General features: G+C 41.7%; 3 protein-coding genes across 3 annotated transcripts; all 3 read right to left on the bottom strand.

Annotated features, from left to right (window-relative positions):
- Positions 1–448: 448 nt before the first annotated feature.
- On the bottom strand, positions 449–4,718 carry LOC129835350 (growth-regulated alpha protein-like). Its single transcript, XM_055900962.1, has 4 exons — positions 4,519–4,718; positions 3,983–4,109; positions 1,699–1,782; positions 449–940 (listed from the first exon to the last, which is right to left on the bottom strand). Exons 1-4 carry the CDS (start codon positions 4,580–4,582, stop codon positions 886–888), a joined length of 330 nt encoding a protein of 109 aa, XP_055756937.1. The 5' UTR covers positions 4,583–4,718; the 3' UTR covers positions 449–885.
- Positions 4,719–13,828: 9,110 nt separating this feature from the next.
- Positions 13,829–18,179, bottom strand: LOC129835804 (growth-regulated alpha protein-like). Its single transcript, XM_055901582.1, has 4 exons — positions 17,921–18,179; positions 17,235–17,358; positions 16,981–17,064; positions 13,829–14,448 (listed from the first exon to the last, which is right to left on the bottom strand). Exons 1-4 carry the CDS (start codon positions 17,982–17,984, stop codon positions 14,382–14,384), a joined length of 339 nt encoding a protein of 112 aa, XP_055757557.1. The 5' UTR covers positions 17,985–18,179; the 3' UTR covers positions 13,829–14,381.
- Positions 18,180–30,845: 12,666 nt separating this feature from the next.
- LOC129835805 (growth-regulated alpha protein-like) lies at positions 30,846–34,316 on the bottom strand. Its single transcript, XM_055901583.1, has 4 exons — positions 34,106–34,316; positions 33,420–33,543; positions 33,132–33,215; positions 30,846–31,167 (listed from the first exon to the last, which is right to left on the bottom strand). The coding sequence occupies exons 1-4, from the start codon at positions 34,167–34,169 to the stop codon at positions 31,101–31,103; spliced, it is 339 nt and encodes a 112-aa protein (XP_055757558.1). The 5' UTR covers positions 34,170–34,316; the 3' UTR covers positions 30,846–31,100.
- Between the last annotated feature and the right edge of the window lie 18,939 nt (positions 34,317–53,255).

Below are 53,255 nucleotides of genomic sequence, written 5' to 3'. Positions count from 1 at the left end.
CATCCCACTCCCTCCCTATACACTTATCCCTCTCACAGAACCAGACCAGAACCAAGAACCCCACAAAAGAGGAGCAGAGAAAAGACCAAAGATATAGTTCTACGCCCGGAGCGAGCAGGCCACAGCGGAGACCTGTTTTTAGCCAATCATTTTTTCTGTAGTGCACTATAAACGTAATATGGTTCCATTTGAGACTACACTACACTGCCATTATCTTTAGTATGGAGCTTATTTTCTGGACTCCAAAGGTTTGACTGAAAATGGAACATTATATAAGTGTGGTGCTGGTGTGCTGTTTGTGTTGTATGTGTTACATTTTGTAATGTTGTATTGACTGCTTGCTTTCTTGACCAGGTCTCACTTGAAAGAGACCGTGTCTCAAGAGGTTTTTCCTGGTTAAATAAAGGTTTAATAGAAATAGCATAAATATACCAATACAGTCAACAAATATGAATATGTTGCTTTTATTTGCTTGCTTGGAAATGAAGTGAAAGCATAAATATAACATGGACAGAAACTTTGATCTAAGGTCTAAATGTCCTCTTATAAGGAACTCTTTTCATTTACCTACTGTATGCAGCTCTCTTCTAAGGACTCATCCCTCTGACCCTTCCTGGGTCCTTCACAGGTAAACATACAATGAACATATCTTTATTAAAACATCTGTAATAAACATATAATAAACAAAAGCAATAGAGATAGTACACAAAATGTGTAACATTGTACATTTCCGCTAATAAGAAGAAAGTCGGCTAGTGAAAGCTTTCGCAGAGCAAAATGCCTATACGCTTCATTGCATTGTAGGGGATGTATCAGAAGGGAGCGCTGGGCCGGCAGTCCAACACACAGGTTGTTGAATCACGTCCACCATTTTGTTAACAAGTGTTACAGGGTATAAGTAGTGCTTCCAACCACTTTAGAATGTTTACTCTCCTGCATTCTGGGAAAGAGAAAAAGATAGACAAGTCAAACTAGGCAGAACTGAACGATTTCCCCTTAGATAGGCCAGCTGCAAAGTGAAAATTGTCTTTGTGTTGGATTCTAGCTTGAAATATACCTATTCATGTTACCATACTAGAACTTATTGATGACTTTACATGTATAAGGAATGTATATGTTGGGGTCAATGAAGGGTTGATAGGGATTTGAATTCTGTTCCATGTTTCTAAGGAGGGAGGTGATAGTCTCTTGATAAGGGATGCCAGCTGCGGAACTAGGGAGGAGCGAGGAATGTGTCTCGAGGTCAAGTCGACAGATGAAGTGAGAAGAAACCTCTGGTAGAAGGGCCCACCACTACGACTCTCCTACTATAGACCTATCTCACACACTTCCACGCCAACGAAAGATCTAGCATAAGGCAGGGCTATGACTACACCAGTGAGAGGAACAAATTAAGTTCAGAGATCTATTGGCTGTCTAGACGTGTAAGGAGTTGACCCTGCCTATTAGGAGTTTATAAATATATGCGTTTGAGTATTTACTCTGTTTGTTCAGAACCTAACAGTTGTAAAAATGCATGACGTTTTTTTGTTGCTTTCTCTTAAATGTTGATCATTAACCATGATCTGTCTAGCATTGTCCCAGATTAGTTTGCTGTTTTGCTTTCTTGGCATAAAAACACAAACAGATCTGGGACAAGGAAATTATCTTGCTAAGAAAAGGCAATAGCAGCATTGTGTTTGGATTGCTATCTATTACCTTTTGGTTGATCTCTCCACCAGAATCTTCACCGTGCGGTCATTTGGGTCCAGGCAGAGTTGACGTCCATTTTTGAGTGTGATACTAAAATAATTAAAGGGAGATTGTCTGTAGTCCATAGACTTCTTTCAAGGTCAAGAATTACCAGCTATTCCTGTAATGCATTATCTTCAAGATGTGCACCAGTACCTTTGTTCTGTGTTCCCGTGAGCAAATTCTTAAACCTCCACCATTTTTTATTGTAAGTTACTTTTCATGTTTTCAACACTTAGTCTAATGATATACACGTCAAATAACACTTTGATTGTCAAATAACACTATTTGACCCGTTAAATAAGCTTTTAATTTGACACGTCAAATAACAGTTATATTATAGATTGTTGTGTGTTCTGAATTTGCACGTGCAAGCCAAGCACCACCACTACTATCAGTAGCACTGTCAAAACTGTACAAAAAAGGTCTGCAAACAAGCAAACACCGGCCACAAACGATGTGTTTACAATACCGCGTTGGTATTAAAGCATTATTTGTTCGACCGCAACTTCTAAGGTAGCTTAGCTACCAAGCTTTAGCTTGGTACCTAGCTAGCACCACACAACCAGCCTACAACTGCAGTCATTTTCATTATTCTTAGCAATGATTTAGGAATCCTTGTGAGTAAGTATTAGCTAGGTAGCCACTTGTTGTTCGCCTATTGAAATTGGACTTCAGTTCATGAAAATAAATAGCTAGCCAGCTACTTAACCCTGTTGCCCAACGCTAACGTTATAACCAGCCAGCTAGCTTTCATCTGGCTGATGACGCTCGACCGGACCAGGTTATGTGTTGTGAAGCTAGCCACAATAAGGATTAGGCACAATAGTGGAATTTGCGGGTTGCCTTCAAAATAAAAGTTCCCATTTGAAAGTGATACAGACGGTTAATTGGTGGAATCTTGCCATATTTAGATTAGATAATGTTGAAAAGGTTGGAATGTGAAGCAATGAAATGGGGTATCCGTCTACTCGGTGAAACCCACAGAACACAACTGTGAAGAGTTTACACAAATACTAGCGTTGTAGCTCTTATCGCGGGACTGTGACTGTGTGAAATCACCTCCCCAGTCAGCCTATTGTGTGTATTGACATTCATATTGCACTGTACAGCTTTACCTAAGGATTGGGGATCAATGAAATGTGGTATCAGTCTACCCAATATATTTTCTGGGTAACTCCTCAGAGTTATCAGACTCTAAAACATCCACGCAGTATGGTTTTTCCTCTGGAATGGTGTTCAATACACATAGGTTGACAATAAATGTGGCTCAATTCAGTTGTTTCAGAGTCCCGCAATAAGAGCTACGACGTTCTACATTGTACATTTTTGTGGGTATCACTGAGTAGGCTGATACCCCATGTCATTGATCCACAATCCATAGATAAGGCTGTACAGTGAAATAAGTATGCCCGCAAAGCAATTCTAAAGTATAGTACATCCAGTGTAATTTCAACAGATTTTTGTTAAATTAACAAATTATTGTCTTTTGTTGATTTTCTATAACAACATTCCAACCTCATTTAGCAGGATCTACTCAATAATGGCAATTCCACAATTCTACTATTTGTATTCATTTGCATCACTGTCAATGACAAACCGCTAGTTTGAAGGCTAACCGCAAAGTCAACATTGTGGCTCATCCTTATTGTGGCTAGCTTCACATGGATGGGTACGACCACCATTAATTAAATAAGAACTGTCTTATGAATTTAGTTATTTTAGATGATGACACCTAGCTATATAGTTAGCTTGCTAACTATAGCTACTGAAACAGACTATGTCGTTTTGCTATGTTTTTGGGGAAGAACATTGTTTTTCATCCATGAGCGAGCTAGCTATCTTTTTTTTAATGACCAGCACTGCGCGAGACAACTTTACAAGCGTCATAGCGTACGTATCGATTAATCGTTGTTATATATGAAATACGAGTGCTAGTGTAATCAATGTGTAATAACTACGTTAAAAAATCATGAAATCGTTAAATTATTATGTGACGTGCAGTCATATTCAGGTCCTGATTGGTCAACAAGCTTATTTGACATGTCAAATAGTGTTACTTGACTTGTATCTTTTTTGACACCCAAAGACCCAAACGACGTGCCATAGCTGAGGGACTGACTCAAAAACTTTAAAAAAATGTATTTTGTACTTTTGACTTATTCTGAGAAGAAAATTGATTAATGATCATACACATTACTGATTATAAATGCTCAATTATGTTGATTTATCAGTTGAGGGAGTTACTCACATGACTTCAGTCTTTGAGCAGTGCGGACGAGGAGGGAGATGCAGCACTCTCTTCAGATTCCTGAACGGAATACGACCAGTCTGCACGTTGGGGCAAAGGCAGCGTAGAACCCTTGGCTGTCTTTTCCCTATAGAGAGGTAGGGTGGAAAGCACAATGGGGTTGTCTTACATTTCTTATTTCGATTTCACTTTTTATCTTGAATGATGTATGATGATATCAGAAATACATGCATAAATATATGGTTAATGGTTAGGGTTAGAGTTAGGTTAAGTGTTACTGCTGTATATACAGTGTAACAATGAGTAGTAGTTACAATAGTTATTACACTGTATACAGATGATAAGAACACTGTCATGTAAGAGTCACCGACACAATTGGAATGTTGGTCAGTTGCGAAAACTTCAAATGAAAGTAACCAGGTTATAAATTCAATAAAGTAATAAACTATAATGCACTAGTATAAAAATAGTAAAATAGTAGTAAGGAATTAGTAATTACGTATACAATATTAAGTGATAAATGGATAATTATTTACCTTCAGTTGCTGAGAAGATTGCCAGGAGGGTGAGCAGAACGATGGTTATGCTTGCAGTGTTCATGGTGATATCCCTTTACATGCAACACTGTGAGAGGCTGCTGTACTATGGGTCTCCAATGATGATTATGTTATCGGATGAGGGGGCCCTGGTTTTTCTGGTAATCATGTGGTTTGGCAAATAGAAGAGAGAGCTGCTGAACAGTGTACTTGGAATTCAATGCAGGCTGTTTCATGTCACCCCAAAGCCAACACACACACACACTCTCTCTCTCTCTCTCTCTCTCTCTCTCTCTCTCTCTCTCTCTCTCTCTCTCTCTCTCTCTCTCTCTCTCTCTCTCTCTCTCTCTCTCTCTCTCTCTCTCTCTCTCTCTCTCTCTCTCTCTCTCTCTCTCTCTCTCTCTCTCTCTCCTCTCTCTCTCTCTCTCTCTCTCTCTCTCTCTCTCTCTCTCTCTCTCTCTCTCTCTCTCTCTCTCTCTCTCTCTCTCTCTCTCTCTCTCTCTCTCTCTCTCTCTCTCTTGCTCTCTCTCTCTCAAAAGACAGAGGGCCCTGAATTTTCATTTAGCGACCTGAAACTTCCCCGCCAATGAAGTATATACTGGTGATATCTGTAGTAAATTCCTTACATTTACCCTTTATCACCCTGCAGACTTCAGCCTCCTCTTTGTGTTTGAAGGGACACTCCATCACAATAACCGTAACTCTAACCAGCAATATTTCTCAGAGTCAAGTTGAAGGGCCATTCCGGGGTTGTCTGAAGTAGAGATTTTTTTTTTTTTTTTTGCCAGTGCTTAGCTCTATTCTGGTTATTCTTATCCTTAAACACTCCCTAGACCTTGATGATGACAGGCATAACCATAACATGATGCAGCCACCACCATGCTTGAACATATGAAGAGTGGTAGTCAGTGATGTGTTGTATTGGCTTTACCCCAAACATAACGCTTTGTATTGAGTACATAAAGTACATTTTTTGCCACATTTTTTGCAGAATTATTTTTGTGTTTTGTTGCAAACAGGACACATGTTTTGGAATATTTGTATCAATTCGGTTAGTATTGTGTAGTAACTAAAATGTTGTTGATTCATCCTTAGTTTTCTCCTATCATAGCCATTAAATTCTATAACTGTTTTAAAGTCACCATTGGTGTCACGGATTCCCCCGGTACTGCTGCTCATTCCGTGCACCAGTTCCGGAGGTCTACGTCACCGGCCTCTAGGCGTCACTGAACTGGATCATTACCACCAACCCGGACTGTCTTGTCTCATTACGCACACCTGATTCCAATTCCTCTGATTAGTAATTGTATATATATATATACCCTCTGTTCACCATTGTCTTGTCGGTTATTGTTCCCAATGTCCGTTGGTCTGTGAGTACCTGTGCGTTGTTATTTTGGCTTTTGTGCTGATGTATTGTGCACTTGTTATTACGGGTTCTCGTCCTGTGTATTGTTGTGCATAGTGTTTATTACGGGTCCCGTGTAGTCTATTACGGGTCTCGTCCCGTGTATTTATTAGAGGCTTAAACAACTTCTTCAGGATCGGTGAGTCCCCTGTGGGATGTTGAGCTAACATAGGCTAATGCGATTAGCACGAGGTTGTAAGTAACAAGAACATTTCCCAGGATATAGACATATCAGATATTGGCAGAAAGCTTAAATTATTGTTAATCTAACTGCACTGTCCAATTTACAGTAGCTATTACAGTGAAAGAATAGCATGCTATTGTTTGAGAAGAGTGCACAGTTTTGAACATGAAAAGTTATTAATAAACCCGTTAGGCACATTTGGGCAGTCTTGATACAACATTTTGAACAGAAATGCAATGGTTCATTGGATCAGTCTAAAATGTTGCACATACACTGCTGCCATCTAATGGACAAAATCTAAATTGCAGCTGGGCTGGAATAATACATGATGGCCTTTCTCTTGCATTTCAAAGATGATGGTGCAAAAAAAATACAAAAGAACGGTTGTTTTTATCTTTCTATTATCTTTTTCCAGATCTATTGTGTTATATTCTCCTACATTCCTTTCACATTTACGCAAACTTCAAAGTGTTTCCATTCAAATGGTACCAAGCATATGCATATCTGTAACGGCTGTCATATTCGTTCTCCTCCTCAGACGAGGAGGAGCATGGATCGGACCAACACGCAGCGAGGTATGTAGACATAATGATTTATTAAATGAAGACGAAATACGAAGAACACTTGAATAAACTACAAAACAACAAACGACGTTAAACAGACCTGAACTTGTGAACATAAAAAACAATGAACGCACGAACAGGAAAGAACGAACGAACGAACGAGACGAGACAGTACCGTGTGGTGTAACAAACACAGACACAGCAACAATCACCCACAAACAAACAGTGTGAACAACCTACCTTAATATGGTTCTCAATCAGAGGAAACGTCAAACACCTGCCCCTAATTGAGAACCATATCAGGCAACACATTGAACCCAACATAGAAACACATAACATAGACTACCCACCCAGCTCACGTCCTGACCAACTAAACAAAGTTAAACAAAGGAAAATAAGGTCAGGAACGTGACAATATCCTTGTTTCAGGGCCTGAGTTACAGGTAGTTAGATTTGGGTATGTCATTTCAGGCTAAAATTGAAAAAAGGGTCAGATCCTGAAGAAGTTTTAAGCATATCCCAGTTTAGGTCAACTAACAGTACGAACTCTGAAGATAGATGGGGAGCAATCAATTCACAAATGGTATCCAGGGCACAGCTGGGGGCTGAAGGGGGTCTATAACAAGTGGCAACGGTGAGAGACTAGTTTCTGGAAAGGTGGATTTTTAAAGTAGAAGCTCAAATTGTTTGGGAACAGACCTGGATAGTATGACAGAACTATGCAGGCTACCTCTGCAGTAGATTGCAACTCTGCCCCCTTTGTCAGTTCTATCTTGTTGGAAGATGTTATAGTTAGGGATGGAAATTTCAGGGTTGTTGGTGGCCTTCCTAAGCCATAATTCAGACACGGCTAGGACATCAGGTTTGGCGGAGTGTGCTAAAGTAGTGAATAAAACAAACTTAGGGAGGAAGCTTTTAATGGTAACATGCATGAAACCAAGGCTTTTACGGTTACAGAAGTCAACAAATGAGAGCACCTGGGGAATGGTAGTGGTGCTGGGGGCTGCAGGGCCTGGGTTAACCTCTACATCACCAGAGGAACAGAGGAGGAGTAGGATAAGGGTACGGCTAAAGGCTATAAGAACTGGCCGTGTAGTGCGTTCGGAACAGACAGTAAAAGGAGCAGATTTTTGGCGCGGAATAATAGATTCAAGGCATAATATACAGACAAGGGTATGGTAGGATGTGAGTACAGTGGAGATAAACCTTGGCATTGAGTGACGATGAGAGAGGTTTTGTCTCTCGCGGCACCAGTTAAGCCAGGCGAGGTCACCGCATGTGTGGGGGGTGGAACAAAAGGACTATCTAAGGCATATTGGGCAGGGCTATCTTCCACTACAGTGAAATAAGACAATAATCACTAACCAAAACAGCAATAGACAAGGAATATTGACATTAGGGAAAAGCATGTGTAGCCGAGTGATCATAGTAGCAATGAGTAGCACTAGAGTCAGGGAGCCAATTTCGTAGTCGCTGCTACGCTAGGCGAGCTGGAGACACGTCGATTCAGACAGCACACTCCCTTATCACACTCCCTGTAGACTGACAACTCATCGTTGTCAACACTGTGTTGTCAGCAAACTTAACGATGGTGTTGGAGTTGAAATTGGCCACGCAGTCGTGGGTGAACAGGGAGTACAGGAGGGGACTAAGCACACACCCCTGAGGGGCCCCAGTGTTCAGGATCAGTGTAGTTGCCTACCCCTTAACACCTGGTCGCGGCCCATCATGAAGTCCAGGATCCAGTTGCAGAGGGAGGTGTTTAGTCCCAGGGTCCTTAGCTTAGTGATGAGCTTTGTGGGCGTTATGGTGTTGAACGCTGAGCTGTAGTCAATGAACAGCATTCTCACATAGGTGTTCCTTTTGTCCAGGTGGGAAAGGGCAGTGTGGAGTGCGATTGATATTCATCTGTGGATCTGTTGGGGTGGTATGCGAATTGGAGTTGGTCTAGGGTATCCGGGAGGATGCTGTTGATGTGAGCCATGACCAGCCTTTCAAAGTAATTCATGGCTACCGACATGAGTGCCACGGGGCGGTAATCATTTAGGCAGGTTACCTTCGCTTTCTTGGGCACTTGGACTATGGTGGTCTGTTTGAAACATGTAGGTATTACAGACTCGGTCAGGGAGAGGATGAAAATGTCAGTGAACACTTTTGCCAGTTGGTCCGGGCATGCTTTGAGTACACGTCCTGGTAATCCGTCAGGCCTCGTGGCTTTGTGAATGTTGACCTGTTTAAAGGTCTTGCTCACATTGGCCACTGAAAGCGTTATCACACTCTTGTCCAGAACAGCTGATGTTCTCATGCATGCTTCAGTGTTGCTTGCCTCGAAGCGAGCATAAAAGGCGTCACTAGGCAGTTTGCGGCTGGGTTTCCCTTTGTAGTCCATAATAGTTTTCAAGCCCTGCCACATCTGACGAGCGTCAGAGCCGGTGTAGTAGGATTCAATCTTAATCCTTTAATGACACTTTGCTTGTGTGATGGTTCATCTGAGGGCATAGCGGGATTTGTTATAAGCGTCTGGATTAGTGTCCCGCTCCTTGAAAGCGGCAGCACTAGCCTTTAGCTCGATGCGGATGTTGCCTTTAATCCAGTGGGGACGTCGTCGATGCACTTATTGATGAACACGATGACTGAGGTGGTATACTCCTCAATGCCATTGGATGAATCCCGGAACATATTCCAGTCTGTGCTAGACTGCACTCAATCAGCTGTATAAGGCCATAAGCAAACAAGAAAATGCTCATCCAGAAGCGGCGCTCCTAGTGGCTGGGTAGTTTAAATGTAGGTAGTTTAGTTCAAACTTAAATCTGTTTCATCTAATTTCGACCAGCATGTTACATGTGCAACCAGTAGGAAAAAAATTCAAGACCACCTTTACTCCACACACCTTTATTTGCCAAGGTAGAAAACATGATCAGTGAATATATTAAAGCTACAGGCTACAATGTGGGGATCTCATGCATGGCAATAACGACATGTTTATATGACTTTCATGCTTGGCACAGAGTTATATTATATTCTACTCAATCCATAGGCTCCATTAATGTCATTCAGACTGTTTTGAAGTTGGCTATGATAGCTGAGGTTCATAGCTAGGTTCTGAACTAATATGTATACCAAACGTTTGGGTCCATACACAGTTCGGCTAGATAGCTAGCTACACATTCATAGGCTTTCAGGTATTTTTTATCTTCCACTGCACAATAAGCAAGGACATAGCTAGCTACGTTATTTCATCTATCTGCATTGCATGGCAAATATCAGCAAGGCACGCTTACAAAATTGTACATTAGATTTGCAGTAAATGCTTTAGCTAGCTAGATTCTTTACATCCACTGTTTCAGAAGATGACAGCCTGATTTGTTGGTTGTTTCAGGAGTCCCTAAAACATTAAACAACCAGAATTACAATGTCATACTCATGTCACAACACCCATAAATCTAGCCAGCTAGCTGACTAATGTTAGCTAGTCAGCTAACTTGCTAAATTGCAATTTTCATTAATTATCATGATAAAAAAATATGCATAATCGTTTGTCTCTACATTAACTAACATATTCCTGTCAAATGTAGATTTTTTGCATGATTCGTTATGACATTATAATCACTTACATTTGCTTCCATCCTAGTATTTTTGTCAGCCATCTTTGCTGAAGAAAGTCTCCAGCCTTGGGTCGCATAGCGTAAAATTCATCATGGGAACCACTCGATATGATTGGTCGTCGCCGCTGGTGATTTGCATAAAGTTAGGAAAAGTTTATTTTTCACTGCCTTCCACGCCACTTTTGCACCACCCAAAGGTCCCCTGCCCTCTCCTCTTCTCACTGCTTTCCTTCCATTGAAATGAATGGGAAGCGGTATTTCACCACGCGGCATCCTGTGCTAGTGTATCATGCCCGTTAAGCCCCTCTGACTCCACGTACAGTCTACCTTCATCTCAGCACTACTAGCATTACTTACCTGATTCCACTAATCTAATCATCAAACCTTTGATTCGTTTTTAGTGCTAGCTCAAAAACTAAGATGTGCACCCCTTTGGGTCCTCAGGAACAGAATAAAGAAACACTTGTCTCACCAATAGGGTTGCTGATGCAGAGTATCCCTGTCAACAACCTTATCGTCTCTTCACTCAGACATCTGGTAAGCAAGACGAGCAAAGCTACAAAGGAATCTGGTTGAAGCAGAGATTACAGCCTCAAGTCTTCTTGGGTATGACGCTACAAGCTTGGCACACCTGTATTTGGGGAGTTTCTCCCATTCTTCTCTGCAGATTCTCTCAAGCTCTGTCAGGTTGAATGGGGTGTGACGCTACACTGCTATTTTCAGGTCTCTCCAGAGATGTTTGATCGGGTTCATGTCTGGGCTCTGGCTGGGCTGCACATGGACATTCAGAGACTTGTCCCAAAACCACTCCTGCATTGTCTTGCCTGTGTTCTTAGGGTCATCGTCCTGTTGGAAGATGAATCTTTGCCCCAGTCTGAGGTCTTGAGCGCTATGGAGAAGGTTTTCATCAAAGATCTCTCTGTGCCAAACCATGGCTTGGTTTTTGCTATGACATGCACTGTCAACTGTGGGATATTATATAGACAGGTGTGTGCGCTTCCAAATCATGTCCAATAAATTGATTTTACCACAGGTGGACTCTAATGAAGTTGTAGAAACATCTCAAGTATGATCAATGGAAACAGGATGCACCTGAGCTCAATTTTGAGTCTCATAGCAAAGGGTCTGAATACTTATGTAAATAAGGTATTTCTGTTTTTTTCTGTTTTTAATTTTCTATACATTTGCAAAAATGTGTAAAAACCTGTTTTCCCTTTTGTCATTATGGGATATTGTGCGTAAATAGATGATAAAAAAAATATTTCATCCATTTTAGAATAAGGTTGTAATGTAACAAAATGTGGAAAAAGTCAAGGGGTCAGAATACTTTCCAAATGCACTGTACATAGTATGATATGCTGGTGTGGTTTATAGTATGATATGGTGGTATGGTATAAACACTGAGTGTATAACACATTAAGAACACCTGCTCTTTCCATGACATAGACTGCCCAGGTGAATCCCGGTGAAAGCTATGATCCCTTATCACTTATTAAATCCACTTCAATCAGTGTAGATGAAGGGGAGGAGACAGATTTTTAAGCATTGAGACAATTGAGACATGGATTTTGTATGTGTGCCATTCAGAGGGTGAATGGGCAAGACAAATATTTATGTGCCTTTGAACGGGTTATGGTAGTATTTGCCAGGCGCACCAATTTGAGTGTGTCAAGAACTGCAACGCTGCTGGGATTTCCATACTCAACATTTTGCTGTGTGTATCAAGAATGGTCCACCACCTAAAGGACATCCAGCCAACTTGAAACAACTGTGGAAAGCACTGGAGTCAACATGGGCCAGCATCCCTGTGAAACGCTTTGCAAACCTTGTAGCGTCCATGCCTCTGATGAATTGAGCATGTACTGAGGGCAAAAGGTGGTCCAACTCAATATTAGGAATGTGTTCCTAATGTCTTGTACAGTCAGTGTATACAGTGGGGCAAAAAAAGTATTTAGTCAGCCACCAATTGTGCAAGTTCTCCCACTTAAAAAGATGAGAGGCCTGTCATTTTCTTAATATGTACACTTCAACTATGACAGACAAAATGAGAAAAAACCCCCCAGAAAATCACATTGTAGGATTTTTAATGAATTTATTTGCAAATTATGGTGGAAAATAAGTATTTGGTCAATAACAAAAGTTTATCTCAATACTTTGTTATATACCCTTTGTTGGGTAAGTCTTCACAAGGTTTTCACACACTGTTGCTGGTATTTTGGCCCATTCCTCCATGCAGATCTCCTCTAGAGCAGTGATGTTTTGGGGCTGTTGCTGGGCAACACGGACTTTCAACTCCCTCCAAAGATTTTCTATGGGGTTGAGATCTGGAGACTGGCTAGGCCACTCCAGGACCTTGAAATGCTTCTTACGAAGCCACTCCTTCGTTGCCCGGGCAGTGTGTTTGGGATCATTGTCATGCTGAAAGACCCAGCCACGTTTCTTCTTCAATGCCCTTGCTGATGGAAGGAGGTTTTCACTCAAAATCTCACGATACATGGCCCTATTCATTCTTTCCTTTACACGGATCAGTCGTCCTGGTCCCTTTGCAGAAAAACAGCCCCAAAGCATGATGTTTTCACCCCCATGCTTCACAGTAGGTATGGTGTTCTTTGGCTGCAACTCAGCATTCTTTGTCCTCCAAACACGACGAGTTGAGTTTTTACCAAAAAGTTATATATTTTTTTCATCTGACCATATGACATTCTCCCAATCTTCTTCTGGATCATCCAAATGCTCTCTAGCAAACTTCAGACACTCCTGGACATGTACTGACTTAAGCAGGGGGACACGTCTGGCACTGCAGGATTTGAGTCCCTGGCAGCGTAGTGTGTTACTGATGGTAGGCTTTGTTACTTTGGTCCCAGCTCTCTGCAGGTCATTCACTAGGTCCCCCCCGTGTGGTTCTGGGATTTTTGCTCACCGTTCTTGTGATCATTTTGACCCCACGGGGTAAGATCTTGCGTGGAGCCCCGGATCAAGGGAGATTATCAGTGGTCTTGTATATCTTCCATTTCCTAATAATTGCTCCCATAGTTGATTTCTTCAAACCAAGCTGCTTACCTATTGCAGATTCAGTCTTCCCAGCCTGGTGCAGGTCTACAATTTTGTTTCTGGTGTCCTTTGACAGCTCTTTGGTCTTGGCCGTAGTGGAGTTTGGAGTGTGACTGTTTGAGGTTGTGGACAGGTTTCTTTTATACTGATAAAAAGTTCAAACAGGTGCCATTAATACAGGTAACGAGTGGAGGACAGAGGAGCCTCTTAAAGAAGAAGTTACAGGTCTGTGAGAGCCAGAAATCTTGCTTGTTTGTAGGTGACCAAATACTTATTTTCCACCATAATTTGCAAATAAATTCATTAAAAATCCTACAATGTGATTTTCTGGATTTTTCTTTCTCATTTTGTCTGTCATAGTTGAAGTGTACTTATGATGAAAATCACAGGCCTCTCTCATGTTTTTAATTGGGAGAAGTTGCACAATTGGTGGCTGACAAAATACTTTATTGCACCACTGTATATATATGGTACAGTCTGGTAGAGCATGGCATATAGGGTATGAAAGCTGATGCTATGTTATGTTATGGCGTAGAGACAACCTTGGAAAAACAGATATACTGTTTAATTAAAAGTTTAATTAAATAAACTACATTTGACCAACAATACAATCATAATGCAGTGCTCAAGGTGTGATATGTATATATCCATTTTTTGATTAAGTATACATTGTTGAGAAAACAAGTAATCTATGTCCTATAATTGTTTGTTTTATTTGAAAAAATATATATCAAAGACAGGTTTTATATCAAAAATACTATTACATTATTCCTTAATATCTATACTGTATATATAAAAAATATAAATACATACATATAATAAACACATTAAAAGGACAGCCACTTTGTAGGGCAGTGTCCCCATCACTGTCCTGACTCATTGATTGAAGTGTCTTTGGACCAGAGGGGACAGTGCCTCTTATTGGCGCTCCAACACCATTTGTACTGGTTGTTGTCTACCATCCAAGGCCCAACCGGGCCAACCCCGCTTCAGAGGCAAGCCAGCAGAGTGGTTGCAGTGTGGCACAGCTTCCAGTGCCAGACAAAGAGTGATCAAGTGCTAGTGTTGGTATGTGGGGAGAGAGTCTCAATGGAGTGTTGTTTCTGACGCTGTTGATTTCTGTAGGAGAGAAGAAGGTGTGCTGATTAACCCTCTGAGTTACGTGGCAGAATACATAAGCTTTATGGCAGACTATATTTACGGCCGAATAGATTCTATACTCTGTTAAGCTTTATGGAAGAATATCTTTTTGGCAGATTAAATTGTGTACTCTGTTAAACTTTATGGAAGAATATAGAGTTGAAGTCGGAAGTTTACATACACTTAGGTTGGAGTCAACCACTCCCCAAATATTTTGTTAACAAACTATAGTTTGGCATGTCGGTTAAGACATCTACTTTGTGCATGACACAAGTATATTTTCCAACAATTATTTACAGACAGATTATTTCACTTATAATTCACTGTATCACAATTCCAGTGAGTCAGAAGTTCACATACACTAATTTGACTGTGCCTTTAACCAGCTTGGAAAATTGTCTTTAGAAGCTTTTGATAGGCTAATTGACATCATTTGAGTCAATTGGAGGTGTACCTGTGAATGTATTTCAAGGCCAACCTTCAAACGCAGTGCCTCTTTGCTTGACCTCATGGGAAAATCAAAGAAATCAGCCAAGACCTCAGACAAAAAATTGTAGACCTCCACAAGTCTGGTTCATCCTTGGGAGCAATTTCCAAACGCCTGAAGGTACCACGTTCATCTGTACAAACAATAGTACGCAAATATAAACACCATGGGACCACGCAGCCGTCATACCGCTCAGGAAGGAGACACATTCTGTCTCCTAGAGATGAACATACTTTGATGCAAAAAGTGCAAATCAATCCCAGAACAACAGCAAAGGACCTTGTGAAGATGCTGGATGAAACAGGTACAAAAGTATCTATATCCACAGTAAAACGAGTCCTAAATCGACATAACCTGAAAAGCCGCTCAGCAAGGAAAAAGCCACTGCTTCAAGACCGCCATAAAAAAGCCAGACTACGGTTCGCAACTGCACATGGGGACAAAGATCATACTTTTTGGAGAAATGTCCTCTGGTCTGATGAAACAAAAATAGAACTGTTTGGCCATAATGACCATCATTATGTTTGGAGGAAAAGGGGGGAGGCTTAAAAGCCGAAGAACACCATCCCAACTGTAACGCACGGGGGTGGCAGCATCATGTTGTGGGGGTGCACTTCACAAAATAGATGGCATCATAAGAAAGGACAATTATGTGGATATATTGAAGCATCTAAAGAAATCAGTTAGGAAGTTAAGCTTGGTTGCAAATGGGTCTTCCAAATGGACAATGACCCCAAGCATACTTCCAAAGTTGTGGCAAAATGGCTTAAGGACAACAAAGTCAAGGTATTGGAGTGGCCATCACAATGCCCTGACCTCAAACCTATAGAATATTTGTAGGCAGAACTGAAAAAGCATGTGTGAGCAAGGACGCCTACAAACCTGACTCAGCTACAAAAGCTCTGTCGGGAGGAATGGGCCAAAATTCACCCAACTTATTGTGGGAAGCTAGTGGAAGGCTACCCGAAACGTTTGACCCAAGTTAAACAATTTAAAGGCAATGCTACCAAATTTAATTGAGTGTATGTAAACTTCTCACCCACTGGGAATGTGATGAAAGAAATAAAAGCTGAAATAAATCATTCTCTCTACTGTTATTTTGACATTTCACATTCTGAAAATAAAGTGATGATACTAACTGACCTAAGACAGGGAATTTTTACAAGGATTAAATGTCAGGAATTGTAAAAACAGAGTTTAAATGTATTTGGCTAAGGTGTACGTGAACTTCCGACTTCAACTGTATTTGTGGACTAATCAATACTGTACCCTACACTGTTATTAAGCTTCAAACCATATTTAATTCAGGGAAAATACAGGTAACTGACAAAATCAAGGAAACAACAACATTGTTTTCTCTTAATGGGGTGTTGGGCAACCACGAGCCAGAACAGCTTCAACGTGCCTTGAGATAAATTCCACACGTGTCTGGAACTCTATTGGAGGGATGCAACATTATTATTCCATGAGAAACTCCATAATTTGGTGTTTTGTTGATGGTGGTGGACACTGTCTCAAGCGCCGCTTCAGAACCTCCCATAAGTGTTCAATTGGATTGAGATCTAGTGACTGAGACGGCCATGGCATATGGTTTACTTCGTTTTCATTCTCATCAAACTATTCAGTGACCAGTCGTGTCCTATGGATGGGGGCATTGTCATCCTAAGGGGGCATAACCTTGACAGACTAAATAATGGGCAACTGGACCTGCCCAGCTTTTTTATACATGACCCTAATTATGATGGAATGTTAATTGCTTATGAATTGCTTGGTTGAGCCACACCTGTGTGGAAGCACCTGCTTTTAATATTCTTTGTATACCTCATTTACTCAAGTGTTTCCTTTATTTTGGGAGTTACCTGTAAACGGCCCATTATCTATATGGAGCACATAGATGCAGTACATTTTAAATAAAATTATATACAATTTTAAATATATGTATATATATTTAAATTTGAATAGTTCATTCAAACAACTAAATTTAATAAAATAGTCTGTGCAATAAAATACATCCATAAACTCACGCTTTGGTTTGCCTTTCAATCAGTGTTTTGGCAAAGTTCCCATTTGGGTCGAGACAGAGCGAACCTTCGGTTTTTAGTGTGACACTTAGAGAGAGAGAGAGAGAGAAGAGGGGATGAGAAAGAAAAAGAGTGGGGGGACAGATGTTTAAATTAAATTAATCATTGAAATATATATTTTGGAGAGTTTACATATAATTTTCTTTAAGTACCATATAGTACAATACAGTACAGCACTGTATAGTATAGTAACTCACATGACTTCTTCCTTAGAGCAGTGTGAGCGAGGAGGGTAATAGGTCAGTGTCCTGATTAAACTGATATTCACCCCCCCTGCATGTACTTTAGGACAGCGGCACCGAGGATTTAGTATACCTCTCCCTGTAGAGAAAAATCAGAAAGTCAAAGAAAACACTTCAGTCTCCCTCTACGTTCATCAACAATTTACTAAGCTAGTTTTAGGCGGGATTCAATCTGAAACCATGTTACAGCGAGCTTGACATTCCAAGGTAATTTCCAATTGAACTTTTATTGTACCATAAATATGATCTCAGCCAATGAGGTAACATTGCCTTTAAAAGGCGCATTATCGACAATGTTATTCGGATTGAATCACAGACTTAAAGTTTTATTGTAAATTGTAAGAAATGAATAACATAGTTCACACCCATAGTCCACAATTCTATAGTTAGATATACACTGAGTGTACAAAACATCAAGGACACGTTTCTAATATTGTCTTTTTGCCCTCAGAACAGCCTCAATTTGTCAGGGCGTGGTGTCGAAAGTGTTCCACAGGGATGCCGGCCTATTTTGACTCCAAAACTTCCCACGTGTCCTTAATGTTTTGTACACTTAGTATAAGTTCAAAGTTCTACTAAATACTAAAACATAGTACTAATTGTTATCAAAAGTTCTACGGACAGATTTTTAAGCCAGTTACCTTGTATCATGTAGATGACGTCTGAGCAGACCAGAAGAACAATAACAGTCATTGCAGTATTCATGATGATCTTGACTCTGTAGACTGTAGTTGCAGTGTGGCTGTTGTATCAGAAGGTATACCAGTAAGCCAGCTGCAGTCTTCTTCTTCTTCTTCAGTTGCAGTGAATTTCTGAGTTCAACAGTTTTTCTTTGCCGAGTTGCTCTTCTTGTCTCCAGTATAGATTCTGTCTGCTGCATCATGGTAAGAGACATCTTATATGGTCTGAGCTCAGTGAAAGTGACTCGAGAGACCACATACCAGAGTGGACGGGAAGCACGCCAAGTCCTGCATCTGGTAACATTAGTGTTCACCCACTCATCTCCCCTCTCCTCCCCTCCCACATAATGCATGTCTGAACAGCAGCCCTCCTCTACTAGAGAATTTCTCAAAAAACTTGCCACTTTTCATTGTCAGAATCACCATTTAATGAGACATCTTCCTTCCATCCTGTATCGACACTGAACCAGTGACGTGTGTTGAGGTCTGAGGATGGGAAGGCACTTTCTAGTGAGACACAACCGGCTGTGATTGGGACTCCCACAAGGCGGCGCACAATTGGCCCAGTGTCTTACAGGTTAGGTGAGGGTTTGGCCGGGGTAGGGCATCATTGTAAAATAAGAATTTGTTCTTAACTGACTTGACTAGTTCATGAGGGCACAAGGCGAGACCCAAATGCAGACACAGGAGGCAGATGGTTGAGCTCCAATATTTATTATACAAAAAGGGGTAGGCAAAAGGCAGGCCGGGGACAGGCGAGAGTTCAAACTGTACAAGGCGATAGCCAGGCTTGAGGTCAGAACAGGCAGAGTTGTCAGGCAGGCGGAGTCGTCGTCAGGACAGGCAACGGTCAAAACCAGGAGGGCTAGGAGAAAAACAGACTGGGAAAAATAGGAGCTGGTTGCTTGGCAAATCAAGATGAACTGGCACAGAGAGACAGGAAACACTGGGATAAATACACCGGGGACTAACGGGGAAAAACAGGAGACACCTGGAGGTGTGTGGAGACAATCACCAAGACAGGTGAAACAGATCAGGGCATGACATAGTTAAATAAAGGCTAAATAAACAATTCTGGAGTCATAGAATTTTTGTGAGTTTCAGAGGGAGGAAATATGTTGCAACACTGTTCTCTACTTCTAAACACTTATGAATCAGCTGCACAAAGGGTGCTAGGATTTAAATATCGACATTCCACCATGTCGGAAAGAAAAGCCCTGGAATTATTAAATCATGGTTTGTTTAAACACTCCCAAAACAAACTAAAATGAAGGTAATTTGTCTGTCTGTGAGTGTGTGTGCCTTGCGAGGACAATCTACTGACTGTCCCTGTGACTCAATAAATAGCAACTCAGTTCAATGAAGGGAAGAGCATTGCCACTTTAAATTATTTCTCTGAGTTACTGTAGCAGATGTGATTCATAATAAGGAATTTCCTATTGGACTAACAACTAAGACGTTGGCTTCTTCTGTGGGAGACCTGGGTTCAAATCCCGCCAGTGACATCGCTGTGACTCAAACAACACCTATGGATGACACTGATATTTCTTATTTCCAAGGACAAATAGCTTATCAGTCTTTCATTGGAAGCATTACTAAACCACCCACTACTTTCAAGCATGGTTGAGGCGTTTGTCCTTGATAGCTTACCATGTCCTCAGAGTTGCAAAACTGATACGGGTGTTATGTTCGGGAAGTGTGTGTGCGTTTGTTTGTGTGTGTCTGTGTGCAGGGAAACAGACTTGTACAATCTATGCCCCGATGCACTGAAGACACTTCATCACACTTGGTTGGTGCTTCCTTTCTTTATTTATACAGGTTTTTCTCATTGAGATAAAATCTATTTTTCAAGAGAGACCTGGTCCAACAGCAGCAGGGGGTCAGACAAAACAACTTACATACACTAACACAAGATTAAACAAACACACATACAGTACAACTATTATATATTACATTAAAAAAACACGAATATCATAACTAAAAAAAACTGTCCTGAAGACAATTACAGTCTTCTATGATATTTACATCGATCAAGTGTTTAAACTCCACCAACGTGACTACATCATCAATGTTCAGGAGAGAATCCCAGGACCATGAAGCTGAGTAACTAAAACTATTTCTACCATGAACTGTTCTAATTCTTGGTACTGTTAAAGCAAATGAGAATGGGACCGTCATTTATATTTATTTACTGGACTGATTAAAAAAGAATAAAGTGGCATTTTACCCCTGATGGCTTTTAAATAAGTGTGTTCCAGTGTTTAAGCCTACGCAAGGTCAATGACGACCAGCTGTCCGCCGAAGTCGGCTCCACTCCTTGTTCGGGCGGCGTTCGGCGATCCACGTCACCGGCTTAAGCCATCGCCGCTCCATTTTTCATATATCCATTTGTCTTGTCTTGTTTCCATACACACCTGGTTTTCATTTCCCCAATCAATCTACTTGTATTTAACCCTGTGTTTCCCATCATGTTTTGTGTGTAATTGTTTCATGTTATTGTGGTGCTTTATTTTTGTATGATCCGTGTTTTGAGCACATTTGATGTATGTAGTGCTCTCGTTTTTGGAACTAAAATTAAAGTGCGCCTGTTTACATCACTCTACTCTCCTGCACCTGACTTCGCCTCTAATACACCTGTTTACATCACTCTACTCTCCTGCACCTGACTTCACCTCTAATACACCTGTTTATATCACTCTACTCTCCTGCACCTGACTTCACCTCTAATACACCTGTTTATATCACTCTACTCTCCTGCACCTGACTTCACCTCTAATACACCTGTTTACATCACTCTACTCTCCTGCACCTGACTTCACCTCTAATACACCTGTTTATATCACTCTACTCTCCTGCACCTGACTTCACCTCTAATACACCTGTTTACATCACTCTACTCTCCTGCACCTGACTTCACCTCTAATACACCTGTTTACATCACTCTACTCTCCTGCACCTGACTTCACCTCTAATACACCTGTTTATATCACTCTACTCTCCTGCACCTGACTTCACCTCTAATACACCTGTTTATATCACTCTACTCTCCTGCACCTGACTTCACCTCTAATACACCTGTTTACATCACTCTACTCTCCTGCACCTGACTTCACCTCTAATACACCTGTTTATATCACTCTACTCTCCTGCACCTGACTTCACCTCTAATACACCTGTTTACATCACTCTACTCTCCTGCACCTGACTTCACCTCTAATACACCTGTTTACATCACTCTACTCTCCTGCATCTGACTTCACCTCTAATACACCTGTTTATATCACTCTACTCTCCTGCACCTGACTTCACCTCTAATACACCTGTTTATATCACTCTACTCTCCTGCACCTGACTTCACCTCTAATACACCTGTTTACATCACTCTACTCTCCTGCACCTGACTTCACCTCTAATACACCTGTTTATATCACTCTACTCTCCTGCACCTGACTTCACCTCTAATACACCTGTTTATATCACTCTACTCTCCTGCACCTGACTTCACCTCTAATACACCTGTTTATATCACTCTACTCTCCTGCACCTGACTTCACCTCTAATACACCTGTTTATATCACTCTACTCTCCTGCACCTGACTTCACCTCTATACACCCGTTGACACCAGCCAACGGCTCTGTAGAGATCACAATGATGTGTTAGACATTTTTGACTGTTAATGAACCCGAGGGCCGCATGATATACTGAGTCAAGTACACTCAGTGTAGTGGTTGAGGCCTGCATATATATATATATTTACTAAAATCTGTAACCGCCAGTAATGTACATCGTACCAGCTCCTTCCTAACCTCCAGAGAAAAACAAGCCTTATGCCGGTAATAAAAACCTATTCTCAGCTTGAGCTTCATTTAAGTTATCCACATGAATAGTGAAGCTCAGCTTGTCATCAGCCCGCACTCCCAAATATATGAACACTTTGACTTGGTCTACTGTATGTTCATGCAATGTAACAATGACATGATTAGTAACATGCCTGGCATTTGAATATACCATGCATTTATTTTGGCAGTTACTTGTAGCTATCTGTATGAAATTCCTCACACTTGCCCTTTCTCACTTGTTAAATACAACCTATTTGTATTTTAATGGACACACCATCACGATAGCTCCTTCTCTAACCAGCAATAGTTAAGAGAAATACAGTAATTTATTCAAATCAAACTCTGAACAGTTTTTAAACTGTCTATCCAGCTTCACTGCAACTCTGTGTCCACTTCAGTAGCTTTCCATCATTGGTCTCCTGTCCTGGACAAGGTTTAAGGGCCATTTATCTGAGTCAAGTTGAAGGGCCATTTGGTATCACTTACTTTAAAGGGGTCCTTGTTACAGTGTAGTAATATGTGTAATTACACTGTAACAAGTATTGTAGTTAACTGTAACAACTCATAGTTACAGTGTAATAACAAAATGTAATGTAGGGATTGCTGTCACTGAAGAAATGTAACAACAAATTATTGTAACAACAAATTCTCGTTCCCATGCTTGTTACAACTGGGCAGCTTACCACTAAATTACCACTAAATTCACCAACTTATTGTTTTGCTTCATCTCATCTTCATCCAATGAATAAAAACTGACAAAGGTTGGGATCCTTTGTGGATGCACTGGGTGTCTGAGATGACAGACTATATGCTCAGTAGGCTCTAATTACTTACTCATGAATGTGCACTGTTCAAAATAGATCTCCAGTCAATGCTGTTGCTATCACTTATCCCCAAAATAAATATGGGTTAAATTGTTGAGTTGCACAGGATTTAGCTATAAAATGAAGTGTTTCTTGCAGGGTACTTATTTGGGTACTTATTTGTAATGATTGTGTACTTATACAGTACATTACCCATCCTGACAACCTTATCCTATATTTTACGTTTCTAAAAGCGTAGCAGTGCGTGGGTAAAATCACTGTGGAAGACAAGCCAGGTAAAAAAAGCCATATTACAACCTATGTGTTGTGATAATTGTGTTTGCTCTATAACCTGTTAGTTCATATGCCTTGACACTGCGACGATACTTTATAGGCCTAAGGCCGAGACAATAGGAAGATACAGTGGCAGCAATTTGACCGTGAAGACCTGATTCACTCAGTCTCCTCTGAACAGTTTATGTTGAGATGTTTCTGTTTCTGGAAATCTATGAAGCATTTATTTGAGCTGCAATGTCTGAGGCTGGTAACTCTAATGAACTTATCATTTGCACCCCCTCTAGGTGTCGCCCATCTTCCCCATTATCCCCTGTGTATTTATACCGGTGTTCTCTGTTTGTCTGTTGCCAGTTCGTCTTGTTTGTGAAGTCAACTAGCGTTTTTGTCTCAGCTCCTGCTTTTCCCCAGTCTCTTTTTTTCTCACCCTCCTGGTTTTAACCCTTGCCTGTCCTGTCTCTGAGCCCGCCTGCCTGACCCCTCTGCCTGCCCCTGACCCTGAGCGTGCCTGCCGTGCTGTACCTTTGCCCCACCTCTGGATTATTGACATCTGCCTGCCTTGACCTGTCGTTTGCCTGCCCTGTTGCTGTAATAAACATTGTTACTCTGACACAGTCTGCATCTGGGTCTTACCTTCAAACCTGATACCCCTACCTTGTCACAACACAACTGATTAGCTCAAACTAATTCCACAAATTCCACAAATTAACTTTTAACAAAGGCACACCTGTATCTACACACTAGTATCTACTAGTACGTGAACGCGGCATTACCTTTTCAATTTGCCGAGAACATTAATTCGACCTGGTTTTGATCATTAATTACCGTATAATCCAGCGTTTTTAATCGTTTTCCCTCTTCTTTTTGTTGTTGTTGTGTTTATTGTTCCATCTAGGTTCCAAGATGGCTTAGCAGTTCAGACGTCATTTTTGTCCTCGTACTGTCTTGTCCTGTATATATATATTTACACCTTCTTCGCATATCTTATATATATTTTTTTATTATCCAAGAACTCAACTACAAAAGCTTTCCTGCAACCCGCCTCACCAATTACAACAAAAAAAAGTATTATTTACCTCAAATCTGAAAATCCACAGTGGAAGCTAACCAGGGGCTAATCAGAAGTTAGCCAGAAAGCTAACCAGAAGTTAGCCGAAAGCTAGCCAAAAGCTAATCTGAAGCTGCCCAGAAGTTAGCCGGCTTGCTGGCTAGCGTTGGTGTTTCAGCTGCCCACGTTTTGTGGTCATCAGCTATTCCTTTAGCTCGATAATCTACCGGCACTTTTGTGCAACGCGACTCGGACCGGAGCATACCGGGCCTTTTTTTTCTTTCTCTCAGTTTCCCCGGATTTCAGCCGCAGGCTCTGGACATTTGCACCTTGATTTCGCAGCTAGCTAGCTGCAAACCGTGTGACTATTGGCTTACGTCGATCCCGGAGCAAACTTAAATTATTCCGGAGCTAGCCAGCTGAGGAGTTCCATCAGCCATTCCTGGGCTACAGTCACCTATCCGGACCCGGGTTTTTTTTTGCTGCAGATACGGAGCCCCACCGGGCCTTCACGATTGACTGCCGACGTTATCTGCCCGAGGGAGTTATCCAACTGGCACCTCCGTCGCGACGTTACCTGAACGCTCATCTGGGGCCCGCTAATCGTTAGCTGTCTTATCGGCTGCTATCTTAATAAGTATATCGGACATTTTTTAATTTTTTGATTTTTTCTCTTGGGTCACTATATCTATTTTGCCAATTGGATTGATCCCCTCTACAAGACACGGAACCCCACTAATCTACCGACGGAAACGCACGAGGTGTCTAAAAATAGACCTCCATCCTATGCTATCTTGCTACCGATAGCCATCTACCCGGCCAGCTGTCTGGATCGCCGTGACCCCAACCAACCTCTACTCACTGGACCCTTATTGATCACTCGATTAAGCATGCCTCTCCTTAATGTAAATATGCCTTGTCCATTGCTGTTCTGGTTAGTGTTTATTGGCTTATTTCACTGTAGGGCCTCTAGCCCTGCTCACTATACCATATCCAACCATTCAGTTCCACCACCCACATATGCGATGACATCACCTGGTTTCAATTTTGTTTCTAGAGACAATATCTCTCTCATCATCACTCAATACCTAGGTTTACCTCCACTGTATTCACATCCTACCATACCTTTGTCTGTACATTATTCCTTGAAGCTATTTTATCGCCCCCAGAAACGTCCTTTTACTCTCTGTTCTAGCCGTTCTAGACGACCAATTCTCATAGCTTTTAGCCGTACCCTTATCCTACTCCTCCTCTGTTCCTCTGGTGATGTAGAGGTGAATCCAGGCCCTGCAGTACCTAGCTCCACTCCTATTCCCCAGGCGCTCTCTTTTGATGACTTCTGTAACCGTAATAGGCTTAGTTTCATGCATGTTAACATTAGAAGCCTCCTCCCTAAGTTTGTTTTGTTAACTGCTTTAGCTCACTCTGCCAACCCGGATGTTTTAGCCGTGTCTGAATCCTGGCTTAGATAGACCACCAAAAATTCTGACATTTTCATCCCCAACTACAAGATTTTCAGACAAGATAGAACGGCCAAAGGGGGCGGTGTTGCAATCTACTGCAAAGATTGCCTGCAGAGTTCTGTTTTACTATCCAGGTCTGTTCCCAAACAATTTGAACTTCTACTTTTAAAAATCCACCTCTCTAAAAACAAGTCTCTCACCGTTGCCGCCTGCTATAGACCACCCTCTGCCCCCAGCTGTGCTCTGGACACCATATGTGAACTGATTGCCCCCCATCTATCTTCAGAGCTCGTGCTGCTAGGCGACCTAAATTGGAACATGCTTAACACCCCAGCCATCCTACAATCTAAACTTGATGCCCTCAATCTCACACAAATTATCAATGAACCTACCAGGTACCACCCCAATTCCGTAAACACGGGCACCCTCATAGATATCATCCTAACCAACTTGCCCTCCAAATACACCTCTGCTGTTTTCAACCAAGATCTCAGCGATCACTGCCTCATTGCCTGCATCCGTAATGGGTCAGCGGTCAAACGACCTCCACTCATCACTGTCAAACGCTCCCTGAAACACTTCAGCGAGCAGGCCTTTCTGATCGACCTGGCCGAGGTATCCTGGAAGGATATTGATCTCATCCCGTCAGTAGAGGATGCCTGGATATTTTTTTTAAATGCCTTCCTCACCATCTTGAATAAGCATGCCCCATTCAAGAAATTTAGAACCAGGAACAGATATAGCCCTTGGTTCTCTCCTGACCTGACTGCCCTTAACCAACAGAAAAACATCCTATGGCGTTCTGCATTAGCATCGAACAGCCCCCGTGATATGCAACTTTTCAGGGAAGCTAGAAACCAGTATACACAGGCAGTTAGAAAAGCCAAGGCTAGCTTTTTCAAACAGAAATTTGCTTCCTGCAACACAAATTCAAAAAAGTTCTGGGACACTGTAAAGTCAATGGAGAATAAGAACACCTCCTCCCAGCTTCCAACTGCACTGAAGATAGGAAACACTGTCACCACCGAAAAATCCACTATAATTGAGAATTTCAACAAGCATTTTTCTACGGCTGGCCATGCTTTCCACCTGGCTACCCCTACCCCGGTCAACAGCACTGCCCTCCCCTCTGCTACTCGCCCAAGTCTTCCCCATTTCTCTTTCTCCCAAATACAGTCAGCTGATGTTCTGAAAGAGCTGCAAAATCTGGACCCTTACAAATCAGCCGGGCTAGATAATCTGGACCCTTTCTTTCTAAAACTATCTGCTGAAATTGTTGCCACCCTTATTACTAGCCTTTTCAACCTCTCTTTCGTGTCGTCTGAGATTCCCAAAGATTGGAAAGCAGCTGCGGTTATCCCCTCTTCAAAGGGGGGGACACTCTTGACCCTAACAGCTACAGACCTATATCCATCCTACCCTGCCTTTCTAAGGTCTTCGAAAGCCAAGCCAACAAACAGATTACCGACCATTTCGAATCTCACCATACCTTCTCCACTATGCAATCTGGTTTCAGAGCTGGTCATGGGTGCACCTCAGCCACGCTCAAGGTCATAAACGATATCTTAACCGCCATCGATAGGAAACAATACTGTGCAGCCGTATTCATTGACCTGGCCAAGGCTTTTGACTCTGTCAATCACCACATCGTCATCGGCAGACTCGACAGCCTTGGTTTCTCTAATGATTGCCTCGCCTGGTTCACCAACTACTTCTCTGATCGAGTTCAGTGTGTCAAATCGGAGGGTCTGTTGTCCGGGCCTCTGGCAGTCTCTATGGGGGTGCCACAGGGTTCAATTCTTGGGCCGACCCTCTTCTCTGTACATATCAATGATGTCGCTCTTGCTGCTGGTGATTCTCTGATCCATCTCTACGCAGACGACACTATTCTGTATACTTCTGGCCCTTCTTTTGACACTGTGTTAACAACCCTCCAGGCGAGCTTCAATGCCATACAACTCTCCTTCCGTGGCCTCCATTTGCTCTTAAATACAAGTAAAACTAAATATATGCTCTTCAACCGATCGCTGCCTGCACCTGCCCGCCTGTCCAACATCACTACTCTGGACGGCTCGGACTTAGAATATGTGGACAACTACAAATACCTAGGTGTCTGGTTAGACTGTAAACTCTCCTTCCAGACTCACATCAAACATATCCAATCCAAAGTTAAATCTAGAATTGGCTTCCTATTCCTCAACAAAGCATCCTTCACTCATGCTGCCAAACATACCCTTGTAAAACTGACCATCCTACCAATCCTCGACTTCGGTGATGTCATTTACAAAATAGCCTCCAAAACCCTACTCAATAAATTGGATGCAGTCTATCACAGTGCCATCCGTTTTGTTACCAAAGCCCCATATACTACCCACCACTGCGACCTGTACACTCTCGTTGGCTGGCCCTCGCTTCATACTCGTCGTCAAACCCACTGGCTCCAGGTCATCTACAAGGCCCTGCTAGGTAAAGTCCCCCCTTATCTCAGCTCGCTGGTCACCATAGCAGCACCTACCTGTAGCACGCGCTTCAGCAGGTATATCTCTCTGGTCACCCCCAAAACCAATTCTTCCTTTGGCCGCCTCTCCTTCCAGTTCTCTGCTGCCATTGACTGGAACGAACTACAAAAATCTCTGAAACTGGAAACACTTATCTCCCTCACTAGCTTTAAGCACCAGCTGTCAGAGCAGCTCATAGATTACTGCACCTGTACATAGCCCATCTATAATTTAGCCCAAACAACTACCTCTTTACCTACTGTATTTATTTATTTATTTATTTTGCTCCTTTGCACCCCATTATTTCTATCTCTACTTTTTTCTATCTCTACTATCTCTACTTTTTATTTTATTTTATTTTTTTACTTGCTATATTGTATTTACTTCGCCACCATGGCCTTTTTATATTTTTATTTATTTATATATATATTTTGTTTGCCTTCACCACCCTTATCTCACATCACTTGCTCATATTGTATATAGACTTATCTTTCACTGTATTATTGACTGTATGTTTGTTTTACTCCATGTGTAACTATGTGTTGTTGTATGTGTCGAACTGCTTTGCTTTATCTTGGCCAGGTCGCAATTGTAAATGAGAACGTGTTCTCAATTTGCCTACCTGGTTAAATAAAGGTGAAATAAATAAATAAATAAAAATTGAAATGCATTCCAGGTGACTACCTCATGAAGCTGGCTGAGAGAATGCCAAGAGTGTGCAAAGCTGTCATCTAGGCAAAGGGTGGTTACTTTGAAGAATCTTAAATATAAAATATGTTTTGATTTATTTAACACTTTTTGTTTACTACATCACTCCATATGTGTTATTTCATAGTGTTGATGTCTTCACTATTATTCTACAATGTAGAAAATAGTACAAATAAAGAAAAACCCTTGAATGAGTAGGTGTGTCCAAAGTTTTGACTGGTACTGTATATTTTTGACAACTTTTACTTTAACCCCACTACAGTTCTAAAGAAAATGATTTACTTTGTACTCCATACATGTTCCCTGACACGCAAAAGTACTCATTGCATTTCAAATGCTAAGTAGAACAGGAAAGTGGTCCAATTCACACATTTATCACGAGAACATCCGTGGTCATCCCTACTGCCTCTGATCTGGTGGACTCACTAAACACAGTTGCTTCATTTGTAAATTATGTAAATTATGGACTTGTAAATTATGGAATGGACTCTATCTACATGTGTATTTATCCTACTGTTTTATACCAGACAAATGTAAATGTATTTTGTCTTATCCAGGGTCATGCTCCAACTCTATCCATAAATTAATAAAACAAGAACATTGTGCCGCCTGGAATTTGAAATGCATTTTACTTTTGATACATAAGTACTGTATATTTAAAACAAAATACTTTTAGATTTTACTCGATTTTCTACTACTTCTATTTTCTACTTACTTTTAGTCAAGTATGACAATTGGGTACTCTTTCCACCACCTGCTATCGTTACCCTATAATTACAAGTAAGTACCCCTCAATATACACAGGATTTTGCTAGTTAAAATGAAGTGTAACACCTAGTAATTACATTGCACTTATGCAGATATTACATGTACTCTGGATCACACTTCCGGAAGCTTGAAAATGAGGGTCAGTTTGTCAGGAAGGGTAAGGTCCTGTATACGTTGGTGAATATGGTGGAAACTTGCCCAGTTGTAACAAGTATGGAAACAAGCATTCGTTGTTACACTTCTGTAATTACAGACCGCAATTACTAGCAGCTACATCTTGTTATTACATTGTAAGTTGTTATAGTGAACTACTGTACTCATTACAGTATAATTACACATGCAATTACACTATAATATGGACCACTTGAAAGGAAGTGTCACCGGCCTTCTCTGAGTCAAGTTGAAGGGCCATTTCTCTGAGTCAAGTTGAAGGGCCATTTCTCTGAGTCAAGTTGAAGGGCCATTTCTCTGAGTCAAGTTGAAGGGCCATTTCTCTGAGTCAAGTTGAAGGGCCATTTCTCTGAGTCAAGTTGAAGGGACATTTCTCTGAGTCAAGTTGAAGGGACATTTCTCTGAGTCAAGTTGAAGGGACATTTTTCTGAGTCAAGTTGAAGGGACATTTCTCTGAGTCAAGTTGGAGGACCAATTCTGGGAGTGACCAGGTTTCAGGGAAAATATGCATTCTTTTTAATTCTCTGGCTGAGATTTTTTCGAACAATGTGAACATTTGTTGTGTGATTATGTTGGTCTAACCAATAGGGCTGGTGTGTGTTGCTTGAAGCAGTGTGACCATGTCAACAACACTATAGTCTCTTCAGTCAGACATCCTCTGGCAAATTAATCTAGCTGAGTCAGATTGTTAATGTTTGTCTTTATAGCTCAGTGTTGGCCGCACTGTTGTACTGTGGGTGGTGATGGACTTGTGATTGTAGGTTTCCACCAGCAATATATTTTTACACTAGCGCTCCACAGGGGTGCTGGCCCATGTAAAACCCAGCAGAATTGCAGTTCTTGACACAAACCAGTGTGCCTGGCATGTACTACCATATCATGGAAAGAGCAGGAATTCCTGATGTTTTGTACACTCATATGATATGGTCCAGTCTGGTAGAGCATGTCGTATAGGGTATGAGAGTTGATGCTATGGTCTGGTTTGGCATAGAGACAGACTTGGCAGAACAGGTATACTGTTTCATTAAAAGTTTAATGAAATTTTGACCAACAATACAATTCTAGTGCAGGGCTCAAGGTGTGATGTGTATATCCATTATTTGATTAAGTACACAAACAACTAATTGTTGAGCAAATTGTTCAGAAAACAAGTCATCTATGTCTTATTATTGTTTGTTTTATTTGCAAAAATTAAATACATGACAATAAATATATCAAAGACAGGTTTTATATCAACAATACTATTATGTTCTTCCTTAATGTCTATACTATACTATATACATAAAACATAGAAATATATACAAATAAATAATAATAAACACATTTAAAGGACAGCCACTTTCTAGGGCAGTGTCCCCATCACTGTCCTGACTCATTGATTGAAGTCTCTTTGGACCAGAGGGGACAGTGCCCCCTACTGGCGCTCCAACTCCATTTGTTCTGGTCGTTGTCTACCATCCAAGGCCCAACCGGGCCAACCCCGCTTCAGAGGCAAGCCAGCAGAGTGGTTGCAGTGTGGCACAGCTTCCAGTGCCAGACAAAGAGTGATCAAGTGCTAGTGTTGGTATGTGGGGAGAGAGTCTCAATGGAGTGTTGTTTCTGACGCTGTTGATTTCTGTAGGAGAGAAGAAGGTGTGCTGATTAACCCTCCGAGTTACGTGGCAGAATACATAAGCTTTATGGCAGACTATATTTATGGCCGAATAGATCCTGTACTCTGTTAAGCTTTATGGAAGAATATATTTTTGTCAGAATAGATAGTGTACTCTGTTAAGCTTCATTGGAGAATATATTTATGGGAGAATCAATACTGTACCTTACTCTGTTAAGCTTCAAACCATCTTTATTTAGAGGAAAATACAGGTAACTGACAAAATCAAGGAAACAACAACATTGTTTTCTCTTAATGGGGTGTTGGGCAACCACGAGCCAGAACAGCTTCAACTTGCCTTGAGATAAATTCCACACGTGTCTGGAACTCTATTGGAGGGATGCAAAGTCATTATTCCATGAGAAACTCCATAATTTGGTGTTTTGTTGTTGATGGTGGAAAACACTGTTTCTAGCGCCGCTCCAGAATCTCCCATAAGTCTTCAATTGGATTGAGATCTAGTGACTGAGACGGCCATGGCATATGGTTTACTTCGTTTTCATTCTCATCAAACCATTCAGTGACCAGTCGTGCCCTGTGGATGGTGGCATTGTCATCCTATGGGTGAATAACTATGTAGCCAAAATAACTGGACCTGCCCAGCATTTGTATGCATGACAGGATGTTAATTGCTCAGGAACCACACCTGTGTGGAAGCATCACCTTTCAATATTCTTTGTATCCCTCATATACTCAAGTGTTCAGTAGTACCTGTAAATGGCCCATGATCTATATGGCACACACAGATGACATTATTTAACTAGGCATGTCAGTTAAGAACAAATTCTTATTTCAATGGCGGATTACACCGGCCAAACCCGGACAACACTGGGCCAATTGTACGCCGCCCTATGGGACACCCAATCACGGCCAGTTTTGATACAGCCTGGAATCGAACCAGGGAGTCTGTAGTGACACCTCAAGCACCTCAAGACCTGAGATGCAGTGCCTTAGACCGCTGCGCCACTCAGGAGCCCAATATATCAAATGAAATAAAAATTATATATATATACAGTATATGTACTCTACCATTCAAAGGTTTGTGGTCACTTCGAAATGTCATTGTTTTTTAAATAGAAGCCCAAAAAATTGTCCATTAAAATAACATCAAATTGATGAGAAATACAGTGTAGACAATGTTAATGTTGTGAATGACTATTGTAACTGGAAGCTGCTGATTTTGAATGGAATATCTACATAGGCGTACAGAGGCCCATTATCAGCAACCATCACTCCAATAGCACGTTGTGTTAGCTAATCCACGTTTATAATTTTAATAGTTTATTGATCATTAGAAAACCCTTTAGCAATTATGTTAGCACAGCAGAAAAAGTTTAAAGAAGCAATACAACTGGCCTTCTTTAGACTAGTTGAGTATCAGCATTTGTGGGTTCGATTACAGGCTCAAAATGGACAGAAACAAAGTACTTTCTTCTGAAACACGTCAGTCTATTCTTGTTCTGAGAAATGAATGCTATTCCATGCGAAAATTTGCCAAGAAACTGAAGATCTCGTACAACATTGTCTACTAGTCCCTTCACAGAAGAGCGCACACTGGCCCTAACCAGAATAGAAAGAGGAGTGGGAGGCCCTTGTGCACAACTGAGCAAGAGGACAAGTAAATTAGAGTGTCTAGTTTGAGAAACAGACACCTCACAAGTCCTCAACTGGCAGCTTCATTAAATAGTACCCGCAAAACACCAGTCTCAACGTCAACAATGAAGAGGTGACTCCGGGATGCTGGCCTTCGTGCTTTTCTTTCAAAAACAATGACATTTCTAAGTGACCCCAAACATTTGAATGGTTGTGTATATATATTTAAACATTAATATTTAATTCAATCAGCTAAATTTACTAAAATAATTCAAATAATAACATCATTCTGGCTTCATAAAATAACCTGTGCAATAAAACATCCAAAAACTCACACTTTGATTTGTCTTTCAATCAGTGTTTTGGCAAACTTCCCATTTGGGTCGAGACAGAGCGGACCTCTGGTTTTCAGTGTGACACTGATGGAGAGACAGAGGGAGAGAGAGAGAGAGAGAGAGAGAGAGAGAGAGAGAGAGAGAAGGGGTGGGTGAAAAAGAAAAAGAGTGGGTGGGAGGGAGATGTTTCATTAAATTAATAATTGAAATATATTTTGGAGAGCGTGCATCTAATTTTCTTACATTACAGTACAGTACGGCACAGCACAGTATGGTATAAAAACTCACATGACTTCTTCCTTAGAGCAGTGTGAGCGAGGAGGGTAATAGGTCAGTGTCCTGATTAAACTGATATTCACCCCCCCTGCATGTACTTTAGGACAGCGGCACCGAGGATTTAGTATACCTCTCCCTGTAGAGAAAAATCAGAAAGTCAAAGAAAACACTTCAGTCTCCCTCTACGTTCATCAACAATTTACTAAGCTAGTTTTAGGCGGGATTCAATCTGAAACCATGTTACAGCGAGCTTGACATTCAAAGGTAATTTCCATTTGAGCTTTTATTGTACCATAAATATGATCTCATCCAATGAGGTAACATTGCCTTTAAAAGGCACATTATCGACAATGTTAAACAGATTGAATCCCGAACTTAAAGTTTTATTGTAAATTGTAAGAAATGAAAAACATAGTTCACACCCATAGTCCACAATTCTATAGTTAGATATACACTGAGTGTACAAAACATTAAGGACACGTTTCTAATATTGTCTTTTTGCCCTCAGAACAGCCTCAATTTGTCAGGGCGTGGTGTCGAAAGTGTTCCACAGGGATGCTGGCCTATTTTGACTCCAAAACTTCCCACGTGTCCTTAATGTTTTGTACACTTAGTATAAGTTCAAAGTTCTACTAAATACTAAAACATAGTACTAATTGTTATCAAAAGTTCTACGGACAGATTTTTAAGCCAGTTACCTTGTATCATGTAAATGACGTCTGAGCAGACCAGAAGAACAATAACAGTCATTGCAGTATTCATGATGATCTTGACTCTGTAGACTGTAGTTGCAGTGTGGCTGTTGTATCAGAAGGTATACCAGTAAGCCAGCTGCAGTCTTCTTCTTCTTCTTCAGTTGCAGTGAATTTCTGAGTTCAACACTTTTCTTTGCTGAGTTGCTCTTCTTGTCTCCAGTATAGATTCTGTCTGCTGCATCATGGTAAGAGACATCTTATATGGTCTGAGCTCAGTGAAAGTGACTCGAGAGACCACATACCAGAGTTGAGGGGAAGCAAGCCAAGTCTTGCTTCTGGGAAAATAAGTGTTCACCCACTGATGTCCCCCCCCCCCCCCCCCCCCCCCCCCCCCCCACCCCACTTAACACATATCTGAACAGCAGCCCTTCTCTACCAGAGAATTTCACAAAAAAACATGCCACTTTTCATTGTCAGAATCACCTTTTTATGAGACAGCTACCTTCCATTCTTTTTGGACACTGAACCAGTGATGTGCGTTGATGTGCGTTTCTTGTGAGCCATGTCCTGCCTCAGGGACAGTCTGTGTCAGGTCATGCTGGAACCAAAAGATGAGGAGCTGTCCAGGTGATTTGTGTTGTACCATTTGTTAACTCTACAATCCGACAAGATCAGCCTTAAGTACATGGCATATTTTGAAAGGCTCTCGTTTGTTGGTGTTGCACTTCTGTGACTGTTGGATTTTTTTTGCAGTCCATTAAACCAAGGAAATGAAGTTCACCAAAGTGGTAAAACCTGGCTCTCATGTGAACATTGATATTGTCCAGTATGTTGTAATAGATTCTCCCCCTCTCTACTCTGATCGTCTGTTTACTACGAGTTTCGTGTTCTGCCAGGCCCAGTTCAATGTATTTCTGATCAAATCGCTCATAGAAACTATCCAAGGCTTGTCACTGCCATTCCAGTAATTTCATTCTATCGCTAGTACAGGTACGGCAGAAACCAATATCCATCACTTCTTCTGCAGAACATGGAAGAGCGGTTTAATTGGAAATTCCTTCATAGGCCATGAGCAAAAAGGCACGGTGGCGGCCTCTAGATGGGTTGCTAACTATTCATTTTTTTCAGCTAAGGCATGTAATAGTTCCACATATACTCAACAAAAATATAAACACAACATATTAAAAATTCAAAGATAAAAGTTCATATAAGAAATGCAGTCAATGTAAATAAATTCATTAGGCCTTAATCTATGGATTTCACATGACTGGGAATACAGATATACATCTGATGTTCACATATACTATACCTTAAAAAAATGGGCCTCAGGATCTCGTCACGGTATATCTGTGCATTCAAATTGCCATCGATAAAATGCAATTGTGTTTGTTGTCTGTAGCTTATGCCTGCCCATAACATAACTCCACCATGGGGCACTCTGTTCACAACGTTGACATCATCAAACCGCTCACCAACACGACACCATACAGGCTGTCTGTGGATGTGAGGCCAGTTGGACATACTGCCAAATTCTCTAAAACAAAATTGGAGGCAGCTTATGGTAGAGAAATTAACATTCATTTTCACAGGGTAGGCACTTCTGACCACATGTCACTGCACTGAACTACTTGAAAGGAGCTTACATGTCAACCTTTCACACCCTTCAGAAAAACACACACACTCACACGTCAAGTAGCAGTGTGCCAGGGAATCGGCGTCATTGGTCATAGTCTGGATGCCAGTCTGTTTAGCCAACATTACACTACAAAGATTATCATATGACACATAGTGGCAAGGACAGGAATGATAAAGGCTTTAAAGCTAAACAGACTGGTACTACTCAGACTGCTTTGGTCATTCAGGACTCATTCAGGACTGAGTTTCAGACTGAGGAGATATGTTGCAACACTGTTCTACACTTCTAAACCCTCCCAAAACAAACTAAAATGAAGGTAATTTGTCTGTCTGTGTGTGTGTGTGTGTGCGTGTGTGTGTGTGTGTGTGTGTGTGTGTGTGCGTGCGTGCGTCTTCCGAGAACAATCCACTGACTGTCCCTTTGACTTAACAAATAGCAACTCAGTTCATTGATGGGAAGAGTATTGCCACTTTACATTATTTCTCTGTGTTACTGTAGCAGATGTGATTCATAATAAGGAATGTCCTATTGGGCTAACAACTAAGACGTTGGCTTCTTCTGTGGAAGACCCGGGTTAAAATCCAACCTTTGACATCCCTGTGACTCAAGCGATGTCTATGAATAGCGCTGGTAACTTCTTCATTTTTCCAACGACAAAAAGGTTATCAGTCTTTATTGGAAGCGTTACTAAACCACCCACTACATTCAATCATGGATGAGGCGCTTGTACTTTTTGGCTTAAGAAAGTCCTCAGAGTTGCCAAATTGATTTTCTTTTATTTCTTTTATTTAATTTAACTGGGCTAGTCAGTTAAGAACAAACATCTGTTCCTTGACACTTGTAGAATCCATGCCACGGTGCATTGAAGACACTTTATGTAAGTGTTTCCTTTATTTTGGCAGTTACCTGAAGCTATCTGTTAAATTCCTCACACTTGCCCTTTCTCACTTGTTAAATTCAACCTCTTTGTATTTTAATGGGCACACCATCACGATAGCTCCAACTAACCAGCAATAGTTAAGAGAAATATAGTCCTTTATTCAAATCAAACTCTGAACAGTTTTTAAACTGTCTATCCAGCTTCACTGCAACTCTGTGTCCACTTCAGTAGCTTTCCATCATTGGTCTCAAGGGCCATTTATCTGAGTCAAGTTGGAAGGGCATTTGGTAACACATACTTTTAAGGGGTCCTTGTTTTGCTTCTTCTCATCTTCATCCAATGAATAAAAACTGTGACAAAGGTTGGGATCCTTTGTGGATGCACTGGGTGTCTGATATGACAGGATACATGCTCAGTAGGCTCTACCTACTTATCAATGAATGTGCACTGTTCAAAATGTATCTCTAGTCAATGTCCTTTGCGTGGGTAAAATCACTGTGGAAGCCAAGCCAGGTAAAAAAAAGCCATTATACAACCTATGTGTTGTGATAATTGTTTTGTTTGCTCTATAATCTGTTACTTCATATGCCTTGACACTGATGTATATATCTAAGGCCAAGACAATAGGAAGACAGTGGCAGCAATTCAACTGTGAAGGCCTGATTCACAGAGTCTCTTCTGAACAGTTGGTGTTGAGATGTGTCTGTTACTTGAACCCTGTAAAGCATTTATTTGGGCTGGTAACTCTAATGAACTTATCCTTTGCAGCAGAGGTAACTCTGGGTCTTCCTTTCCTGTGGCGGTCCTCATGAGAGCCAGTTTCATCACAGCGCTTGATGGTTTTTGCAACTGCACTTGAAGAAACTTTCAAAGTTCTTGGAATGGTCCGTATTGACTGACCTCCATGTCATAAAGTACTGATGGACTGTCGTTCCTCTTTGCTTATTTGAGCTGTTCTTGCCCTAATATTGTATTTTACCAAATAGGGCTATCTTCTGTATACCACCCCCACCTTGTCACAATACAACTGACTGGCTCAAACGCATTAAGGAAAGCAATTCCACAAATGAACAAGGCACAGCTGTTAATTGAAATGCATTCAGGTGACTACCTCGTGAGAGAATGCGAAGCATGTGCAAACCATTCATCAAAGGGTGGCTAATTTGAAGAATGTCAAATATAAAATATATTTGGATTTTTTAAACACTTTTTTTCGTTACTACGATATTGCATGTCTTATTTCATAGTTTTGATGTCTTCACTATTATTCTACAATGTAGAAAATAGTACAAATAAAGAAAAACCCTTGAATGAGTAGGCGTGTCCAAAGTTGACCGGGTACTGTACATTTGACAACTTTTACTTCAACCCCCTTACAGTTCTAAAGAAAATAATTTACTTTTTACATGTTCCCTGACACCCAAATATATTCATTAATTGCTTAGCAGGACAGGAAAGTGGTTAGCAGGACAGGAAAGTGGTCCAATTCACACATTTATCAAGCGAACATCCCTGGTCATCCCTAACGCCTCTGATCTGGTGGACTCACTAAACACAGTTGCTTCATGTGTATTTATCCTACTGTGTTATACCAAACAAATGTAAATGTTTTGTCCTAGTGTTGGAGTATGCCCCTGGCAATCCATGAATTTAAAAAAGAAAATCGTGCCGTCTGAGTACCCACCAACAAACTTCACGTCACAGAGATATGTCATCAGAGCACGCAACAGGACATTGTACTGTCTACACTCAGTTTGCTGTTTGTTAAAACATTCATCAAATCGATTTTAATCCCAACTAAAGTTGTTGCTAAGGATTCCACGACGTAGTTAGCCTTTACGGCTGGGACTGCAAGTTTGTGTTCCTTTTTTTGCGTGGATTCCACGAGTGCTAGCTGGCTATACTAGAGACACCTGTTGTCGTGGGAAAGACTCGTTAGCTTTTCGTAAAACAACTGGTTGCAGTAAAGAGCCAATCTAGATACTAAGGAGATCCTGAGGGAAATCAACGAGTACCAACAGCTTTACGCTATGGAGGAACACCATACCACATCATGGAAAGATCCAAGAAAAACAGATTAATCTACAGACACGGACGATTTACCATTGAGGTAGAGGTTAGTGCTCTGGCTGGAATCCATGCAACACTGGAAACGTTGTGTGAGGAGGTAGCAGGGCTGAGGGGATGTTTGGAGTTCAGCCAGAGTGAAATTCTCACACTCCAAAGAGAAAACAAGACTCACAGCCAAGGTAAAAATCCACGATTCCAACATGGATTGTCTACTCAAGGAAACATGATGATGAAGGAGTCGCTACTGCATACAAAGTCTTTGCATGTGTCAAAATCAATTTTTTTCTGGGATTCTTGAGGATGCATCCAATAATCCAGAGGGCACGATCAGAGAATTCATGCAATCCGCCTCGAAACTTCCTATAGAGAATGTTAAGGTGGTTTTCCAACGAGTACACAGACTTGGAGCAACAAGACCAAGAGTCCCTGACCGATCATCGCACTATTTGAACACTACCAACATAAAGAGCTGATCAAAAGCAGGGGAAGGGAGCTTAAAGGGACCAAATTGTCTCAATAACCAATTTCCAAGGGAGATAAACGGACGTCGTAAGAGACTGTATCCGGTACAAAGACAAGGAAGGATGGTAGGCGTGCCTTTATCATTGTGGACAAAGTCTTTATAAATGGACAGCTATTCTGAGACAGCTCCATAACACCGTGGCTGTACTAAATTCTACAGGGACTTCAGGTTACAAAAAAAAGAATGGGAACTGTAAAAATATCTGAACATTATGAAGTGGATATTGTTGGATTGGACATTTTGAACATTGAGATATTAAAGACATGATAGATCAGACGTATAGTATAAAGGAGTGAGATCTGTAGAAAGACAGAGTAGCTGTGGAATGTGTTGGGTGGACTGGAGGAGATCACATGATTGCTATAGGGGAGACAGATGGACATCTGTGGACTAGACAAAAGAGGGGTTGAGGTCAGGAGGTGAGGTCAGATCCCCTGAAGGGAGTAATAAGTGTTTAGTATCCTGTTACTCTTTTACTGTAGAACCATGAGATGTAAGGATTGGAGAGAAGGAGGAGTTTCTTAAGTGGGATATATATATCTGTGATGGGAGAAATGTTGGGTTGTCTGAATTACAGATGTACAGGACCTTTGGGCAGATTTAAACTTGTCCGTGAGTTATTTACTCTGAAAAATAAGAACCTAACAATATGAACACACGTACTCAATTACATGCTTGCTTACACATACTGTCACATGCCGGCTCATAGCCTGTGACAAAAACACGAACAGGTATAGGCCAATTAAAAGTGTTCTTTATTATAAACAAAAACTATTAACTTAAAACTAAGAAAAAGGAATGAGGTGTGGAAGTATCATAATGTAAGGTGTATGTAAAGTGCATGGATGCGTGAATATGTGTGTGCGAACATGACTGAATGAAAACTGTGCAAAACTACAAAGGAACAAACAAAACAAGATCATACCTGGAGGAGCAGAGAGAGAGAGAAGTGATTAGTGGCAGTTTAAATACTTAGAGCCCAGGTGAAATCACTAACGACCCTCCTCTGCCTGCAGGAGGAACCGCCCCTGCACTGCAGAGGAGGAGCCGTGACAATACACACACCTGATCTCGCTCTCTTCTCTCACTCTCTTTTCTCCCTCTCTCTCTATTGTCGAGAACTGTTTAATAATTTAATGTGTTTATTGTTTGTCTCTTTTTTATGTATTTGTCTACAAGTTTATATATGTTTACAACAAGCAAGGGGAATATGTCAGAATAGGGGTATTGGGGAATAATAACATATTGTACGGAATACATTTGTACTGTAGTAAAGCCGTCTCTAGAGTAATGCAAGGTCTCTTTCATGATCATGTGAAACGTCAATTGCTATGGAAATGCTGGGATGAGTTTTTCAATGATCTTAAAGTTAATTATGATGCAACTATGACGGTGATACAATATGGATCACAATTATGAATATTAAGGCTATACGCACTACATGTTACACATATAGACACTCAACCATGCAAATAGGCAAAGTTATTTATTTGGACATCACACATTATAGTCTTACTCTTATACAGATATCGTACACACTCACTATATCACATCCAATATCATACACATCAACCTACTCAGATTTGCTACACACATAATATCTTGTCTCAATTGTCTAACATCTGTGGCATTGGCTAACAGGCAAACAGGCAAGGGAATAAAACAAATAATGCTAGAACCTATTTCTTGAATTCTAAATATCAGACATTTGAAAGCTCTAGTTTTGACCTTCATAATACCTCTAATGGCAGTAACTTTACAAGCACTAATTATGGTCAATTTAGACTGAGAATAGTATCTAGTTATGGTAAAGGGTGAAATAAGTATAGCCAGTTATAATTGTAACGGTTTAGCAGATTATAAAAAAAGATCAGTCTTTACATGGCTAAAAGAAAAGGAATATAACATATACTGTTAACAGGAAACTCATTCTACATCCTTAGATGAAGTTGTGTGGAAAAAGGAATGGGGTGGTGAAATAATTGTCTGTCATGGACAAAGGAACTCAAAGGGTGTGAAGATATTAATTAACAAAAATTTCGATCTGATTGTGCAAATAGTCAGGAATGATTCCCAAGGAAGGTGGATCCTTTTGAATATGAAAGTGGACGAAAAAGACATTTGTCTCATTAATCTATATGGTCCAAATTAGGATGATCCACACTTCTTCGAAAACATTTATAACAATTTATTGAACTTAAAGGCAACAAATGATCTTATCATTATGGTAGGAGACTATAACACAGTGTTAAATACCTCAATGCACCGTAAAGGTAATCACTACAAACTATCATCACCGTGTCCTTAATAAAATCACAAATATGATGGACACATTAGAAATAGTGGATATTTGGAGACTAAAAAACCCCGACGTAGTGAGATATACATGGAGGAGACTTAATCAAGCTAGTCGTCTTGATTACTTTCTTGTCTCTTTCTCTCTTGCATCAAAGGTTAAAAAAGTTTTAATAGGAGACAGAATGCGATCAGATCATCATCTAATTGGCATTCACATAACTCATATATTTTCCGCAGGGATATTGGAAATGTTATCAAAGTTTACTGGAGGACAACTTATTTTTAACTAAGACAAAATAATTTATAACTGAATTTTTCCAGTATAATATAGGTTCAGCAAATCCCCTTATTGTTTGGGATATCTTTAAATGTACCTTCAGGGGTCATTCAATTCAATATTCATCAATAATAAAAAAGCAGTTTCTGGCTAAAGAAACAAGACTAATAAGGGAAATCCATGAACTAATAGTACAGGTAGATAACAATTAAAAATGATACTACAGAGATACAAAATTAGAGAAAAAATAAAAAGAACTTGAGGAACTTATTCAAGAACGATCTAATGTAATCTATTATAAAAATAAAGCAAACTGGATGGAATATGGAGAAAAATGCACAAAATTCTTCCTGAATCTCCAATACAGGAACGCTAACAAATCGGATTCTCAGAATTATATTTTAAAAGAGGAAGCTAATAATTTTAGGCAGATGTTCTCTTTTCCGTCTCATCCTTTCCCACTGAATGAAGATTATGGTAAGGAATTCTTTCCAAATAATAGATATTTATATATTTTTTTAACAAATGTACAGAAAGATCAGTGCGAAGGGCAAATTACAGAGGAAGAACTTTGATGCTATTAAGTCCTTTCAGTCTGGAAAAACCCCAGGGCTTGATGGCATACCGGTAGAGGTATATCAAGTAGTTTTTGATATACTGAAAGTGTAACGGCTGTCGACGTCGTTCTCCTCCTCAGACGAGGAGGAGCATGGATCGGACCAACACGCAGCGAGGTATGTAGACATGATGATTTTAATAATAATAACGAAGACGAAAATACACTTGAACAAACTACAAAACAACAAACAACGTTAAACAGACCTGAACATGAGAACTTACATAACACGAAGAACGCACGAACAGGAACAGACTAAACAAACGAAACAGTCCCGTGTGGTGACGAACACAAACACGGAAGACAATCACCCACAAACAAACAGTGAGAACAGCCTACCTTAATATGGTTCTCAATCAGAGGAAACGTCAAACACCTGCCTCTAATTGAGAACCATATCAGGCAACACATTTAACCCAACATAGAAACACATAACATAGAATGCCCACCCCAACTCACGCCCTGACCAACTCAACACATACAAAAACAATGGAAAACAGGTCAGGAACGTGACAGAACCCCCCCCCCCCCCAAGGTGCGAACTCCGGACGCACAACCAAAGTCTAGGGGAGGAATTTGTCCACGGTGGCGGCTCCGGCTCCGGACGTGGTCCCCACCCCACCATAGTCAATCCCCGCTTCCGTAGCCTCCTCCCAATGGCCACCCTCCAAATTAACCCCACCGGACTAAGGGGCAACACCGGAATGAGGGGCAGCTCCGGACTGAGGGGCAGTTCCGGACTGAGTGGCGGATCCTGGCTGGCTGGCGAATCCTGGCTGGCTGGCTCTGGCGGATCCTGGCTGGCTGGCTCTGGCGGATCCTGGCTGGCTGGCTCTGGCGGATCCTGGCTGGCTGGCTCTGGCGGATCCTGGCTGGCTGGCTCTGGCGGATCCTGGCTGGCTGGCTCTGGCAGATCCTGGCTGGCTGGCTCTGGCGGATCGTGGCTGGCTGGCGGATCCTGGCTGGCTGGCGGATCCTGGCTGGCTGGCGGATCCTGGCTGGCTGGCTCTGGCGGATCCTGGCTGGCTGGCGGCTCTGACGGATCCTGACTGGCTGGCGGCTCTGACGGATCATGGCTGGCTGGCGGCTCTGGCTGCTCATGGCTGGCTGGCGGCTCTGGCTGCTCATGGCTGGCTGGCGGCTCTGGCTGCTCATGGCTGGCTGGCGGCTCTGGCTGCTCATGGCTGGCTGGCGGCTCTGGCTGCTCATGGCTGGCTGGCGGCTCTGGCTGCTCATGGCTGGCTGACGGCTCTGGCTGCTCATGGCTGGCTGGCGGCTCTGGCTGCTCATGGCTGGCTGGCAGCTCTGGCTGCTCATGTCTGGCGGAAGGCTCTGGCTGCTCCTGTCTGGCGGAAGGCTCTGGCTGCTCCTGTCTGGCGGAAGGCTCTGGCTGCTCCTGCCTGGCGGAAGGCTCTGGCTGCTCCTGTCTGGCGGAAGGCTCTGGCTGCTCCTGTCTGGCGGAAGGCTCTGGCTGCTCCTGTCTGGCGGAAGGCTCTGTCTGCTCCTGTCTGGCGGAAGGCTCTGGCTGCTCCTGTCTGGCGGAAGGCTCTGGCTGCTCCTGTCTGGCGGAAGGCTCTGGCTGCTCCTGTCTGGCGGATGGCTCTAGCGGCTCCTGTCTGGCGGACGGCTCTAGCAGCTCCTGTCTGGCGGATGGCTCTGGCTGCTCCTGTCTGGCGGAAGGCTCTCGCTGCTCCTGTCTGGCGGACGGCTCTAGCGGCTCCTGTCTGGCGGACGGCTCTAGCGGCTCCTGTCTGGGAGATGGCTCTGAAGGCTCATGACAGACGGGCGGCTTTGAAGGCTCAGTACAGAGGGGCGGCTTTGAAGGCTCAGTACAGACGGGCAGTTCATGCGGCGCTTGGCAGACGGACAGTTCAGACGGCGTTGGGCAGACGGGCAGTTCAGGCGCCGTTGGGCAGACGGGCAGTTTAGACGGCGTTGGGCAGATGGGCAGTTCAGGCGCCGCTGGGCAGACGGCAGACTCTGGCCGGCTGAGACGCACTGTAGGCCTGGTGCGTGGTGCCGGAACTGGAGGTACCGGGCTAAGGACACGCACCTTCAGGCTAGTGCAGGGAGCAGCAACAGGACACACAGGACTCTGGAGGCGCACAGGAGGCTTGGTGCGTGGTACCGGAACTGGAGGTACTGGGCTGGAGACACGCACCACAGGGCTTGTGCGTGGAGGAGGAACAGGGCTCTGGAGAAGCACAGGAGGCTTGGTGCGTGGTGCCGGAACTGGTGGTACCGGGCTGAAGACACGCACCATAGGGCTAGTGCGTGGAGAAGGAACAGGGCTCTGGAGACGCACAGGAAGCCTGGTGCGTGGTGTAGGCACTGGTGGTACTGGGCTGGGGCGGGGAGGAGGCGCCGGATATACCGGACCATGCAGGCGTACTGGCTCACTTGTGCACTGAGCCTGCCCAACCTTACCTGGTTGTATGCTCCCCGTAGCCCGACCAGTGCGGGGAGGTGGAATAACCCGCACTGGGCTATGTAGGCGAACCGGGGACACCATGCGTAAGGCTGGTGCCATGTATGCCGGCCCGAGGAGACGCACTGGTGGCCAGATGCGTTGGGCCGGCTTCATGACATCCGGCTCAATACTCAATCTAGCCCTGCCAGTGCGGGGAGGTGGAATAGCCCGCACCGGGCTATGCACACGTACAGGAGACACCGTGCGCTCTACCGCATAACACGGTGTCTGCCTGTACTCTCGCTCTCCACGGTAAGATCGGGAAGTTGGCGCAGGTCTCCTACCTGACTTCGCCACACTACCCTTTAGGCCCCCCCCCCCCCCCAAGAAATTTTTGGGCTTGACTAACAGGCTTCCTACCGCGTCGTCGTGCTGCCTCCATTCGCCGGTATCCCTCCTCACACTGCGCCAGAGAATCCCAGGCGGGCTCCGGCACTCTCCTTGGGTCGATTGCCCACCTGTCGATTTCCTCCCACGTAGTGTAGCCCAGATCCTTCTCCTGCTTCCGGGCTAGCTCCTCAAAATGCTGCCTCTCTGCTTTCACTGCCTCCAGCTCAGCTTTGGGGTGGCGATATTCTCCTGGCTGTGCCCATGGACCTTTACCGTCCAATATTTCCTCCTGTTACGCACGCCTCTGAGAAGAGGGAACGCAACTCCCTGCTACAACTCAACTCTCTGAAGTGCAAGAGGTATGGACTGTAGGTGCGAGTAAGGATGACACAAAAACAGAATTTACGGTTTACTAGAATTTATTTTCTTACACGGTAATATGGGGAAAAGGGGCTGGACGGAACCAAAGCAAAGAAAGTAAATATCAAAGTTCCCCCTCTCCTATCTAACCTGCCTACCCACTTAACTTACCTAACTTAACACCGCCTGGTGCCCTAACCAAAATACAGGTGGTGGTCCGCCCAGGTCTTACCTAGTGTGCCTAGACAGTAAATATACTACGGGTATAAGTATGCCCTCGGGCCTCTTGCCTAAGCACTCCCAAAGTGCCTTCTCCTTCCCCCCCTGGGAACAAACGAAACAGAGTAATTATTAACGATTTCACAAACACTCACAAACACAGGACATAGCAAAACTGCTACCAACAACAACAGTACATACCACACTTTCTGATACACAACCAACACTATATCACAATCTAATTTTTCTCTCTATCTCCAAATCTCTACTCCTTATCTCATCTCCTGGGCAGAACACTGGCTTTTATCTTCAGGTGGCAATGGTGATTAGAGTCAGCTGCTTCTTGACGAGGGGGCGGGGTCAGCTCCAATCACCAATTAGCCTGGTGTTGACCAATCAGCTGGTTGGGGAGTACTTCAGGAAGCCATCTCCTGAAACACACACTCAAATACAAAACAGAACACAGAAACTGGGGAACGTAACACCTCCCATGTCCATGAATCCTGCGATCGCTGTTGCTTTCTCCCACGCCGCTTGGTCCTTGGTTGGTGGGTGATTCTGTAACGGCTGTCGACGTCGTTCTCCTCCTCAGACGCGGAGGAGCATGGATAGGACCAACAGTCAGCGAGGTATGTAGACATGATGATTTGAATAATAATAACGAAGACGAAAATACACTTGAACAAACTACAAAACAACAAACGACGTTAAACAGACCTGAACATGAGAACTTACATAACACGAAGAACGCACGAACAGGAACAGACTAAACAAACGAAACAGTCCCGTGTGGTGACGAACACAAACACGGAAGACAATCACCCACAAACAAACAGTGAGAACAGCCTACCTTAATATGGTTCTCAATCAGAGGAAACGTCAAACACCTGCCTCTAATTGAGAACCATATCAGGCAACACATTTAACCCAACATAGAAACACATAACATAGAATGCCCACCCCAACTCACGCCCTGACCAACTCAACACATACAAAAACAATGGAAAACAGGTCAGGAACGTGACAGAAAGCTCTATTGTTAGATTGTTTTAACTACTCCTATAGAAATGGTCAGGTACTCGGCAGGAAGGTCTGATTTCTCTATTATTAAAACAAGACCCAGATTGCAAATAGACTGGGTCTTTATATCTAAAAAACTGGAGGCCCCTTACACTTCAATGTTGTGATGGAAAAATACTAGCAAAATGCATAGCAATCAGAATTAAAAGGGTTTTTACCAGGTATTGTTTTTACATGGACGATACATTGGAGATAATATACGACAACTACTAGAAATAATAGATCATGAAACATATGAGCCAGGAATGGTATTTATAGCAGATTTTGAAAAGGCATTTGATAAATATTGGATTTTATTTATAAATGCCTGGATTTTTTCAATTTCGGTAATTCTATTATAAAATAGATAAAAATAACGTATTGCAACACCAGGTGTAAAACAGTAAATAACAGCTACTTCTCAGAGAGTTTTGAATTGTCAAGAGTTAAACAAGTGTGTCCCCTGTCTTTTCACTTAATGGGGCTTTGGGCCCCCACGAGCCAGAATAGCTTCAATGCGCCTTGACATAGATTCTGCATGTGTCTGGAACTCTATTGGAGGGATGCGACATCATTATTCCATGAGAAATTCCATCATTTGGTGTTTTGTTGATGGTGGTGGACTCTGTCTCAAGCGTCGCTCCAGAATTGGGTTGAGATCTAGTGACTGAGATGGCCATTGCATATGATTTACATAGTATTCATTCTCATGAAACCATTCAGTGACCACTCGTGCGCTGTGGACGGGGGCATTGTCATCCTATGGGGGCATAACCATGGTAGCCAAAATAATGGGCAACTGGACCTGCCCAGCATTTTTATTCATGACCATAAGCATGGGATGTAAATGGCTTAGGAATTGCTCATTAACAACACCTGTGTGGAAGCACCTACTTCAATAATCTTTGTATCCCTCATATACTCTAGTGTTTCCTTTATTTTGGGAGTTACACGTAAATGGCCCATGATTTATATGGCACACAAATATATAGTTTTTTAATGAAATAAAATCAAATATACTATGTATATATATTTAAACTTGAATAGTTAATTCAAACAACTAAATTGACTAAAACAACTAAAATAATAACAATTCTGACTTCATAAAATAGATTATGGGTGTATTTTATTGCACAAACTCACACTTTGGTTTGTCTTTCAATCAGTGTTTTGGCAAACTTCCCATTTGGGTCGAGACAGAGCGGACCTCTGGTTTTCAGTGTGACTCTGATGGAGAGACAGAGGGAGAGAGAGAGAGAGAAGGTGTTGGTGAAAAATAAAAAGATTGGGTGGGAGGGGGGGTTGTTTAATTGAATTAACCTGTCTAGGACTGGGGTGCCGCTAGCCCCCCCCACATTCCACTGAAAAGGCAGAGCCGCGAAATTAAAAAAAAAAAATATTTTTTAAATATTTAACTTTCACACATTAACCTGTTGGGGATGGGGGCGCTGTTTAGACTATTTATGCTAATGTGGCTAATTTTTTAAACGGCTTCCCACAAAATCCTTGATCGTACAATATGCATATTATTATTATTATTGGATAGAAAACAGTCTATAGTTTCTATAGGAGTTGAAATTTTGTCTCTAAGTGGAACAGAGCCCATTCTACAGCAATTTCCCTGACATGGAGTCAGATTTGAGAAACGTTGGCCACTTTTCTGAAGTCATTTAAAAGGGCTCTGTCGTTGCTATGACTATACGGACACTTCTTACGTCTTCCCCTGGATGCCTTTACGTGATGACGATTCCAACGGGCTCGATTGCTCGTTCACAGGCCCTACAAATGAAAAAACCTTTAGCTAGCAAGTCTTTTCTTGCTGCGTAACGCGCGTGGAAGACAACGACCCTCTCCTGTTCCAAGCGTTAGTTTAGCCTGTTATATTTCTCCGGTCATCTTTTCACTCGTTATAGGAGTTACAAACATCACAAAGTAGTTAATTTAAAGCGTTTTATAGCAATTTATATCCGTTTAGTGCGATTTTGGGACATTTATTTTTGCAACAATGTGAAAAGTTGGGCACGCTTTTCAGTTCTTCCCGAACGTAGTTGACATTTCCACATGGCAAGAGGACAGCTTTCCACCAAAAGACGATTTCTCCCAAGAAAGGATCCTTTGCCCAAGATACTGATGGAAGAACAGCTCAAGGTAGGACATTTTTATTATGATAAATCGTGTTTCTGTCGAAACATTTTAGTGGCTTAGGACGCCATGTTTTTTGACGTAGCTTCGCTTGGCGCAAACTGTATTGAAAAGTAAGGATAAATTAAAAAATGTAATAACGCAATTGTATTAAGAATTAAATTGTCTATCAATCCCTGTCCACCCTATATTTTTTAGTCACGTTTATGAGTATTTATGTATAAGAGTAGATCACTGTCTAAGTGGCGCAAGGACGTTTTCTTTACCAGCTTGTCTACATTTCACATTGTCTAACCATGATTTTGGTGGCTAAATATAAACATTTTCGATCAAACTGTATATGCATGTTGTAATGTGATGTTACAGGAGTGTCATCGGAAGAATTCTGAGAAGGTTAGTGAAAAAATTTATATCTTTTGGCGATGTTGACTTTTATCGCTCACTTTGGCTAGAATCAATGCTGGGCTGCTAATTGCTATGTGCTAAGCTAATATAACGATTTATTGTGTTTTCGCTGTAAGACACTTAGAAAATCTGAAATATTGTCTGTATTCACAGGATCTGTGTCTTTCGATTCGTGTATGCTGTGTATTTTTACGAAATGTTTGATGATTAGTAGTTAGGTAAACACGTTGCTCATTGTAATTATTCTAGTCCATTTGTGATGGTGGGTGCAATTGTAAACTATGCCATATACCTGAAATATGCACTTTTTTCTAACAAAACCTATCCCATACCATAAATATGTTATCAGACTGTCATCTAATGAGTTTTTTTGTTGGTTAGGGGCTATAAATATCTTAGTTTAGCCGAATTGGTGATGGCTACTGGTGTTGGTGGACAAATAAAAGATGGTGGATTATGCTAATGTGTTTTTAGGTAATAGATGTACATCTTTACATATTGTGTCTTCCCTGTAAAACATTTTAAAAATCGGAAATGTTGACTGGATTCATAAGATCTGTGTCTTTCATTAGCTGTATTGGACTTTAATGTGTGAAAGTTAAATATTTTAAAAAAATATTTTTTTTGAATTTCGCGGCACTGGTTTTTCAGTGGGGGGGGGGGGGGGGTGCCGCTAGCGCCACGCTGATCCTAGACAGGTTAAAGTCCAATACAGCTAATGAAAGACACAGATCGTGTGAATCCAGCCAACATGTCCGATTTTTAAAATGTTTTACAGGGAAGACACAATATGTAAAGATATAAATCTATTAGCTAAACTCATTAGCATAAGACACCATCTTTTATTTGTCCACCAACACCAGTAGCTATCACCAATTCGGCTAAACTAAGATATTGATAGCCACTAACCAAGAAAAAAAACTCATCAGATGACAGTCTGATAACATATTTATGGTATAGGATAGGTTTTGTTAGAAAAATGTGCATATTTCAGGTAGATGTCATAGTTTACAATTGCACCCACCGTCACAAATGGACTAGAATAAATATATAGAGCAACGTGTTTACCCAATTACTAATCATCAAACATTTCGTAAAAATACACAGCATACACTAATCGAAAGACACAGATCCTGTGAATACAGACAATATTTCAGATTTTCTAAGTGTCTTACAGCGAAAACACAACAAATCGTTATATTAGCATACCACATATGCAAACGTTACCAGAGCATTGATTCTAGCCAAAGAGAGCGATAACGTAAACATCGCCAAAATATATTAATTTTTTCACTAACCTTCTCAGAATTCTTCAGATGACACTCCTGTAACATCACATTACAACATACATATACAGTTTGTTCGAAAATGTGCATATTTAGCCACCAAAATCATGGTTAGACAATGACAAAAGTTGCCCAGCTGGTTAGACAATGTCGTGCGCCATATTAGACAGTGATCTAGCCGTATACATGAATACTCATAAACGTGACAAAAAAATATAGGGTGGACAGCGATTGATAGACAATTTAATTCTTAATACAATCGCCGATTTACACTTTTTAACCTGTCTAGGATCAGCGTGGCGCTAGCGGCACACCCCCCCCCACCCCACTGAAAAACCAGTGCCGCGAAATTCAAAAAATATATTTTTTTAAAATATTTAACTTTCACACATTAAAGTCCAATACAGCTAATGAAAGACACAGATCTTGTGAATCCAGTCAACATGTCCGATTTTTAAAATGTTTTACAGGGAAGACACAATATGTAAAGATGTACATCTATTACCTAAAAACACATTAGCATAATCCACCATCTTTTATTTGTCCACCAACACCAGTAGCCATCACCAATTCGGCTAAACTAAGATATTTATAGCCCCTAACCAACAAAAAAACTCATCAGATGACAGTCTGATAACATATTTATGGTATGGGATAGGTTTTGTTAGAAAAAAGTGCATATTTCAGGTAGATGGCATAGGTTACAATTGCACCCACCGTCACAAATGGACTAGAAAAACTACATTGAGCAACGTGTTTACCTACTTACTAATCATCAAACATTTCGTAAAAATACACAGCATACACAAATCGAAAGACACAGATCCTGTGAATACAGACAATATTTCAGATTTTCTAAGTGTCTTACAGCGAAAACACAATAAATCGTTATATTAGCATAGCACATAGCACATAGCAGCCCAGCATTGATTCTAGCCAAAGTGAGCGATAACGTCAACATCGCCAAAAATATATTAATTTTTTCACTAACCTTCTCAGAATTCTTCAGATGACACTCCTGTAACATCATATTACACATTCCATATAGAGTTTGATCGAAAACGTTTATATTTAGCCACCAAAATCATGGTTAGACAATGTGAAATGTAGCTCAGCTGGTCAGAAAATGTCCTTGCGCCACTTAGACAGTGATCTACTCTTATACATAAATACTCATAAACGTGACTAAAAAATATAGGGTGGACAGGGATTGATAGACAATTTAATTCTTAATACAATTGCGGAATTACATTTTTTAATTTATCCTTACTTTTCAATACAGTTTGCGCCAAGCGAAGCTACGTCAAAAAAGATGGCGTCCTAAGCCACTAAAATGTTTCGACAGAAACACGATTTATCATAATAAAAATGTCCTACTTTGAGCTGTTCTTCCATCAGTATCTTGGGCAAAGGATCCTTTCTTGGGAGTAATCGTCTTTTGGTGGAAAGCTGTCCTCTTGCCATGTGGAAATGCCAACTGCGTTCGGGATGAACTGAAAGCGTGCCCAGCTATTCACAGCGTTAAAGAAATAAATGTCCCAAAATCGCACTAAACGGATATAAATTGCTATAAAACGCTTTAAATTAACTACCTTATGATGTTTTTAACTCCCATAACGAGTAGAAACATGACCCGAGTAATATTACCCCCTTCACTAATGCTTGGAACAGGTGCGGGCCGGTGTCCTCTAGGCGCATGACGCAGCTCCGAAAGAATGACTAGCCTCAGGGCTTTTTCATTTGTAGTGCCTGTGAACGCGCAATCGACCCCATTGGAATCGTCATCACGTAAAGGCATCCAGGGGAAGACGTAAGAAGTGTCCGTATAGTCATAGCAATAACAGTGCCCTTTTAACTGACTTCAGAACAGTGGCCAACATTTCTGAAATCTGACTCCATGTCAGGGAAATTGCTGTAGAATGGGCTCTGTTCCACTTAGAGACAAAATTTCAACTCCTATAGAAACTATAGACTGTTTTCTATCCAATAATAATAATAATATGCATATTGTACGATCAAGGATTTTGTGGGAAGCCGTTTCAAAAATTACCCAATTAGCATAAATAGTCTCAACAGCGCCCCCATCCCCAACAGGTTAAATTATCCTTACTTTTCAATACAGTTTGCGCCAAGCGAAGCTACGTCTAGCAAGATGGCGTCATAAGCGATTAACATTTCTCGACAGAAACACGATTTATCATAATAAATTGTTCCTACTTTGAGCTGTTCTTCCATCAGAGTCTTGGGCAAAGAATCCTTTCTTGGGTCTAATCGTCTTTTGGTCGAAAGCTGTCCTCTTGCCATGTAGAAATGCCCATTGCGTTCGGCATGAACTGGAACCGTGCCCAGAGATTCACAGTGTCTCAGAAATAAATGTCCCAAAATCGCACTAAACGGATATAAATTGCTATAAAAAGCTTTAAATTAACTACCTTATGATGTTTTTAACTCCTATAACGAGTAGAAACATGACCGGAGAAATATAACTGGCTACACTAATGCTTGGAAAAAGAGTAGGTCGGTGTCCTCCGCGCGCCTGACGGACCTAGAAAAGAGTTCCTACCTACACGTGTTTTTGTTTT

Source organism: Salvelinus fontinalis, chromosome 36 (assembly GCF_029448725.1).
Source record: "Salvelinus fontinalis isolate EN_2023a chromosome 36, ASM2944872v1, whole genome shotgun sequence".
In the NCBI taxonomy this organism is placed as follows: domain Eukaryota; kingdom Metazoa; phylum Chordata; class Actinopteri; order Salmoniformes; family Salmonidae; genus Salvelinus; species Salvelinus fontinalis.
Note: the sequence above shows the minus strand (reverse complement) of the source record. Positions and strands in the feature narration are given on the sequence as shown.

Coding starts and splice junctions, on each gene's coding strand:
- LOC129835350 (XM_055900962.1), bottom strand. CDS start 4,582: ATGAACACTGCAAGCATAACCATCGTTCTGCTCACCCTCCTGGCAATC. Junction 1,783..3,982: donor TGCTCAAAGACTGAAGTCAT/GTGAGTAACTCC, acceptor TAATTATTTTAG/TATCACACTCAAAAATGGAC. Junction 941..1,698: donor GTGGAGAGATCAACCAAAAG/GTAATAGATAGC, acceptor TCTCTTTCCCAG/AATGCAGGAGAGTAAACATT.
- LOC129835804 (XM_055901582.1), bottom strand. CDS start 17,984: ATGAATACTGCAATGACTGTTATTGTTCTTCTGGTCTGCTCAGACGTC. Junction 17,359..17,920: donor CGTCATCTACATGATACAAG/GTAACTGGCTTA, acceptor TTTTCTCTACAG/GGAGAGGTATACTAAATCCT. Junction 17,065..17,234: donor TGCTCTAAGGAAGAAGTCAT/GTGAGTTACTAT, acceptor TCTCTCTCTAAG/TGTCACACTAAAAACCGAAG.
- LOC129835805 (XM_055901583.1), bottom strand. CDS start 34,169: ATGAATACTGCAATGACTGTTATTGTTCTTCTGGTCTGCTCAGACGTC. Junction 33,544..34,105: donor CGTCATTTACATGATACAAG/GTAACTGGCTTA, acceptor TTTTCTCTACAG/GGAGAGGTATACTAAATCCT. Junction 31,168..33,131: donor ATTGAAAGACAAATCAAAGT/GTGAGTTTTTGG, acceptor TCTCTCCTACAG/AAATCAACAGCGTCAGAAAC.